Source organism: Antennarius striatus, chromosome 4, assembly GCF_040054535.1.
Source record: "Antennarius striatus isolate MH-2024 chromosome 4, ASM4005453v1, whole genome shotgun sequence".
NCBI classification, from domain to species: Eukaryota; Metazoa; Chordata; class Actinopteri; order Lophiiformes; family Antennariidae; genus Antennarius; species Antennarius striatus.
This window is the reverse complement of record NC_090779.1, coordinates 4,826,506-4,882,574: the sequence shown is the minus strand read 5'-3', so window position 1 is coordinate 4,882,574 and position 56,069 is coordinate 4,826,506. Positions and strand designations below refer to the sequence as shown.

Genomic DNA, 56,069 nt, shown 5'->3' with positions numbered 1-56,069 from the left:
ATCTGTATTTAAGAGGGGGCTGTTATTGTGTAAACCTGTGTAACCAGGATGTTGATCAGTCAGCATCTAGACCCTCGACCACATAACGTGATAACCCCCGGATACCAAACACTCATTTTGGTTAAAGGTGAGCAGTGCCCAAAACAACAAACAAAAGCATCATTTCACAGCAAAACTCTTCTAATCAAAACTAAAACGGTAAGCCTGAGGTGAGGAGGAAGAGTTGATCGCTAGAGTTTTAAAACAAACATTGAGGTCTGTGATTCGTTGGTGACTCATCCGGGTGCTTCTCATCCATAACCAGCTGGGATAAGCTCCAGCGTCGCCCGCGGCTGAAGGTGACGATTGCAGTCGTCCCCAGCTGACTGAGGGCGTCAGGCGGGGGAAACTCCGGGCACGACGCCAGCGCTCCGCGGAGACACAAGATGACACAGAAAAACACGCACGCACACACTCAAATTTTCAAGTTTCAAGTTTATTTAATCTCATATAGCCAAGATTCACAGAAATGTCTCAAAGGGCTTTACAATCTGCACATGGATGACATCCCTCTGACCTTTGTGTACTGCGAGCGGTACGACCCTCACATCGGATAAAGAACAACTCCCCCCAGAACCCTTCTAACAGGGAAAAAAAATGGAAGGGAGAAACCTCAGACTACAGAGGAGGGACCCCTCTTCCAGGAGTGGACCGACGAAACAATAGATACTGCATGTACAGATTAACAACACAACAATAATAATAACAATGACAGTAACAATAACTATAATAAATGTATGACAAAAACACGCTGATCCATCCAGTAGAGTGAGTCACCACCAGCCGATGAAACAGACAGAGGTCAACAGTTATTGAGGAACCACCCCTCTGAGGACAGACCAAATAAAGGCCTCTTAACCTCACACTTAACCTGAGGCGCATGTTTTCAGAGGTGGGAAGAAGCCCGAGAACCCAGAGAGAACCCAAGCAGAGGGAGAACATGGGGAGAAGAGCGGGACACGAACCCAGAACCTCCTTGCTGTGCAGCAACAACACTGCCCACTCTCCACCGTGCTGCCCCTCACCAACACACCTAAAGCTAAATACTAAGGATTAGACACATAGAGGTCAAGAGGTCAGACACAATCATTAGTTCAACAAACAAATTTTGTGTGATAAATGTGTAAGTAACCCCCAAGTAATGTAACATGACTTTATATCCACAGAAACATGTTGGCAATGTCCATAAATATTGAAGAAGAAACGTTTCTGTTCTTCTGCTTGTTTAGATCAAATGCTCAAATGAACAACTTGTTTATTCTCCTGACCTCTACCCCCCCAGTGGATCTCTTCAGCCGGGGGCCAGAGCTGTTCCTCTATGTTTGAAAGACTTTTATTGTGAAAGTAAAACAACCCGGAAGTAATTTTGTTTTCCTTGCGGTTCTTCCTCGCGGCTTCCGGTGAAGTTGGCGAGCGCCAGGCTCCGCAGCAGTCGGGTTGTTCGGGTGAGTCCCGTCCGCTGCTCCGGGTCGTGATGGTGGACGCGGATGAAATCTTCAGCCTGTGCTTCGAGCGTTTCAAGCGGCTTCCCACTAAAGGGAAGCCTGAGCCCGGCAGAGAGTGGACCCTACTGGCCGCTGTCATCAAAACCACCCGCCGTGGTGACGCAGGTTGGACGGACGGAGAGTTTTGTTTTCTAAAAAAAAAACAAAATGAAAAGATTAAAGAGTCAGAGGCTAAATAAGAACCCGTCAACATGAGTCCTACAGATGTCCAGTGACGGGAATGCAGCTGGAGCAACGGGCGTAAAGAGATCACAACATGACCACGTTGTGATGTTTTTAATTAAGAGAATAATTTGGAAATGAAGTAATAATTTTATATTAACGGGTACATTGTTGTAATTAAAAAGCTGTAACTACGAGGAAAAAAAATCACAAGAGTTAAGTTTTATCTGGATAAAGTCACTATTACAAAAGGAAAATAACAATTTTATAGGAAACTCAAAATACAGTACTGCAAAAAAAAGTCTTTTAATAAAATAATTGAGGGTAAAGTTAAAAATTTTACAAGACAAGACAATTATAAGATTGGTGTAATGTTACACCAAAAGAACAAGTCTAGACTGTTATGAGAAAAACTGAAAATAGACTCATTTACTCCCATAAGAGATTATTTTATCTGTCATAACAAAAGGTTTACGTAAAAAATGATCCATATTCATCAAAGCACACTGATGGACTGTTGTCTCACAGGAGGTTGTAGTCTGTAGACGTTTATATGGGGGTTCTATTAACCATTGAAGAAAGTTATACTTTTTATTTACGCATTAATGGATGTGTTGAGGTGATTTATTTTTAAAAAAACCCAACTTTGTAGGAAATTCAAGCCTAAGAACATACATCTGGATATGAAGAAGTGTTTTTTTCTTTCCCAGTAACAAAGGAGGTGGTTTCTCTGGGAACTGGGACCAAATGTATCGGACACGCAGCCATGAGTCCCAACGGTGTGTCGTCTTCTGTCCATCCGTTGTGTTTCTGTGTTTCATGTGCTGGTTGACTCGATTGATTATTGATTAGATAAAGATGAACTCATTAATAACACCCGTCTGTCCAGGGGACGTGCTCAACGACAGCCACGCTGAGGTCATCGCTCGGAGGGGGTGTGTCAGGTGGGCGTGTCCTCATGTCCGGGTGAGCAGACGGGATCACGTGATGCAGACAGACTGACGCCGCTGGTTGTGTGAAATCCTAGGTACCTGATGCAGGAGCTGCACCAGGCCGTTGTCGGGGGCAACAGCTCTGTGTTCTGTCAGGCAGAGGAGCGAGGCAAGTGGAGGCTTCGTCCCGGAGTGTCCTTCATCTTCTTCACCAGTCACACCCCCTGTGAGTCCACATGTCCCTCAGGTCCAGCCGACTCTTAGGAGCGTAGTCAATGTGACTGCTGGATGGTCCACATCCATCCATCTGTCTGTCAGTCAGTCAGTCAGTCAGTCAGTCGGTCGCAGAAACAAATCTGTATATTTATTGAACACGATCAAATGCAATGAGGAGTTTAAAGAGAGTTTTGTCGTCTTTAAATTTGGCTTAATGTATTTAATTTGTTCCTGACAGTCTTTTTGAAAGCTGCTGCTGATTATTTCTAAAACATTTTCTGCATTTATTGATGGGTAATTAAATGCATACTATTACATTTAATACATCAGAATATGGCGTATCTCCTGTCTTCTATCATTATCTATTTATTTGACCTGTTAACCGTATTGTTTTACAGTGATGACACACAGTCATCAAATGATTGGTGTTTCAGAGGACCTTTAACTCAGATGTCAGCGGTCTTCTTGTCCACCAGGTGGCGACGCCTCCATCATCCCGTTCAACGACAGCCGGTCTGACTCCTGTCCTCCCCTCCTGTCGGCACATGAAGGAGGACGAGGCCTGAAGAGGAAAGCTGAGCAGCAAAACGACGGGGAAACACCTAAAGCGGCCCGTCTGCTGGAGCAGGACACAGCAGAGATGGTGCTGGAGGGGGGAGGAGACCCAAAACGACCCCTCCCTTCAGACACATCCAAACGTGACGCTCCGTCACAGAGCCACCATGAAGAACCACCAGAGGAACCCGCCCCACCACCCTCAGAGCAGCTGGAGATGGACAGTAGAACCCCCTCTGTTGGAGATGGACCACATCCACGGGCGCCAGATATTCACAGAACGGGGGCAAAGTGTGTCGTGGGGGGGCAGGTGGACCCCCTGCAGCCTGGGGTCGGGTACCACAGCACCGGCCTCCTGCGGGTCAAGCCTGGACGAGGAGAGCCCACGCAGTCCCTCTCCTGCAGCGACAAGCTGGCCCGCTGGGGGGTGGTGGGCTTTCAGGGTGCACTGCTGTCCCACTACCTGCAGGAGGCGCTCTACTTCAGCACCGTGGTGGTGGGGAAGTGTCCATACAGCCAAGACGTCATGCACAGAGCTCTGGTCTCCAGGTGAGAGTTTAAAGTGTGGTTTCACACTGATGGTCAGATAAACCCAACCTTTTTGAATTTAACATGGAAAATTCCTGGAATTAGGAATTTCCTCTGACCTGACTGTTTGTAACCTTCCTGTCTGAGATACGTGACCTCAGACCTCAGAACCGGTGGCGAGCAGGAGCTCAGAGCAGACTTTAAAAAAGGTGCTCACAGAAAACTTGATGGAGCTGCAGGAGCTGAAGGCCGTCTGTGTTTCAGACGCTGTCTAGATGTCGTTCAGCAACGTGACAGACGTCACACCTCCTCTGGTAACCTGAGCCGCACGTCGTTCTGAGCCCGTCTCTACGGAAACATACACTGGCACCGTGGTATTCAAGTGATAGTGTTACGGTGTGGATCGGGTAGCTTTCATTCCATCCCGGGGTGATGCCTTAATGTTCCTGTACGTCTACTGTTCTCCTGTGGCTGATGGACAGAAAAGATCATTCTACCTCCATGGACTGCTACGGTTTATATATATATGACATAGTAATATGATATTTTCAATTTACCAAATGTATTTTGTGTTTTTGTCCTTTCACGGAAAAGTGTTTTCTATCAAATTGACAACATATCCAGGCACACACATTTATTTCTATGTACACACACACTCAGATGTGTCTCCTTTGGTGTGAGGCTCAGCAGATCTCCCCCTCCTCCCCCCTCAGGTGCTCGGGGGTGTCGGACCTCCCTGCTGGGTTCTCCGTCCGTCCGCCGGCACTGCTTCAGTCCAGCCTGGAGTCCTGCTTCAGCCAGAGTGAAACGGTACGCCGACACCGACACTGGCAGGGACGCATCACGCCCTGTGGTGCAGGTAGGATCGGCACACACACACACACACACACACACACACACACACACACACACACACACACACACACACACTTGGTGACTTGGTTTCAAGTTAATTATGTAAAGGATTCGTTGGATGTGGATTAATCAGAGTTTAAATAATTGATCCCTATTCCAATCTCATATATTCACCTGTGTTCAGACCACACAGGAAGTACAGCTGTTAGCTGGAATCATGGGTACAAAACTTCTGAGATGGTCATCAACTATAAATGTATATGTGATTGAGGTACTGTTTTTTTGGAAATGAGTCTTATCTAAAACTCACCCACCTGTTAAAGGATCACACGTGGAGATGATCAAATCACCTGCAGGGCCTTCACTCTCCGCTCATGTAATGAGCAGAGATCACGAAGGACTTCTTTCCCACTTCATCAGTCAGATTCATCAGCACTAAGGGTTCACGTTGTGGTTTTTGTCACCGTGTTTCAGCCATCAGCTGGTGTAATGTCACGGAGCGGCCACTAGATGTCACTGCCAACGGCTACAAGTATGGAGTCACCAAGAAGCACCTGGGTACGGCTAAAGCCAGGTGCGGCACACTCACCCTACTTTACTGTGACACAGAGAGAATCCCTGTTACCTTCAGTGACCTTCAGTGACCTTCGGTGACATCCGTGTGTTTTTGTGTGTCTCCAGGTCTGTTCTGTGTAAGCTGGAGCTCTTCCACTCCTTCCTGTCTCTGGTAGCGGACACTGACCCTTCAGCACTTCCCAGCTCCCTCAGGTAACGAACGACGGGTTCCGTAAAGAACCCTCATGAAATCCTGGCAGTCTGAAACACCGACGCTCAGAGACGGGGATCCCCGTCGAACCCTCGTTTAAAACGTAGCACCAGTGTAAAGTAGGGGTGACTGATGTTTGTATATGTACAGCTTATGGGGTTCATCACGTAGCACAATATGTACACACACACACACACACGCTGACGTGTGTGTTCAGGAGGATTGACACACACACACACAGATGTTGACGCTACAGGATAGGTGGATGGAGATGGAACAGAAATACGGATGTGTGTGAAGGTGTTTGTGCACTCACGGTTCATCACTGAGCTCACATCCCATTCTGTGTGTGTGTGTGTGTGTGCGTGTGTGTTTTAGGATTGTTCCTAATAACTTTTGTACCTAACAAAGTTTCCCTTAGTATTATTGAAGGTTGTTTATTTTTATAAGACCACATTTTTACAAGCGAGGCTGGTCACCTTCTGTTGGATCAACCAGGACCTGGATGACACACAACCTGGACGTTCACCTTCTGTCACTGACCTCACAGACAGCTGGTGAACTAACATCACTTTATTGTGTCTTCTCAGATGACATTCTGACATCTGCTCATCATCTCTGACCTCTTTATTGCCGGCTGTTTTCTTCATTTTTACGATGTTTAAGTATCCAGAAATGTTGCACAAGAGTCTCCATATAGTCAATCATCCAGTTCACCATCCAGGTCATGGATTGTGTGACCGACTGTCGGCCCTCATCCGTCCTGCAACACCACTTCTCTGTGTGGTGGCACCGACTGGGCCACAGCCGTGTGAGTTCTGTGATGAGTTATGTGATGAGTTTAGTCTGTTTGTGTGTTTGTTTGTCTGACTGACAGATTTGCATGACATTCTCACCACACATGGACCCCAGGGTATCATGGAGGTGCATCAATTTAAGTGAATCATTGGCGAGGATGTAGCTCAACAAACTCTTCCAAATGTTGAGGGCATGGCCAAGAGTTACCCTCCTTTACCGCTGATGTGGGCATTTGAGTTGGACTGGTCTAAAACGGGTTTGATGGGAAGTCAGTTTGCATGGACTGGGCAGAACCAGAACCAAGGGCAGGAATGGAAAAATCAGGCCCACGTTTCAGACTTCAGACCAGACGGCACACACACAGGTCTGTGTGTGTGTGTGTGTGTGTGTGTGTGTGTGTGTGTGTGTGTGTGTGTGTGTGTGTGTGTGTGTGTGTGTGTGTGTGCGCGCGGCGCCAAGAATCCTGTCTGATGGGAGAACAGTGATTCTTCTGTTTGTCAGCATTTTTGCAGACAACCTGATCCCAGCTCAGTCCAGCCCTCTTACATGCATGCAGCCCCCACAATGACAACATTATCCACAACAACAATAGTGTGTCCAGTTGTTGGGGGATGGGAGGGATGTCCGAGTGTCGTTAGTGTGTGACGAAACACAAATCACTGTTAAAGAAGATCATCAACGCCGTACGTCCGTGGAGACGGGAGCATCTCGATGCCCGTCCACAACAAAATATAATCACCTCGCAATTTATTGATAGGAAATCTGTCGGCGCTCTTCTAACACAGAGTGGAAAGTATCGAACCAAGAGGTTGTGTAGACTGTCAACAATCTAGACAAAGATAGGATTTCACGGGTTTGAATGGCGACCGGTTGCTGTCCTGTCTGGTATAATGGTCACTGGTGTCCATTCCTGAAATCTGATCTCCAGTGAAAGGAGCTTCCACAACAAATACTGGTGGGAAATGGAGGACACCAATCTACACTTCACTTGGAGGCGATCCGGCCACACGCTTTGACCTCATGTTAGACATTTCAGAGCATGAATTACATCCATATAATTATTATTTGTTAAATAACTTGTGACTCTTGTGCTTCTTTCAGTCCATCCGGGACAGGAGAGCTGAGGACCTACTGGGACTACAAGCGGGCGTCTCAGGCCTACCAGCAGGCCTGGCAGCAGCTCCTCCGTCACGCCTTCCCCCTGTGGCCGCGCAGCGACAGAGATCTGCTGCTCTTCTGCTGAAAACCTCCGAGACCCAAATTGTTTTGTCAGAGCGGAACTGATGCAGAAACAGGCGAACACGTGACGCACCGAATCCTGTCACACTTTGAATAAAAGGACAAAAACCTGGGCTGTGACCTGAGTCCTCATGTCCTCAGCGGGTCGTGGTGGATAAATGTTTTCTGAGTGTCACTTCTCGCGCAGCACGGCGCCTCAGAGGTTCACGGCCGCTCTTCAGTGTCCTCAGATGCTTTTATTTTCACAATGTGCGGAGCGAGTTGTGGCTGCAGCTGTCTGGACCTCGTGTTGTGAACACACAGCACACAGGAAAATAGGTCTATCTCTTCTTTTCAGTCCTGCTTTGAGAGCCTTTGCTTTGTGTTTTCCCCTCACAAGCATTCACCTCAGTCATTGCACTCATCAGGATTCACGACCTGTAAAACCTGACGGGGGTGTTCCCACTGCACACAGGACAAGATTCCAGGCTCTGGGACACTAAAGTTGCTCATAAATAAAGAATGGTTGTTCTCATGGACTTCCAGACACTAAATCGATGCAGGGACAGAGGGACACTTGTGTTAACGCTCCAACTCTGCAGATTCCACTGATAAGAATGAAGCAAGTCCAGGTCAGCTAATGCTGGGCAGCATGTTGTCCAGGTCACAAGCAGGAAGTGTTACTCTGAGGTCGATGTCAGTCATCTGCAGCAGGAGGCTCTGACAGTCGTTTGGTAAGATATAAGAGACGTTCGAGGTGTAAAAAAATACTGAGTCTCAGTACAACGTTATCTAAATGTCTTTCATCACACATGAGATGAATTAACAATAAACCCTTCTGTATTCATATCTGTGAGGATTAAAGATCGGATCAGCTCTCCACAAAATACATCGGAGGAACAAGTTGTGTCCGTTTTTTGTCATCGTATGAGAATCCAAGCTAACTGTGACGTGATGATGGTGCTGAATGGATCACAATTCATCCGACGTTGAACGTGAATCTCAGCATTTTTGCGGTGACCTAAATCAGTGAGATGTTGAATTCTGGAGCAACAGTCTTAACCGCAGGTGTGTCACTAAGTGATTACACGCTGTCTGTTTGTCTTTGGATTTAATGAATAATTTCCCCTGTGGATTATTAAAGTACACCAAATCAAATGTTAAATCTCTGCAAACATCGGTAGACATCCTTTAGTAGTGGAGCTCCAAAGCTTTGTTAAGACCTGAACGCGTCAAGGAAGAAGCTGTTGCTGAGAAGAACAACCTGCCACAGGTGAACCACGGTGACGTCTCTGGAGAACAGTGACGTGTGGTGAGGTTCATGGCTGGTGAAGCACTGACTTCATCATAATCAGATTTACAAACACGAACCAACAGCGTAGCTACGGCTGTTTAAAGTCTCAGCAGAATTATTTACATACTGTACACAAACTGTAATACACAAATAAGCACATTTGATTAAAAGAGTTATATCTTGTTTATACAGTATGTTATGTTTACATATAAATGAAGCCCATGCGCCACTCCTTCTGAACAAAAACATTGATAACTGGTACGGAGAAATTTTCCTTATCTTCCTTCAGTTTTAAAAATCTACCAATTCAGAAAGGCTAGCGGAAAAAAACAAATGAATGGCTGCTTGACTTGCTGACTATAGATTGTAGCTTGCTGTCACTAATTGCGGCCTAGGATTCCCAAGAATAAGCCATGGGATCACCAGCGCCCCCTACCACGAGGCTGGAGAACTGCGTAGCTCACTTGGTGCCTCTTCCAAGTGGTTTTAGGACCGCTCAACTAAGAAAGACGTTACACACATTCAGTTGTTGACAAAAAACACTACATTATATACATTATATACATTTGCTAAATTATGGAAATTTGGTTCTTAGAGCAAATGTGTTTGAACATTTTAATAGCAACATATAGAGAGATAGCATTACGGTGTCACTGTTTAGCATGCCAGCACAGCTAGCTGAGCCATTGATCAATCCATGGTGAGGCTCGGCTGGCTGCTGCCTCACCGCAGGTCTCTGCTCAGTATTTCAGAGGTAAATGTGAAAATTCAGTGACTTTGAGTAAAAATAATCTAAAATTGGTGATGTTAAATGGAAAACAACTTTATAATACATATCACTGGACAAATATAACGATTTAATTTATTTATTCCATTTTCCATATTTTTCTTTCATCATGGCCGTTCCTCACCTGCCATCATGAAGTGATGCCATCATCACTTCCTCAACCACTTGAAACATGCAGCCTGTAGAGGTTGAGGCAGATTCCATGAAAACCTTGCAGTAAACTTCTTTCCGTCTGAGGACAATGATGCTTGAACATCACTGATGTTTCCAAAGGACGGTGATCCAAAACGGAAACAAATGGTTTCAGACGTTCTGGTTTGTTCAAGAGGCCATCAGTCGTCTGATCATCTCCGGTGGGTTTCATGGAGGTGGCTTCACACAGACATGGTAATGTTTCACAACCGAAGGCCCCTATCGAGGAGAAAAGAGCTAAGATTCCTCAGGAATCACGCTCTATAGTGACAAACTAACCCCACCCCACCCTCACCTCACACTACACCACCAGCTGCACACAGCGGGGAGCCAACAGGCAGATAGTTAATAATATCAAAAATGTCTTTTAGACATTTAGATTCAGAGCAGCAGATGTCATAGAAGTAACAGCAGAACTAGTAACCAATCAATAGATAGATAGATAGATAGATAGATAGATAGATAGATAGATAGATAGATAGATAGATAGATAGATAGATAGATAGATAGATAGATAGATAGATAGATAGATAGATAGATAGATAGATAGATACTTTATAAATCCCTTTTAACACTTATTAATCCCTTTATTGTGTGCTGTCAAACTTGTGAGACAAAAATTCACAGCAGGTTTTAAACAGGAGACCTTTAATTTTTAGGAAAAATGAAGTATATGTACTGACATATTAATAAGATTTCTTTTTCATTGGACAAAAAGAAACAACTTTACAATTGATTTTACATTCATTTCTACTGGTTCAGGTCTTCCAGCTACCTTATCTGACCTTTTTCTAAAATTCCTTTACATATTCAATGATCCTACAACACTGATGAAAGAAAACAATAGCCGTTATCATAGGATTTAAATAATATTTTACACATCTACATATCGTGCTCAATTTGCCTTGTGGTGCACAAATACCACTGTTTAATAGGATGAATAAACGTTAGATATTAGGTTCTTATTTAGCATCACCTAAGTGAAGAGAGGAGCCATAAGTCATTCACACTGAAATGTCCACAAAGACGTGAGCAACGTGAGTTAGTTACAGCAATGAATATTCTTCACACAGGTCTCATTTGATGCACGTGTACCAAAGCACAATTATATGATGGGATGCATAATGATAAATGTGTTGATTAGGTTATGGTTATTTTAAATAGGTAAATATAACAATACACCATAAAGATCAGGTGTTAGTCTCATGAGTCCTCCTGGACTGAGCTGAGAACTACGTCACAGAACTACAGTAAGTAGTAAGCAAACACCTCCATCCCTTTAGCCGGTGGTGGTTCCTGTTCCTGTTTACTAGTATTCACTTTCTGAATAGAAAGACCTGCTTCTCTTATCTCAAGTTCCTATCTGTAAAATGTACGTCACACAAAGCAGTGGTTGTACATAATGTAAGTTAGGTGTATGAACACATCCACACCACAGTTCAGATGACTATAAGGTTTCTCTCTCACATCAGCAGAGCACAAACCATGAATCTGGGTTCAAATAAAACAAGATAACGTGTATTGATCGTGTGTCACAGCCTGAAAGAGTTTCCTTCGGCTAATATGTCAAAAAATGAATTACATCAGACTTGCCATAATGTGTTGCGTTTTGTTGTTCTCGTTTCACGGCAGTGTTAAAAAAATTTCTGTCCACAACTGTCCTTAAAAGACTGTTAATAAAAGCCAAGCAGGCGTTTATTGACACACTTTGGTGCCGTTGACAATCTGGGTGTGTGTTTTTAGTATCAAAAATTGATCATAAATGTCTGTGGTAAATGTTTAGGTGCAATAAATCTAAATATAAGTACTACAATTACTGAAGCATAGTCGAGGCCTGCCGTGTGTCTGTGTGTGTGAGTGCGTGTGTGTGTGCGAGTGTGTGTATTGACAAAGATACTGAGTGAGGTGTTAACCCTGTGTTGTTCAAAAGCATCCGAAGGTGTTTTCTCCGCTGTAGGCCACGTACAGGAAGCCGTCCTCGTCCTTCTCCTTGTCGTACAGCTGGCCCATGGTCAGACTGCAACACAACGGAGAGCAGACAACAGTCACACAGTCGGTGTGGGTACAGTAACTCTGTGGCTGTAACGGTGCGGCTAACACCTGGAGATGTTTCCATATACATTCTCAACTCAAGGAAGAGGAAACTGGATCTAGAGTATCAGTACTGACTCTGATTGGATCAAATATGGGATGATAACATCAAGAAAGTGAATGAATGTGTCGTCACATTTAAGTTGCCTGTGAAAGGGAAGAGACATCCATCCTCTGTCATGGTTGGATGAAATACAAGAGATTAATATGATATTTGCAATGTTTTATAAATATAATTACATGTTTTACACAACATCATGCATCATGTGACCTGATCTGAGATTAGTCAGTGGAACAAAGCGCTGGTGAGTTTGGTGTGTCAGCTCCTGTTCAACAGGATTCCTCTCTTGAACAAGAAGTCTTAGTCTTCCTTTACCAGCCCCTATCTTGAGTGTCTCCCACACAGACCTCATCTATAGGAGGAGGCCTTTAGAGGGGGGAGCGGTCAAGCTGATAAGTTAATAGTTGTGACAAATGAGTGCTGTTGAAGTGCATTGTCAACAAGCCATTGTTTAGGATATGGGATAACTGTAGGTCACAATGCTGTTTTTACAAACCGCCAGTCACACGTGGAGGACTGGACATGTGTTTCCATGTAAAGTCAGGGCGGTGCTAACATTCTTCAATACCTCTATTCTATTAGCTAAGAGCACAGCCAACAAAGAGACTGCTGACATTGTCTTCAATCTATGGAAGACGTTATGTCCCGTCTGTCCACTAGTGGGACAGTTACACGCCACAGGAGAAAGAGAAGCACAAAGTGGATTTTTTCATTCATTCATTCATTTTCTCTGACCGCTTCACCCGCTTGTGTGGGTCACAGGGAGCTGGAGCCTATCCCAGCTGACTGAACGGGTGAGGCAGGGGAAACTCCGGGCACGACGCCAGTGCACCGCGGAGCCACACAGGCAAACATGCACACACACACACACACACACACACACACACACACACACACACACACACACACACACACACACACACACACACACACACACACACACACACACACACACACACACACACACACACACACACACACACACACACACTCACTCCTACGGTCAATTTGGAACGACCAATTGACCTGAAGCGTATGTTTTTGGAGGTGGGAGGAAGCCGGAGAACCCGGAGAGAACCCACGCAGACACGGGGAGAACATGCAAACTCCACACTGAGCGGGACTCAAACCCAGAACCGCCTTCTGTGTGGTCACAGCCCTACCCACTGCGCCACAGTGCCGCCTTTGTATAAACGTAATTATCATCATTTAATCCACTTACTCGTCTTTACTTTTAACATCACATGTTAGTTACTTAGTAAAGAAATTATTTAAAAAGTTCCTGAAGACTAACATTGTATAAATTACCACAGATACGGGCGTTGTCCGGTAGGTGTTCAATGAAATATTTGAGCGTCATGAATTTTAAATGTGAAACTGAAATTTTCTTCTTTAATATTTACATTAACAATTGGAACAGGAATTGCTCCACTTGTAGACACAACCAACCCATTTACGGTTGACTGCAAACTGTGAATGTTTTACATTTGCACTGAAAATATTTCCAGTTGTTTTGTGGTTGAGTCTTCAGTAATAACACAATTTGTTATATTCTCATGTGTTTGCTTTTGAAGTCATCCGATACTTGCATATAATCCCAGGGATTACGCGATCTATACAGAACTGTACATGTAATTTAAACACAGTGAGGAGCTACAGTACATTCCTGAGCAATCTGAACCAACCCTGTTGAAGCAGATCAGGAACACACTGAACATTAACATGACGTTAGCTTTCAGCGTGAATGGACAGCAGAATATGATGGAAAACTGATGGGCGTGATTCCACAGGAGAATCACACACTGTGACAGATGTGTTTTTACCTGGCAGTCAAACAGGTCAAAGGGTAAACCCTCTGCACACGGAACAAACCAAAAGGAAAAAGGATCATCACTGTTCATGTGATATATAAAAAGGCCTCACAGCACAAAATTTACACAATGAATATAAAGAAATTTGGTTCTGGTGAGAACTCTGCTGTCTTCACTGAGACCCATTGGGGATCTGCTTGAGGTTTCTGCCTGCTAATAGACAGTTTTTTTCCTCACCACTATCCCCAAAGAGCTTTTTCCAGAGGATTCTTGGGTTTCTGTAAAGGGTCGTTCTAGAGTTCTGACCACTCCTCTTAAAAAATTACCGTATATTCCAGCATATAAACTGCGTTGATTTAAACAACAACAAAGTACACAAGCGAGATACAGACTGGAAGAGGAGATAATGCGGCGAGGAAGACGTTACCGTAGTATGATTGTGTTTTGAACAGGTGTTTTTCACATCATGAACACAACTTATGATGGAAAACATGCACACAAATCCATATTATGCAGCTTTTAAGTTAAGCTTTGCTCCGATGAATTGATGGCGAGACGTTGGGGACGGCAGCATTGGTTTTCTACAGTGTTTCAGGCACTGCTCGGAAAAAAGCGTTTTTAAAGGTTTTAGAAATCTTTCTGTGTAAATATCTCAAGTTACAACACCTGGACACCGGTTTATAGACAGGTTCGGTCAGTAATGAATGACAGTAGTCAACAGCAAATGACAGTACAGTATTTTCCGCACTATAAGGCGCACCTTCAATGAATGACCTATTAAAAAAAAAATCATACATGAAGCGCACTGGATTATAAAGCACACTGGATTATAAAGCACACTGGATTATAAAACGCACTGGATTATAAAACGCATCTGAGAACTCATCTTCAATGAATGGTCTATTTTAAAACTTTTTTCATATATAGGCGCGCCATCGGTTTTTGAGATAATTAAAGGCTTTTAGATTCGCATTATAGTGTGGAAAATACTGTAGTTGAGATTTGGCCCAACAGAAACAACATTAACGCCCCAAGACAGCAAGTGGATGAAGCGTTTAGGGAAAATGAATGAATGAATGAATGAATGAATGAATGGACGACTGATAAAGAGGTTCAATCACTGATAATCAGGAAGACCAGGGAATGGGGAATGGTTAGCAGGCGATGAATTAGCCACGGTAGATCATATTTGCTATTTTACTTTTACATATTTGCTTTGTATTTCTAATTTGGAATAGATTTAGATTTGCGTTCACCTGGACTGGGGGACTGTTTTGTCAACGAAGAGGAAGATGGCTTTTTCTGAAGGCAGCTGGATTCGTTTCCTGATGATCCACATGAACTGGGCCACTGTGATGTCGGAGGGCACCAGGTACTTCCTCTTGTCGATGTCCACTATCTGAGAGCCGGAGACCTTCTCCACAATCACCTGGAACACACACGTCAACAGGAAGTCACCCACCTGTGTGACGGGGCTGAAGTTGTGAATCCCAGCCCCCTCATTTACCCTGTTCTGTGAATCTCTGGTGCTCTGTGGAGCTCACTGGTGTGGCAGAGCCTTCATGGCTATTATGGGATGTGACAGTCACAGTTCATCTGACTCATCTGAATCTGGTGACCAAACTTTGTCAGACCATCTTAGCATCAACAATTTTACCTCTTCCTGATTTTTTTCTGTTTTGAGTGTAATACTTTACAATCTAATATCTGAATCAACAGTGTGAAAACTTATCGTCCCTATAAACTTTAATGCTACTCGGGCCATTTATATCAGCAGGAACTTCAACCAAACGCTTTACATCATCACTGAGTTGCGGCCCGTTCACAACTGAACTAGTGCAGCTACGTTTGTGAGCATGAAGTTCTCCCTCGGTTTCAGATCTGGACGCTGACGAGATCACTCTTATTCAGAGACGTTATTGTGGTTGAGCTTTGGGTCAACCACGAGCAGAAGTCGTATTTCTTTAAAGTCGTCCCAGCTCATCAGTCAATGGAATGGTTCTCCCATTTAGCTCAAAGGACCGTCAGAGTGTATTGTGGTAAAGATCAGGAGCCCTAATGTTCTTCTCAGTCAGCAGTAGCTTTCTCCTCACCATGGAGGACATGGAGGAGAGTGGAACCATAAACATTGACCTCTATTGAGTCCAGAAGCTTGTTGGATATTTTCAGTAGATCATTCACGACGTCCTCAATGAGTGCTTGCCGTGTTCTGACTCCCAACTCCTCCATTTCTTCTCCATTTCTCATGGAATTTCTTTGAATTTTAGCAGCAAATGCTGTTGGTGAGCGCTACTACCCAACTTCAATCTTCTGAAAATAGAATATTTAAATATTAGATATATATTAAATATTTAAATAATGAGTTGGTCATAACCAGGCCTCAATGTGTAGCTGGCTATTAATACGATTGGTATTATTTTGTTTTAGTCATTGAGGACAAAAAATACTGGTGATTAGTTATTGAACAACAAAATTTGATGTGGTAAACCTAACAAAGAATGTCTGTTTAAAGCTTTTACTTTGTGTTTCCTCTGGTAGTCTTTTGTTTTCTTAACATATTTTGAAATTCTGAAAGCTGAGATCAGAAAAGGTAGAAGAAAACGGCTTTTCACATCATTGTACGTATTGTTTGCCCTCTACTGTTGACCCTGTGTTGCTGAGCTTCATTAGGGTTGAATACATTACTTAATTAACACACAAACACAAAAGTGTGAAGATCTTTCCAGCAAATAGACAGGATCAGCCCAGGAGTGAGTTTGGAACGCATCCAGGTCAGAGCGTTTAAAGTTTACATTCAGTATGGTTGAAGTGGCTTTACATCCTGCTCATCCTGCTCCTGAACAATCACCAACACAATGACTCGGAGGCAAAGTTGATCTGCTTTCAGTGTTCCGTCCTAGTTACCATTACACACAGAATGTAAGTAGTTTAACACGCGACTGTCAACTCAAAAGCCAGAGGGTATGTATGTTCTATGGGCAGGTCCTCGACACACACAGCTCTGGCCTGAGGAGTTGTCGGCGGAGTTACGTCCCTTTCTCTCCATTACAGGTGGGCTTTTGTCTGTGACAAGAACTTTAGTACCCTTTCAGCAGCAGCTTGAGTCTTTTTTATGACTGCTGACACCTGATATGTTAATTCTTTTGTATTCATAATTTTTATTGGTGTCTGTCATGATTGTTGTGCTCTCTACTTGAAACAGACTGCGGCGCATTTATCCAGTCTTTCCTCACCCTAATGGCTGAGGGTCTGAGGGTAGAGGGTGTTAATCTGAACAGATTGTTAAATCTGATAAATCTGATTGATTAAATGATTTACAAAGACATATTTATTCTCCCAGGTGAATACCAGCTGATGCTTCTCCTTTTGACAGCATGAAATACTTTCATTTCACTAGTTTTAGAGCTATATTTCTGGAAATCTTTTATATAAAAGAATCTGACACACTGTCTGCATTTCATTTGAACTTGGCCTCAGTTTTTCTCATTAGAAACTAACTGCAGACCCTGATAGAAAACATCAGTACCAGTACAAAAACTAATTCCTGCCAACAAACGCTTATTATTTTGGTTGACGTTTGTTGTGACGTGACTCAGCAGAGATAATGAAGTCTTAAACATGCAAACAGGCACATAAAGGTAATCGATAATAATGTATCAAACATTTTTAACACAATAACAAAGAGCCCATCAGTGTTTAGCAGCACCAACACTCGCCAACTGAACCGACTTCACGACATCCGTGGAACTTAATCAGGACATAAATTCTGTTTTTATTTGTACCAGCAAACAATTTCTTTCCCTCAACTCAAAATTTAATTTAATTTACTCTACTATGTACTCTCTCCTAACATTATTTCTGACGCAGAACATTTTTGTGAGCGTGGAGATACTCATCTGGGTCCTAAAGGTTGTGCATTATAACCCAACACCTGCCTTTGTGAGTAGTGACATTTCAAGTTCCCTTTATCTGTCTGTACTTCTATTACCTGAACAGAATTCATGACATTTCTCACATTTTTTTGTTCATTTCTTTCTTAAAAAACCCCAAACAAAAACATTTCCAAGCATTAAGTTACTTGGGTTTCTTCTAATGGAGGAGTTCTTTTTCCTTTTGCTGCATTGAGGATTTTTTCAGTTACTGAAGCACTCGGCTCTTTTTCAATTTGCCAAACATAGAAATAGAAAGAAATGTGTAACCTCTATCACTCATCACATCCCCCATCCCACGGCCCCACTCACCGGGACGCGGTCAGGATATTTGTTCCGGATTTTGGCTGATTCCACACATCGGTGCTCTGAGGGAGAGAGAGAGAGAGAGAAGCACAAACAGGAAGTCAAAGATTAAAAGGTGGAGTGAAGCCTCATGGGAGTCTCCACTGATGCTTGCTGACACACACAGCTAAGCCCAGTCTGATCTATGGATCCATACAGTTTTGAACCTGGTGGGGGATGGAACACAAAGACGTGGAGTCAGAGTGTGATGTAGAAGTGTTGTGCAGTGCCTGCTGTACTAAAATGAATCTAATTCTAAAGGCACAGGTGATGGGGCGTCTGTCTCTATCAGACACAGAGGAGGGTGAGGTGAAGGCTGATCAGACGCAGCGGATCCTCTAAGCGTTCACATCTGTCATTCGCCCAGATACGAGTCCTAATTCTGGAAACATCTCTAGAAAACCAAGCAGCAGCGTTTCTTTTTTACGTGAGGCTTAGAATACGAACAGAGGAGCCGGATCTGGACGTGTCCCCGAAGGGGCCCCAACGGAACCTCAATGGACAGAACTTCACACCGAACTCGTCGTGGTTCTAGTGGATGTTCTAAAACAATCGTGCAGGAGGCTCAGGAACAAATAGTGAGAACTGGTTAATTCATGTACAGAAGATTACTTGAAATTCTTTTGTCTGAGACACATGACATTGAACACAACTTACTAATTTTTTTTCATTATTTACACTAAGTGTGACTTCAACTGTCCCTAAACTAGTGAACTAGTGCACTTCACCATCACCCCACCAGTGGGTTGACATCAGGGATTCAGACTCAGTCGTGTCAAGGAGAAACTCTGTGGCTGACATGATGCTTGTTGTTAAGGTTACCGACGGATCTGCGGTCATTCCACCTGCTGGAAAAAACACGTTATTAGCGTGTGCTTGAAAGTCATGCGTGATCACCCACTACGGCTTTGCGTGGGTGGTATTTTGCGGACGGCTGTGACACGCATGCATTTCTGTAATGTGGTAATGGAAGGCTGCGTGGCATGACAAGAGCATCTCCTGTGTGATGAGAACCCGCAGCCCTTTACCGAGGGAATGGTCCTCTTTAAACATCCATTTCATCTTTGCTGGATCCCGCACTGAGGCGTGGTTGTTGCGTGGAATGCGGGATGATGTCGAGTAAAATCCACACGGAGGGATGGATCACAAAACGTCAACAATATCTCTCTATCCGAAGCTTCCCACCGTCCGTCCAGCAGTGAGGTGACGTCACGGTCTGACTGAGGGGTGGTGGTGAAGATGATGATGATGATGATGCTACCTTCAAATGCTGCAGGAAAATATAGGTCCATCAAACGATGAATCCCGATCCATAATCCATAATCCATAATAATCCATTAGGTATTCTGTTTGACAGACACCGAAAGGGTTAAAAGTATAAACTGTGTAACAAGTGAAATCATAATCATGTTTGTGATGTAACGCTGCAGACCATTTCCAAAATATTACCCAACATGTTTTTGCTAATGCATGAATTTTGAAAGCAAAGAGAAATAACTTAAAAAATCATTTTGTATTAAGTGCTTAAGAAATCTATAATGAATATAATTATTTATCTCATTGTTAGTTGTAGTTTGAAGCGTTCTGTCAGAAAGACGGGACATTTCAGTGTCCTGTCAGGAGTCAGTGCAGCCTTTGTGAGCTCAAACACATTTCAGATCAGTTTTTGATGCTGACACTGTATCCTGTGTTGCCACCACCCCGTCTCCCGTCTCCCGTCTCCTAGCAGCTGGACAAGTTACAACACGTCTGATTTCCACCACAGTGCAGCCGGCGTGGCCAACACGCACCACTGCCTGAGGCCCTTTTGTCTGTTTCCAAGGAGAATGGGGTCCAGAGCCGATCCGCTGATTCATTCCAGTCTGCTTTGTAGAATGCTGCATTTCCAGATTTTTTTGCCCATGCTTGCTTTGTTCAGGGAGGGTATTAGTGCTGAAGTTGGTGTCCAGTGAGGTGGAGGCATCACTTTCCGTGGAGGCAGTTTTCCAAGCAGTCGAGTTACTTCTGTGCAAACATTGCAAACATCTCACGACAGTCGTGACCATCTGGAGCTGAAGAGAACTGGTGACTGTTTCCAGGTTCTGTGTTCAGCCCTGCTGAGGTCATCCAGTGCAGCCCTGGATGGAAAAGCACGTTAGGTGGTCGAGAAAAGAACTTCTGATTTAGCTCTGCTGGCTGGAATCGTTGTGTTTGTCTGCCTGCTGAATCTTGAGGTCCTCTAGTTGCTGCTGAATGTGTTCATCCCCTCTGGGGTTGGTTAACAAACCCCAGTGGATAAGCATTCTCTGCTAACTATCAGCTAACTAACTGTTGTGCTCAGGCGCTCACTTTTAATTCGCTGCCAGGATCTGCTTGCTGGGGCGTCAGGAGGGAGGTGTGACCGGGTGGTTTGTGGGGAGGTTGCTTCACGGTAGACATGGTTAACAGTTGCTATCTTCTGATTTTGTATATCTACTTGTGTACATGAAGGGTGTATTTGAGTAGACACTCTGAAATCAGCTGTCACTCTACAGATGTATTGTTTGGGTAACCAGATCACCAGAGGACCCTGGCGTGTTCTCAGGTTGTTTTAGCGTAGCTGCTGATTTCTGCTCATCCCCACATGCACAACGTGTTCTCAACTGGTTTGTGTCTTTACTTTGGTTTTGCACCTTACAGCGCCCACTTATTTCACTCAAGCACAGCACAAACATGCAGCTCCAGTGAGTGTGGTTAATTTTTAGTCCTCATTGTCGCTCTGAAAAGGGAGTCGGAGGGACACACACACAAACACACACACACACACACACACACACACACACACACACCGACCACATTCAAAGAGATCACCTGTAGAGAAGGCTTAGTTTTAACATTCACTCATCTGCTCAGTGAAATCAAATTTACTTTGCATCATTTCATCAGCATCTCCATTCATAAGAGTGTCTGCATGGCTTTGGAACGAGTTGCTGCAACTGGTTGCTCTTTTGATCAAAATCTAAACAAACTTTTTTTATACACCTGCATTAAAAACCTGAGATGTTTAAGTCAAGAGATAAATAAATAGATAAATGCTGCGATAAAACCTTACTTCATTCTTTGTACAAAGAGAAAAAAAGTGAAATAAAGACTACGGTTCAGCCCCTTGATCAAATATATAAAAACTTGAATAAACATAATTTAGTATCTAAGCCTGGTGAATAGGATGGCGGTCAGATCCAGCCCACTCAGAACTATTGCCTTCATGATAAGATCGCTTGTCATTGTTAGAGTCAAACGAGTGATCACCACCAATGCACAACACCGACCTACCACACATAGAGCTTGACATGCACTAGTCAGCTGACTGATGTTACAGCTGACTTCACATCATGATCACAGCAGACTCTTCCTGCTGTTTCAAGTCAGAGACCATCATCTCTGCAATGTATGTCCTGAATGACTTGTGCCCTGATGGATTACAAAAACTGGTGGGATTCCAAAAGAAATCGTAAGTTGTGCAGAGTTGTGTACAGTTAACATCCGACAGCTCGTAAATCCATGGAGCTGGTTAAATGAAAGACAAAGAGAGACACAGACAGACAATTCCAGCGTCAGAGATCCTGTCCTGAAAATCACACATCAGTAGAAAGCATCTGGACTGGAAACCTGTACACATCCCAAGAGAGGGAGAATCTGTGTCACAATGTTAAAGGTTGTTGGCGACCATCTATTGAAGCCCGAAGGATGGTGAAATGTAACACCAAATCAGCCCCACCTGAACACTATATGGCAAAACTGGGTTGACCTTTACACGGGTATATTTTGTCTGTGGACGTGAAAGTCTTCACAGGATTGTCTGACAGCCGCTTTCTGCATATGTAATGTTTGACACATCTTATTGTCTGCCTTGTGTGACAGGTATGACAAGTGTCTGGTGATGGGAATGAAGATGCAAAAACTCATGAATCTACAGTATAGTCATGTCAGACCAAACATGTCAGGTGTAGTCCACTGTAGGAGTGAGGGAGCAGTGGAGCAGGGCCAACATGGCTGGAATTAAAAGACTTCATATAGTCAAAGCTATTTTGTAATGGGGTGAGGTGTTGTGTATGTATGCAGAGGTGTGCAGAAACCTCTAACTTCAGTTTAGATCTACAGAAACGTTTCAGAAAACAAAGGATTACTTATCTCTAATCTTTTTTCCCCTGAAAATAAAGCATTAGAGTTAATTAATAGAGACGGTAATGTGTTGTACTAGAGACAGTACAACACATTAGAAATACAACCCATTTCTAAAGTTAAATGTTATTTATGTTGTGCTGTTTTTCTTTAACACTTCCCTACTTGTTCCTTCCCCTCCACCCATGCTGGTGTCAGAGTCTCGTACCTTAAACTGAAAAAGGAGGGCTGAACCAACAGTGGTAGAAGGGTGGTTTAACTATATTATGTTAATATATATATATATATATATATATATATATATATATATATATATATATATATATATATATATATATATATATATATATATATATATATATATATATATATATATATATATATATATATATATATATATATATATATATATATATATATATACTAGCTTAGGGGTCTGCAACCTGCGACTCCGGAGCCGCATGTGGCTCTTTAGTGCCTCCCTTGCAGCTCCCTGGACATTAATCACAAAATAAAAAAATAATACTTAACAAACAAAAAAAAAAGATATTCTACTTATAGCTAAAAATCTTTAAAAAAAAAAAAAACTTATTGTAAATTTCCTACGCTTTATTACATTATCATAGTTATCGTGTTGTTTAAAAATGTAGTCAGGCTCCTTTTAGTACAGCTCAGATGCACTGTGTGGTCCTAGGCAGTTGTTGCCCTGGCTTTAGAAAGCAGTGGTGATTGGTTGGCAGCACAGTGGGCGGGTGGTGAGTGATGTGACATGAAACCTGACCAATCGGGTGAGACTCCCGGTATCTCTGTCTACCTGAGGGCAGGTCTACCCAGGTCTACTCCTTGCCGTCAGCTGCGGCTCTACTACTCTGTCCTGGAGGGCTGCCAGACCGCGTCAGGTTGAGAGAGAGTTACGAGGATTCCACATTGTATTTAATAAAGGAAGCAGCGCTGCGGCCATTCAGCATATATATGAGTTCATACAGATTAGACAGGAATTGAAAGTCGCGCTAATCGTGTTAGCCGTGCTAATTGAGCTAGCCACGCGAATCGTGCTAGCTGTGCTAGTGAGGCTGCTCGTGTTAGCCTCCCTAATTGTGCTAGCTGTGTTAGTGAGGCTGGTCGTGTTAGCCACGTTAATCGTGCTAGCTGCGCTAGTGAGGCTGGTCTGGTCACGTGAATCGCTCCTGCCATGCCGGCTGCTAATTGACTGTTAATAATAGCGATGTGAATCCTGTAGTTATTATCATTAATCCAGAAAAGTGTGTTCCTGTTTGGGTTTGTTCAGCCTTATTATGTCTAATATTATGTATGTATGGTAGGGGGTGAAATCGGGACCAGAGAAGCGCGGGTGAACTACAAAACAGAGTTGTTCATGAAATTATGGTCTGTCATGCTGCAAGTTACTGATGAAATGCCAGAAATCAGCTGTTCCCTGTGTGGTGCCTGCTCTCTGACCGGAGTTACCGCTGTGGATAAGGGGGTTCCAACACGCACACAGTCCCCCCAATTATATCTCCAATAGGTGGTGATTACACGGAGGACTCATTAAAATAATGAAAACAAAACAATACAGAAAGTTAGACCTGCTTCTCTCTGCAAAGACAGTGAAGGAAAGAAGACACAACATCACCAATCAGCAAATCTAGGACATTAATTCAACTCCTGCATTATCAATTAAACGTGAGGAGTCATGTGATGTGATCGCTAGTGAACAGACAGGCTGTTGTGCAGGTGTGTAAACATGGAAAATAATCCGTGCATGGAAAATAATGAATCTCATTATGCATTAACTATGACTAGTTAATCAATGATAGTAGGCTAATAGCTAATATAGACACTTAGAGCTTGTGTTGCCTTCAAATAAAGCGTATAATCTTTTGCGGCTCCCGACAGGTTTGATTTTAGTTTTTTTTGGTTCAATTTGACTCTTTGAACCTTTAAGGTTGCCGACCCCTGTACTAGCGGGACCCTATGGAAATTCCACGATAAAACGATAATATCAGACTTTGTTTCTTTTCTTTTTTTTCTTCACTGTCACAAGAAAACGAACAGCTGTGTCCGACGATGCCGTACAGCTCCGTGTGTGTGAGACGGACGAACGCGAAGACAAAAGGCCACTTTCAGCATTACGGTCCGGCCACCCAGGTAGACGCCGGCTTTGTGAGTTCGGTCCTGGTAAATAAAGCATCGGGGTTCCCCACATGACAACGTGAGGTCCGTCACAATCAAAGAATATAAACCAATATATAAACCAATTTGACGAAGCCAAAATGGCTCCGTAAGTGAGAGACATGGACAAATGTGAAGACATGAGCTAACTCGGCCAGTGGCCTGAACTTCCGGGTAGACACCGGCCAAAACTACACAAGAAAATGTTTGTTTTCTTGTGTACAGTGTGTTTGGATTATATGTCAATAGATATTAAACACAAAATAGAATATTTTTTGTGGTGACATCCGTCTATTTAATTCCATGATGCTCTCAGGAGCTCTTGTTCACGTGACTCCTTCTGGCAGATGCTTCGTTGGGCGCTTGATTGACAGGTAGTGGGTGGAGTTACAAGCCTGACACCAAGAGGTTTTCAAGTGAATTTATTCATATATATAGGTGGGGAGATACTGTATATATGTATTATATATACATACATACATACATAAACACACACACATGTATATATCTATGTATATATATATACATATACATATACATATACATACACACACACACACACACACACACACACACACACACACACACATATATATATATAGGATGGTGAGGAAGATGAAGAGGGCAAAGGCAGAGCAGAAGACGAAATGGTGGAAGCTAAAAAAGGAAGACTGTTGCATGACTTTTAGGAAGGAGTTAAGACAGGCTCTGGGTGGTCAGGAGGTGCTTCCAGATGACTGGACAACTACAGCTAATGTGATCAAGGAGACAGGTAGGAGAGTACTTGGTGTGTCATCTGGAAGGAAAGTAGATAAGGAGACTTGGTGGTGGAATGAGGAGGTACAGGAGTGTATACAGAGAAAGAGGTTAGCTAAGAAGAAGTGGGACACTGAGAGGACTGAGGAGAGTAGACAGGAGTACAGGGAGATGCAGCGTAAGGTGAAGGTAGAGGTAGCAAAGGCCAAACAAGAAGCCTATGATGACTTGTATGCTAAGTAGGACAGTTAGGAGGGAGAGACTGATCTATACCGGTTGGCAAGACAGAGAGATAGAGATGGGAAGGACGTGCAGCAGGTTAGGGTGATTAAGGATAGGGATGGAAGTCTATTGACAGGTGCCAGTAGTGTGATGGGAAGATGGAAAGAGTACCTTGAAGAGTTGATGAACGTGGAAAATGAGAGAGAACAAAGACTAGAAGAGGTGACTGTTGTGGACCAGGAAGTAGCAAAGATTAGTCAGGATGAAGTGAGGAGGGCACTGAAGAGGACGAAGAGTGGAAAGGCAGTCGGTCCTGATGATATACCTGTGGAGGTTTGGAAGTGTCTTGGAGAGGTGGCAGTAGAGTTTCTGACTGGGTTGTTCAACAGGATCTTAGATAGTGAGAAGATGCCTGAGGAATGGAGGAGAAGTGTGCTGGTGCCCATTTTTAAGAACAAAGGAGATGTGCAGAGTTGTGGCAACTACAGAGGAATAAAGCTGATGAGCCATACAATGAAGTTATGGGAGAGAGTAGTGGAAGCTAGACTAAGGGCAGAAGTGAACATTTGTGAGCAGCAGTATGGTTTCATGCCAAAAAAGAGTACTACAGATGCAGTATTTGCTTTGCGGATGTTGATAGAGAAGTACAGAGAAGGCCAGAGGGAGCTGCATTGTGTTTTTGTAGATCTGGAGAAAGCTTATGACAGGGTGCCCAGAGGAACTGTGGTATTGTATGAGGAAGTCTAGAGTGGCAGAGAAGTATGTTAGAGCGGTGCAGGACATGTATGAGGACTGTAAGACAGTGGTGAGGTGTGCTGTAGGTGTGACGGAGGAGTTCAAGGTGGGGTTGGGACTGCATTAGGGATCAGCTCTGAGCCCCTTTTTGTTCGCTATGGTGATGGACAGGCTGACAGACGAGGTTAGACAGGAATCTCCATGAACTATGATGTTTGCAGATTACATTGTGATCTGTAGTGAGAGCAGGGAACAGGTGGAGGAGAAGCTAGAGAGGTGGAGGTTTGTCCTGGAAAGGAGAGGAATGAAGGTTAGCCGCAGTAAGACAGAGTAAATGTGTGTGAATGAGAGGGACCCAAGTGGAATAGTGAGGTCACAGGGAGAAGAGATCAAGAAGGTGGAGGATTTTAAGTACTTAGGGTCAAGAGTCCAGAGCAATGGAGAATGTGGAAAAGAGGTGAAGAAGCGTGTCCAGGCAGGATGGAACGGGTGGAGGAAAGTGTCAGATGTGATGTGTGATAGAAGAGTTTCAGCTAAAATGAAAGGAAGGGTGTACAAAACTGTGGTGAGACCAGTGATGTTGTTTGGTCTAGAGACAGTGTCACTGAGGAAAAGACAGGAGACAGAGCTGGAGGTAGCAGAGATGAAGATGCTGAGGTTCTCTCTGGGAGTGACCAGGAAGGATAGGATCAGGAATGAGTACATCAGAGAGGCCAGACTGAGATGGTTTGGACATATCCAAGGTAGGGATAGTGAATATATTGGTAGAAGGATGCTGAGCTTTGAACTGCCAGGCAGGAGGCCTAGAGGAAGACCAAAGAGGAGGTTTATGGATGTAATGAGGGAAGACATGAAGGTAGTTGGTGTGAGAGAAGAGGATGCAAAGGACAGGGTTAGATGGAGGCAATTGATTCGCTGTGGCGACCCCTGAAGGGAAAAGCCGAAAGGAAAAGAAGAAGACTAATCATAGTGTAGCAGTCTGTATGTGTGTGGGATATAAACCGTATACTGTAAACATTAACACAGTTGTGAAGACTCAGGAGGAATTAAAGAGGTTGACAGCTCTTTCTTTCTCTTTTCTAGCTTTCCTCCTGTGTCCTGCAGCCGGGTCAACGAAGACAGCCTCGTTTTTTTGCTTGTTATCCCCCAGTGAAATGTTTCTGTGAGATCTTTTTAGTTCATGTAGGAAAAAGTTGTCAAAAAAGTGAAGTTACATTTGTCAGGAACTTGACTTATTATTTTTCTTAAAATTTTCTGGATCGCCAATTCTGGGACATTACTTGGATCCGTTTGTGTGTGTGTGTGTGTGTGTGTGTGTGTGTGTGTGTGTGTGTGTGTGTGTGTGTATGTGTGTGTGTGTGTGTGTGTGTGTGTGTATGTGTGTGTGTGGGTGTTAGTACCACAGGTGATATTAAAGTAATTCTGCTCACTATTCACCATGTGTGTGTTTTGCTGTGACGTCAGACATGCATATTGTATTTATTTGTTTAGTTTGTTTTCCTTCATCTACTGGTCACTCCACAGACCTAACAGACATTTCCTGACACTGCTCAGCAGAACGGATCGCAAACACGTGCGGTTTCGATGTTTCCGGTATTCCGTCACGAGCGTGACGCGTGTTCTGGTATCCAAGGCAACCGGAAGACGCTGGATTCATCTCCAATATGGCGCCGCGCGTTGTGCGCTGAGACTAGCTAACGAGCTTGCTTAGACAACACGTTTGGCTTGTCGTAAGCTGTGAAGGGTCATTGCGTGTTTGTTACAGGAAACAGTCGGTTTGCTGAGAGTCGGCTGAGAGTGTGAAGTGTGTGTGTGTGTGTGTGTGTGCTTTGAATCCTCTGATCCCTTCCAGCCGTAGCATCGGAGTTAGCTTTAGCGGCTATCGGCTATTAGAGAATCCGTCTCTAACAGACGGGACCGGGCTTTGCCAGAACAACAGTTATTGTTACGTATGGCCTTTTATGAAGTCTATTCCCACCCAGTGTGGGTTCGATACAAAACGAGTGTTTTCACCTCAGCCACTTTGTTTGTGTTTATTGTTTTGTGCCTCACCTACATCCCACCTCTGCTGGTCGCCTACAGGAGCCAAGGTAGGTTTGTGTCTCCTTGAACTACACCACACTAAACTGTCAGTGTAGCTATGGCGAAATCACAAACATCTGATGCAACATGAAGAAACATAGGCTTTAAACCCACATCACCGCAGGGTTCTGGATCAAGAGAGGCACCTATGAGGAGCAGCCGGTGGTGGGGTTCCAGTACCAGACTGTTCTGGTGGCAGCAACCAGCACCCAAGGAGCCCACGTCGCCTGGAGTACCTTCCCCCATCTGAACAACATGCTTGGGTCCAACCTCCGCATCCCTGCTGTCTCTGTAAGACCCCACGCTATTCACTGGTGTTGAGATGTTACCATTAGCAGGAGAAAAGTGGAGGATGGGGGGGGGGGTGGCAGTACTGATTTTCCTTGTGATGAACAGGTGAGAGAAGAGGATGAGAACCAAGATGGCAAACAGGACGTCCTGTTCTTCAGACTGGAGCTACCACTGAAACCTGAGGAACAGGTGTACAGCCTCCAGCTGCTGCTCACCTTCAGCTACAAGCTGTTTGTAGGTATTCCTCTCTGGTCTCTGGTCCGTCTGTCTACCCTCAGCACATGCATGAGAGGACTGAACTGTTAGCATGATGCTAACAAGTAATGGTCAGTCTCTGACTCGAGTTAGATTTGTTTGTGATTGAGTCAGAGCTGTGTTATCACTGAGGTCTAGTTTAAGATGAACAGTCCCTCCATGTCTCTGACTCCTGCAAACAGCCCATTTACACCTATTTTAATTTAATTTAATTTAATTTAATTTCTTTCAGACTCACAACAATGTCATTTATCAAAATTCACTGATTTGAAATTAGTTTAACAATAAATCTTATTGAGTACCCCCCCCCCTAATTGGTTTCTTAATTTTAATCCCTCAAACATAAATAATTTGTGAACATAATTGTCAGCATTTCTGTCTGTAATAGTAATTTAGATATTTCAGAAACTATTCATCCTAGCTTTGACGTGTTTTACAGTTTCCCTTCAGGGATAAATAAAGTATAATAAATTAAAAGTTAAATCAACCAGGTTACATAGTTGTTGTTTTTGCATTTTTAATTTTCTACAAATTCTTATTTGTTTCCAGAAGAAATTGTTTTTGTTGACTCTGAAAGGTGGTTATTTGGTCTGGAGCATACTAACCCAACCACACTCCAGCTTCATAAACCTTGGTAATTGGGATCAATAGCTCTACATTTTAATAATTCTATTGTTCCTGAGATCCTGATTTGACAGTTTCCACAGAAAGATGTCTTTAAGGTGACTGGACTTTGCTCATCTTCTTCGTAGTTTCTATAAAAACTATATTCACTATTGCAGCTTGCGACTCAGGAGGTGGTATATGTCATATGTCACATGCTGATCAATTTGCCCTATAAATCTGGAGTGAGGTGTCGCGGGGGGGTGCGTGTTGTTCACTGGCGACTCTTTTGTGTTTTTCAGCGGATGTCCACAGTAGTGATGCAAAGCCTGGCTTTTGTGCAGTACTCTTCTGCTGTCCCTGGAGCGAAGTTGTTCATCAGTGGTGACCTGAGGCTGCAGCAGAGAACTCCCCTCCCTCACCGAGGCTTGTACAACGTCTATAACGTGAGTGGATGCTGAAGGTCCTGCTCTCTGTCCACTTCCTCTGTATCCATCTCTGGTGTCCTCTTCCATCTTATGCTCATACCAAATCAAATAGAGAAACACCACAATTCAATTTTGTTAGTTTAAATGTCACTGACTGATCATTCAGAAGTTGGATTTACTCACTCACTACAATTCATTCAGTCATTCATTCAGTGTACTGTCATTCAGTCATTCATTATTAAAAAATACAGTTTGGTAACAGAATGTCGAGTAGGGGTGTGATCCTACCGATAGACTAACCTGATCACTAAACTCAGTAGAGATATAACCTCTAATGTCATCTAGTTCCATGCTGCCAGCTCTCTCATCCACATCTAACAGCTGCTGCGTTACTGAGTTTCCTTTAAAATCATCTTAATCTAGTACAACAGGATGTACCAGAAAACAAGAATCCTATCTGAACCCGTTCAACCCTTTGTGTGTCTGTATCCTATCAGTGTGATTTCTGCACTGATTATACACAGAAACTGGATTGTCTTAATCAAAATCAGAATCCTTTATTGATCCCCTACGAGGAAATTTCTCTGTTAGAATTGCTCCGTTGCACAACTTAAGGACAAAGTAAGAGCAAGAATAGATCATTTAGAATTAAGAAAAAAAGAACAAAGGAGATTATAGATGGATAAAAGAATAAATAGATATAATAATATATAAACATATGCACAGATATACACATTTACGCCTCACTACATGTCATGTGAGGCGTTGTACAGCTTGATGGTCACAGACAGGAAAGGTTTCCTAATGTGTTCAGTAGTGCATTTTAGAAGCTTATTATAGTATCTCATTATCTTTTGGCTGCAAAACAATGGTTTCTTGTCAGTATATTTAAAGGTCAAGTGGCGTTTGATGATATTCACATTTACTGTAAGCTGCAAAGTAAAATCTGTGTCTGGATCAATTTTTGAACTAGTGAATCATTGTCCCACGTTACAGACACAAAGAACAGACAGTACATTCACAGCTCTGTAATATAAGGTTAATGGGTTTATAAAAAAATTCAATAAAAAAAAAAAAATCCTGGATACGCTCCATTACCCAGATCCACCCCAAAAGTAAATGGATTCATCATTATTTCCTGATTCTTTTTTATTGTTACCCCTATGGCAACAGTTTCCAATAATGGATGAGGGTGGAGGTGGGGGCTGTAGTTCAATGGTAGAGCATGCTTCTCATGTGCGCTTCCAAGGGTTCAATCCCCGGCATCTGCAGTAGAGGTAAGATCTTACGCCTGAAGCCGAGTTCGGGCCCGACCCGACCCGAAATTCAGGTCGGGCTCAAAAAGTCAACAATTACTTTCAGGTCAGGTCGGGCTTCAATATTGTCGGGCTCAGGTCGGGTCGGGCTGGATTTTTGTTTGGAGTCGGGTCGGACTTAAGATCTGAAGATCCAAGCCCGAAATTCGGGCCAGGTCGGGCTCAAAATGTCAACAATTACGTTCGGGTGGGGTCGGGCTTTAATACCGTCGGCCTCGGTTCGGGTCGGGCTTTAATACTGTCAGCCTCGGTTCGGGTCGGGCTTTAATACCGTCGGCCTCGGTTTGGGTTGGGCTGGATTTTTTTGGCCCGATCTTACCTATAATCTGCCGCCATAGCAAATCGATTGCCTCCATCTAACCCTGTCTTCTGCATCCTCTTCTCTCACACCAACTACCTTCATGTCCTCTTTCACTACATTCACAAACCTCCTCTTTGGCAGTTCAAAACTCAGCATCCTTCTACCAATATATTCACTATCTCTCCTCTGGACATGTCCAAACCATCTCAGTCTGGCCTCTCTGACTTTATCTCCAAAACCTCTAACATGTGCTGTCCCTCTGATGTACTCATTCCTGATCCTATCCATCCTGGTCACTCCCAGAGAGAACCTCAGCATCTTCATCTCTGCTACCTCCAGCTCTGTCTCCTGTCTTTTCCTCAGTGACACTGTCTCTAGACCAAACAACATCGCTGGTCTCACCACAGTTTTGTACACCTTTCCTTTCATTTTAGCTGAAACTCTTCTATCACACATCACACCTGACACTTTCCTCCACCCGTTCCATCCTGCCTGGACACGCTTCTTCACCTCTTTTCCACACTCTCCATTGCTCTGGACTGTTGACCCTAAGTACTTAAAATCCTCCACCTTCTTGATCTCTTCTCCCTCTGACCTCACTCTTCCACTTGGGTCCCTCTCATTCACACACATGTACTCTGTCTTACTGCGGCTAACCTTCATTCCTCTCCTTTCCAGGACAAACCTCCACCTCTCTAGCTTCTCCTCCACCTGTTCCCTGCTCTCACTACAGATCACAATGTCATCTGCAAACATCATAGTCCATGGAGATTCCCGTCTAACCTCGTCTGTCAGCCTGTCCATCACCATAGCGAACAAGAAGGGGCTCAGAGCTGATCCCTGATGCAGTCCCACCTCCACCTTGAATTCCTCTGTCACACCTACAGCACACCTCACCACTGTCTTACAGTCCTCATACATGTCCTGCACCGCTCTAACATACTTCTCTGCCACTCCAGACTTCCTCATACAATACCACAGTTCCTCTCTGGGCACCCTGTCATAAGCTTTCTCCAGATCTACAAAAACACAACACAGCTCCCTCTGGCCTTTTCTGTACTTCTCTATCAACATCCTCAAAACAAATACTGCATCTGTAGTACTCTTTTTTGGCATGAAACCATACTGCTGCTCACAAATGTTCACTTCTGCCCTTAGTCTAGCTTCCACTACTCTCTCCCATAACTTCATTGTATGGCTCATCAGCTTTATTCCTCTGTAGTTGCCACAACTCTGCACATCTCCCTTGTTCTTAAAAATGGGCACCAGCACACTTCTCCTCCATTCCTCAGGCATCTTCTCACTATCTAAGATCCTGTTGAACAACCCAGTCAGAAACTCTACCGCCAACTCTCCTAGACACTTCCATACCTCTACAGGTATATCATCAGGACCGACTGCCTTTCCACTCTTCATCCTCTTCAGTGCCCTCCTCACTTCATCCTGACTAATCTTTGCTACTTCCTGGTCCACAACAGCCACCTCTTCTAGTCTTTGTTCTCTCTCATTTTCCTCATTCATCAACTCTTCAAAGTACTCTTTCCATCTTCTCATCACACTACTGGCACCTGTCAATGGACTTCCATCCCTATCCTTAATCACCCTAACCTGCTGCACGTCCTTCCCATCTCTATCACAACGTTAATCTAAAGTGAAAAAAGCCTGACACACCTTTAGGAAGAATTTACATATCCATTCTTAAATAGCTGTTTGAGCAACCGTGTATACTATCAGACAAACAGCCATGAGTCATCACATCAGATGGAATGGATGATAGTGTCTGTTTGCACATTTGGACAGAAGCAAGATACTTCCAGCAGATCAACAAGGCTTCTCTTTGCCTATGAAACTAAGATTCTTAGTTATGAAGTAATGCCCTCTCTCTTTCTCTATTAATGCCAAGGTGTCAGTTATTGATGGTTCCAGTCCTTTTGCAAGTGCCTACGATCTTGACAGCATCATTGGGAGATACCAGGATAGAAATTGTAAGTTTCTTCTTATTCTGTTTTTATTGCCTTTATTAGTATGTAGTAAATGTGTTTTGTTTTTGCTTTACTAAAACCAGATTCAGATAAAGCTGAACCCAGACCTTTGAGCTTATATGTAAATTTGATAAAATTTGAAAAATAGAAAAATATGACATTTGTCATTTTTTAAAACTGTCTTGTCCCTTCATTTGTTGTCCATAGTGACCACGGTGCTGTCCTGTCCAATGCCTGTCTGGACTGTTGGACGAGCTGCTGGTTCTCCCTTTGAGCTCAATGTTGTGATCCGTTACCCGATGGAGGTCATAAGATATCCTTTAAAAACGGTGCTTGTGTGTCAAATTGTAGAATGCATTCCAACCTTATTTTGGGGGGAGTCTTCCATGCCTTATACATTTCCCTTTATTTTGACCCACTCATTTAAATTTCATGTCATGATTACTATAAATTTGTTTAAAGGATGTTGAAATTTTTCTTTTTTCCATTAGTGTTTATTGCTGTTTACTATGGTATGCAGCAATAATATTCTATAATAACATAGAGTTCCATTATTATGTACCTTGACTTGCATTTCAAGTTAGAGCAGTTGAGCCATTGTCTGTATTGAAAGCGTTGTCAGCAAGTTTTTATTTTTAAACCAGCTGGTGTGTTAGCTCTTCAGGCTGAAGCACCTGGAGCAACATGACGCTCCTTCCCTTATTGACACATGTGACGCGTTAGTTGATATTTAATCTTAAGTCAAGCAAATAGTAACTTGATTCATTAGAGCTTGAACCAGAATACAGACAAATGGAATGTCTGTAATTATTTATGACTTGCAAGGCATCTTATAAAGGTATAACCATCATACCATCATGACATATTATACTATCAAGATCGTAAAAATGCAAATCTGTTTGACAGGTTACTTTGGTTACTGTCTTCTTTTGGTTACTGTCTTCTTTACAGCAGGTCATGTAAAAAGTGTGCAACACCTGAGTGCTGACAGGGGTTTACAGAAATCCATGTACAGCGCAAGGATGTTAAAATGTTCTTAATCCTAAAAAAATATTAGCTATAAAAACATTTGGGGGGCCTTTGCACTGGGGGGTTCTGCTGGTATCTTAGATCCTCCCCAACATACCAGCAGCCACAAAGACCCAGTCTTCATTGTGGACTGATCCACCAGGGGCTGCTGAGCCACTGTTTGCAACCATGTCTCTGCTCTGTGATTGGTTCTTGGGACTCTATGATCTCAAGGCTGACTAGGGTTGCATAGAACATAAACCTGTCCTTTGGTCCTTTCATAACAGACTTGTTTCTTGGCTTATCTTATTGGGTCTCACTACAGCCTTTGACACTGATTCTTTAATAGAGGCTGTAACATTCAGTTTGCATCAGAAGATCTGCACTAAACTGTTTAAGGTCATATTCATCTGACAAATCTCAGTTCCTAAGTGTTCATGATAAATCTTCCACATACACAAAAGTTAGACAGGGTTCAGAGTTCCGCAGGGTTCAGTGCTTGGATATATTGTATTAACACTTCATGTGCTTCCCTTAGGCAACATTATTAGGAAAAACTGAATTTTCACTGCCATGCAGATGACATACAACTACAGTATACTGTACCTGTAGCTGAAACAAAACCAACCACCTAGATGGACTTCAAACATGTGTTAAGGACATTAAATCCTGGAGGACCAAGAACTTCCTGATATTAATTTTAAATAATACTGAAAGAGTAATTCTTGGCCCAAAGCATCTCAGAAATGTTAATTCCACAATGTAGTTGACCTAAATAGAATTGCTTTATCCTCCAGCACCACCTGTTAATGCCTAAATAGAATTTAAAATCTTTTTTGTCACTTTTAAAGCCCTCAATAGCCAGACTTCACAATATCCCAAAGAGCTCATTGTTCAAAGAAAGTAGCATTAGGTCACACGCACAGAAAGCACCTATAGATTGGTCCTGCAGGATTCAAACCATGTAGTTCTTTTTAATAATGTTGACACTGACCACAAATACTCATACAGTCGAAATAAAAGTGAATGTGTCTCGTTCAATTGGAAAATTTTTGAATTGTTTCTAATGTAGTTATTTTCTGTGTCTTTTAGTTGTTCAATAAAAGCTGATGACTGCACTAAATACAGTATTACTTAATGATTTTTGCCTTAACCTTTCATCCACCTATCGCCCTGGCTTCTGGGAAACCATCAAATTTGCATGGATTCAGTACATCAGTATCCTCCTCATCTTCCTCTGGGTCTTTGAGCGCATAAAGACATTTGTTTTCCAGAACCAGGTTCTGAACACCATACCAACACCAGTGGGAAAAGTTCATTACTCATGATTCAGTGGCACTGACTTTGCCTGGCTGTGGAACTAAGAAATGTCTGTTGATGTGATGAAGCGCTTAATCAATAAAAGTTGATTGATTCATTGATAGACTTCACCTGCAAGCTGTTCTCAGAGATGACTCTCACTGTGACCACCTACCATAGACTGCAACATAGTAAAAAGTGAAACAGCTGATGTGTGGCAGCTTTAGAACTAAGTACAGTCTTCTATACATGTTACCTGGTGGATTTCAGCGGTTCAGTGATGCCACTGTTTCCATATTGTCTAATTATGGTGAGTGAAGTTACGGAGCAGCAGTTTCACTCTGAAAACTGAACAGAATTGTAACTCTTCAGGGTTTCCGTCTGGTTTGTCCTGGTTACTTAAAAAACAAGTGGACCAACAAATTTCTGTTTTTCTTATTGCTGTATGAATTGATAGTTTAGTGTTTTTCAATAACTTTTCTATATTTTTACTGTTTGTATATTTATAAAAATTTGACAGTGATAAAAATACTTTGTAATATGGGCCATAGATTGTACACCAGTATGTAATAAATGGCTTTCTGTCATGTTTCACTGTAACATTCATTTGATTCTCTTACTTTAATGCTCAGACAGAATCATGTCTGATTATCTATACAGTATATACACAACAAAAATATAAACGCAACACTTTTTTTTTTTTGCTCACATTTTTTATGAGATGGACTTAAAGATCTATAATTCATTCCAGATACACAATAATGCCATTTCTCTCAAACGTCATTTACAAATCTGTCTAAATGTGTGATAGTGAGCACTTCTGCTTTGCTGAGATCATCCATCCCACCTCACAGGTGTGCCACATGCTGATGGTGATGGGCTGGTGTGGTTACACGTGGTCTGCGGTTGTGAGGCTGGTTGGATGTACTGCCATATTCTCTGAAACGCCTTTCGAGACAGCTTATGGTGGAGAAATGAACATTCAATGCACGAGCAACAGATCTGGTTGACATTCCTGCTGTCAGCATGCCAATTTCATGCTCCCTCAATACTTGTGTCATTTTGTTGTGAGACAAAACTGCACATTTCAGAGTGGCCTTTTATTGTGGGCAGTATAAGGTACACCTATGCACTAATCATGATGTCAGATCAGCATCTTGATGTGGCACACCTGTGAGGTGGGATGGATTATCTCAGCAAAGCAGAAGTGCTCACTATCACACATTTAGACAGATTTGTGAACAATGTTTGAGAGAAATGGTAATATTGTGTATCTGGAATGAATTATAGATCTTAAAGTCCATCTCATGAAAAATGGGAGCAAAAACAAAAGTGTTGCGTTTATATTTTGGTATCTATCTCTATTAGCCTGTTAGTCGTGATGTCTCACCTTTATTTAATGCCACATTGTTCTGTTGATCCAGGCACCACAATAAGAGTCAACAAATATAGCTGAGTTTGTGCATACTATTATGTTATTAATTTTTTAATAACATTGAGTGACTGGACTGGTCACTCAACACGGACTGTGTGTACAAGAAGGGGCAGAGCAGGATGTACTTCCTGAGGAGGCTGGCCTCCTTCAACATCTGTCCTAAGCTCCTTCTCATGTTCTATCAGTCTGTAGTCTCCAGTGTGCTGTCATACGCCATTGTGTGTTGGGGTGGGGGGGCCAGGAAAAGAGATATGGACCGTCTTAACAGACTCATCCGCAGAGCAGGCTCAGTGGTCGGGCTGAGCCTGGACTCTGTGGAGACAGTTCTGGGGAGCAGGACCATGTCTAAAGTTAAGGCCATCATGGACACCAGCCACCCCCTGCACACCACCTTCTCCCAGCAGAGAAGCACCTTCAGCGGCAGACTGCTGTCACACAGCGCCTCCACAGAGAGGCTGAGGTCCTCCTTCATGCCCCGTGCCATCAGGGGGTACAATGACTCTCTCAGGAGGGGGGGGGGGGGTGGCGAGGTCAGCACGGGGTGGTTTGTCCAGTATTTATTCTTTATGTAATGCCTGAGCAGTGGATATGTACAATTTCCTCCAGGATTAATAAAGTATCTATCTATCTATCTATCTATCTATCTATCTATCTATCTATCTATCTATCTATCTATCTATCTATCTATCTATCTATCTATCTATCTATCTATCTATCTATCTATCTATCTATCTATCTATCTATCTATCTATCTATCTATTTATCTATTTTATCTTTTGAATGTGAATGATTAACATACAAATTGATGGATGTGGCTTCCACTGATTTTCAAACAGACAACACATCTATTTTTTAATAGAAAACTGAACATTTGAATTATGGACTGGCAGCATGTCTGGAGTGTCTCCACGCCTCTCGCCCATAAGTCCCCTGGGTTAAGCTCCAGCAACAAGCGTGACCCGCATAATTTACATAAAAAATAAATGAATTTGTTTTTTTCAGGAATGGACAAGTTAACATGAACAACCTTTACCTTTGATCATTTAATTCAAAATATAAAGTTTATTTGATGCAATTCTCCTCCTTAATATATATTCCTTGGATAGTTATATAACTTTGTAAATTAAAAAAAACTGTCAAGAATGACCCATAAAGAAGTTGCCAATGTGGTACAACTGTTTGTGCCCTGAGGAACATGTAAAATAAGTGACGTGGCTCTTCATCCAATATCAGATAGAGGACGACTACCTCTGAAGACCTCAATCAAAATGTTAATGAGGTTTGTGACCAAATTGCATCACCATCCATTTCAACTAATGTGTTCCACAAGTAGACTAGCTCTGTAAAGGAACCTATTTTAGTTGTGAAGCAAAACTGCTGAGTTGCATAATTATTTCCAGATCAAGTTATGAAACTATTATGGCAGTGATGGGCAGAGTGGGTCATTTTGAACTCTGGTTTGACTTTCCCTGGTTCCTATCAACAGAGTACACCGGCACGCAGACATGGAGAAACTGAGTTATTGCCTGAAGTGAAGGATTAGGGTTATGAAGCAGTTCCTTGAGATCACATCTGTTATAAAGGTGACATATGGGCTTCTTCTCCATTTCTACTTGTAAGCTTTTATTTACTGATGGGAGAAGAACTGTGCTGCACCCTGTGAAAGAATGATCTCAGACAAGAGGCCGGGTTTTCATGTTCCTTCTGCCTTTCTGCCCCAGGAGATGACGATTAGTTTGCGTGCATTTACATAATTTTGGGTAGAACCGCTGTGTTAGCTCATATAAACCACTCTTTGTGCGAGAGTCACTCCCTGTTTGCTGAAATACAGAGCGCGAGTCTCATAGCTGCTTTTATAAAGTTGATGTTTACTTTTAAACCAGTTTGATAATGCGGATTGATTCAATTGAACCACAACCTCAGATTGCAGCTACTGTCTGATTAAGACAAAGACATGTAGAATAAATACTATTATTGCATTAACCTGTCGGGATTTTAGGTGATGTGATGATAATAATGATCTATTTAACTAAAACGGTTTCTACATCAGTGCAGGAGAGCAAAGACTGCTCAGCACTCACCTCAAGCAGTGGGCTTTTTGGTGACCAAAGAGCTTTGGTTGCAGAAAGCAGGATAGGATATGAGTCTGGCTCACACAGGAACCAGGTGCTTCCTTTTCATCTAGCATTGTTTCATTCTTCTTTGGATGCCCTTTATGATCAATTCCTCTCTTCAAATTCACCCTGGAGAGTTATACAAAAGTCCTTTTTTCACAACAGCACAATAATGACAACATCAATTTTCAGCTACAGACCCAAATGAGCATTTGGTAGACATTAAGTATGCTCCTGTTGATCCTCTTGAGAATTATTTTTATTTTAGTTTAGTGGTCCTTGATATGAAAGACTTTGGGGATGGCAGCCTTATGTTCAGGGTTGACAGCAACACCACCAACACCAACACCAACAGAAGCAGCTGTCGCACAGCAGTCCAGCCTGGTATCCTGATGTCTTGGGATGTTGGTATCTTTGTATCCTGGTATCTTAGTATTCTGGCATCTTTGCATCCTGACGTCTTGATATCTTGGAATCCTGTTATCTTGATATTCTGGTATCCTGATATCTTGGTATCATGGTATTCTGCTATCTTGTTATCCTGGTATCTTGGTATCTTGATTGACCTCTTCAAAGCTGACTGATTGAGGTCTGACGGGTGTCAAACTCATACACTTTAAGTGAAAGGCGGATTCTGATAACCTGCTACCCTGACAAAGAACTCATCATATGATTTGCAGTTCTGACATGTAATGAAATAAAGGGATTAAGTGCATAAAATGAAATTAAAACACAGTTGATTTTATCGCAGCAGTATAAGTTATGCCTACAATAAGAGTTTACTGTTACATTACAAATAAACCCCACATGCACCATGTCCGAAGGTCCATCCTGAAGACAGCTGACCGGCGGACTCCATCAGGTGATCCCCGGACCGATGCCCCACCATGACGCCGCCGCCCTCCGACAAGAAGGGACCACCCGCCCCTGCCCCGCCCCCGCCCCGCCCCCGGCCAGCCTCGGTGGACTCGACGCCGACCCCGCCCCGTCGTGTAGCCCGTAACCAGGTAGAGTTGGACCAATTGGCAGTCAGCTCCGTGGAGGCTCTGGCCACGTCTCAGCCCGCGAGCCGCCCGTGGAGGTAGAGACCCGCAGCCGCCGGCCGAGGAAGCCCCGGAGGAAGGAGCGCATCGCGTGGGGAAGGACAGCGCCGTCCACCGGCTCCCCGACCGAAGCCACAGCCGAAGGTAAGACGAGTTTCACGCAGCAGATAACTGTCCGCTCCGCCGGGAACGGACCGCTTTCTGCGCTCATCCTGCTGCGGGTGTGAGTTTCCTCGGGACCGGGGGTGGGGTGGGGTGGGGTGGGGTGCTCGCTCGGGAACTTTTTTGTGGAGGTGAAACATTTTGTCCTTTTTGCCCCCCCAAATTGAAACACGGACAAACAGTCGGTGCTTGAGACGAGCAGACGCACACAGCAACTTATTTTTATTTAAATTATTGCGGACATGGTCCAATATTTCACTTTCATGGCGAAACCTCATTGACTGGGGGGCACCACGACACCCCCGTTACTGGCGGTAGTTTGCCCGTTGTCCTGGAGATGGTGGACAGACAGAGCGGGTGGGACTCCCCCTGAAGACGGTGGGGGGTGTCCCGGTTTGGGGCGCAGTAACCGGACTGCTAGTGGAGGGACAAGGGGACAGGGACATGCAGAAACCCCCCCTGACCGGTGGGGGTTTGTCCCACCGGTCAGGAGAACATTTGTGATGCTGCCCCTCCAGAAGTACTAATACCAGTGAACAAAACGTCATCAAGAAAAAATGTATGAGGTGTGAATGGGAGTTGATTTATTCTGTTGATATTTTTTCATTTAAGCAACACTCAACGATTTTATTAAATTATAATTAACACATAAGTGGAAGCAGAAATATATCAATACTAACTAGAGCTAATATTCTCAGTAATGCCAAGTTAAGTCTGTGAAATATTTGTAGTACAGTATTGTTAAAATCAGATGGAAGGTGTTCCTGAGACTAAAATGTTGGCAGACGTGGTCAGGTTACTGCTGAACGAGCTCAGCTGGCTGAGTCAAAGATTTTGACATTTTCCACTCCTGGTAGAGTGAACCTGCACATCCAGTTCATTCCACCAAACATCCAGCTCTACACGTTTGTCCCGGCTGTGATGTGTTGAGAGACTCCCACATCACATTGACCACTTACTCCAAGTCCAATCAAGTATGAATCAGAATCTTAGATGTTGAAGCAAATGTACATTCAATGGCATTCATGTGAAGACAGCGTAACTAATGATATAAAATCATGATTACACCGTTATTTATGTATGGAAACATGTATGGAAACATGCAGGGATGAAGAAATAGGACTGGCAGCAACAAGAGCACAACAGCAGCAGGCAGAGGTCTGGTGTGTTCTCATGGATCTTACTGTACTGACAAGAGCAAGAGATATTAAGGATCCAGCCCTTAATCCCAACATTGAACGGCCCTTTCTCTAGAGTCCAGAACAATGCCCACTCTGAACACTCTGATGGTAATCCATCCAGTTTTCCACCTTTCAACAAAGGTGGCTAAAAATCCTGAATCCACCCTGCCTCTGGACCAACTCGTTCTTTCATTGCTGCATGTTTCATGAGAGTCTGTGTCACCACACAGGTTGGCATGATGCCACCCCAAAAGCCCTTTAGCCTCAGTGAAGGCTTTGATTGTCTCATGTTGATATTATAATGTGATATTAATACCTGATTGCCAAAAAGCACATTTCTCTTCACACAGTTGTCAGAGTGGTTTCACCAGTCAAGGCAGAGCTGTCAGTCACAGCAGCTGAACTGGTTGCTGACGTGTTTTGTTCTGAGCTCCAGGGTAGATTGCTGCCTCCTTATATAGTGTTATTGGTATTCGTGCCGCAACTGTCTACAAAACTGAATACAATTATTGTGTCATAAATTTGGTATAGAATTGATGACAAGATTTTTTTTGGTATGTCTAATCTGTAATGCATTTATAATCTGGACGAGGCAATAAACGCAACGGTGTCTCTATCCTGACAATGTTACACCGCAAACAACAAATTTATCTTGAAATAATGAAAACGAACAAAATTCTTGCTGTCAAACAGATAAATTCACTAATCACCTTTTGTTCCCGTCTGTGTCTCGATGATCCTCACTGATCTTCTCCACGCTGATTTTATGTTTTATGTTTTTCAGTACTTTCAATTCCAGTCATCATGATGTGTGTCTGCCATTTCTGTTTAGGCTGTCATATAATTTTATCTTATTTTTATAGCGTCTTCCCAGATGTCTTTGCAAAGGGTTTGTTTTGTGTTGCATTCAAGACAATAGTTGACTTAATCCCAATCTTAATCCCAATTTGAAAATTTCAGAATCTAGCACAGAATGCATTCCTATTATCAACTAAAAAAAAACCCCATTCCCTTATAAGGGATGGCATCAGTAATAAGTCAGGGTCATATCAGTACAGCTCAAGTTAAATAATGGGCTAATTTCAATGATTACAGATATCTGGACAGTAGGTAACATGAAATTAGAAGTCAAATGTTGTCAAATTTATTTTCTGTGATAAATTGATTACATAAATAAATTTGGAATTCGGGTGCTATCTGTTGCACCACCATCAGGCCTATTAGCACACACATCCGTTGAGGAATTTTGAAGCAGCATCAGAATGATGATTTACTGTTTGAAGGATAAACAGAAGAAGCATCATCATTTCAGAGGAATTCACTGTTTATTCTTTAAATATAGTAAATAAGACGGGGCTCTTCAAATGAACAAGTATGTAAGTATTTTAAACCTAAAACAAACAGGAGAAACCTATCCATTAACTATTAACCATTTACAAACTCTACTTCAACTTCACATGTCCCTGAAGGGACAAACACTGATTGTGCTGCGAGACATGAAAACAAAACACGTAAGATTTAGCGGGATGCATTAATGGGGTGTAGGGGCTCTGCAGTGAAGGGCAGGAGAGGTGGTCACAAGCAGACTGTACAACGCTGAAGTGCTACATTTAAAACATTGGTGGAGAAGTCATCATAAAAACTCACAACATTTGTTACACAACATATTGGTTAACCTATGAAAACATCTAAAAAAAAATCAGTGTCGATATAAAAAATATGCTTGAAATCAGTCTTTGACAACACATCAAGCATCACCGTTCATAATTACCATTCCCAGAAATGAAATGATGGGAGAAATGGACTTAAATATGGTCTGTAGACACCAAAAACAAAGTTTAACAGTCTAACACAATGCCGTCTCACTGGACAAACTGAAATTTAAGCGAGACAAGAATAATTCTCAAGCTCGAATCATTCAAAGGAGTCCCTTCTGAATCATCTCTTAGTTACCACCCAGCACAGACTAACACCGGTTAAAAACGAACACACACCGAAGCCCAATAAACAACTCCTCCGTTCCTCCTGCCTGCTCTTGTTCTTCTTTGTTCCATCTTCCTCCACCTCTCACACAGGGCTCTCTATGAATATAATGAGCCATTAGAGCAGAGGAATGGGAACATGGACACATTTTCTGACAAAGCTCAACACTAACAGTTGCCATGTTGCCAGGGTGAAGCCTTGTGGGAAGCAAGTCATGGTGTTTTAGAGCCATCTCTGGTAACTACTTGTTAACTTAAAAAGAACAGACAACAAACAGCAAAGCTTGTGCTTGAATACAATTTAGATATTTGCTGTATTGAAGATTTTTAAATATTGCTGTTACAGTCAGAATTGATGAAGATAAAGCTGCTCGTGCTTAGAAAAATAACAAAGCCATGGGATGAAAGTTTTAGCAAACCTGCCAACATCACAAACAAATGTCCAAAGTCATGCAGCGGACAACAAAACAGATGAACCTGAGTAAAGAAAGGGAAAGCTGAGGTGTGTGGCCGAGACACCATGACTATATCTAACTAACAATGAATGAGGATTGTTGTATTATGAAGTTTTCTGAATACAATAGAGTGAGATTTACTACTCTGACTTCTGTTTGAGGACATAAGTAACTCAAGTAATAGTGTTTCTTAAGGTGTAACCTTAATGACTCTTAGTATGTTAATGAGGGAAGTGTCTGAGACTCCCCACCAGACGCTAGGAGCTGAAGAAGCCTCTTAGATGAGAGCTGAGACGTCTTCAGACCTTAAATTATGTCCATTTGCCCTCAATTCAGTCTTCACGGGTTGCCATGAGCTGATGAATGAATGTTCAGGACCTTCACATAGATATCTGGAGGTCAGTCACTAATGTTTCACTGACTGCAGTGAACCAACTCAGCAACTTTTGATGATATGCCAAAGCCGGTATTTGGATGTGTAGTAGATTTTATGAGGGTTGTTGTGTTGTGTCAAAGCATTATAGAGTCACGCCAGAAAACAATCCTGTAATTTTTAAAAGTCTGGAACCAGATGATATTACTGATCACCGTCAAAATCTATTGGCTTACTGTGCATCTTCTAAAAATGTCATCAAAATGTATTCTCAACCCCGCTAACAGACAAACAACCACAAGGAAAACCTGGGTGGAGGCAGAATAACTCAACATGTCATTGATCTGTTGACAGGAGTGGGTCTCTGTGGGTCTCTGTTTTCCCATATTTTGACCGATGTGTTGTTGCATCCTGTCATCCATCATTGTCATAACAGAACTTTAAAACAGGATGTGGGCCTCCTTACCCTGTGCCCCCTGCGCTTGTCCTGGGAACCCTGGTGGTGGCAGCCATTGCCTCCTCTTGGTCTCTGGGTCAATGTGGTTCTCGGTGCCCTCCGTGGTTTTTCAGGTGATGGCTTCTGGATGCTCCTGGCTGCCTGGGTTGGTTTGCTCTGCTAGCCTGGCCCTGCTGGTTCCTGGTAGCCTCTCTGGGTGTTGGTTTTCATCACACATGTTTGTTCAGGGCTTACCAGCTCCTGTCAAGTCCAATTGTTGAGAACCGTTGGGTCCCGTCAGAATGTGATGAATCTCTCTTCAGACATCACAATCAGGTGGCTGCCTTGAGCTTACATGGGTCCTGGTTGGTAGCGTAGGTGCTTGGTTATGGTTAAAAACTAGCGTGCATTGTAACAAAAACTGCGCAGAGGTGCCCAAATCCCCAGAACACCTTGCAGGAATTGTAATAAATTGCTGTTTAGGAGGCGGGAGGCACCGCAACTGGCTAAGCTAAGGGGTGATCCAAGGAGCTGGACGGCGAAAGGTGGTCAGTGAGGGCTGTTAGCTGGGTGCCCAGCTGAGTCATGTTTGTGGAGAGCAGCTGCAGGTGCTCCATCACCTGTCGCAGTGTCGTTTCATGCTTGCCAACCAGAGCCCCTTGCGTTGAGAGTATGTCTTAAATGCTCCGTCCATTTTATGGCCTGAAGATTCAGTCATGGGTAAACTATTCACAGATTGCCAGGACCCAGATGCAGAGATGAATAACTACTTAATAAACAGGTTTATTAACAACAAAGTTCAACAGAATATCATTGTTCAGGTTCAAAAAACAAAAAGTTCAGAAAGTATCAATTGAGAATCCACCACAAGGAGCAAAGTAACAAATAATCATAACTCAAAAAAGTGGGAATACACACAAAAATTCCAACTGAAAAGACCAGGAGCTCTATTCTAACTGATATAACACAGTGGGTAGCACTGTCACCGCACAGCAAGTCAGCTGGGATAGGCTCCAGCTCCCCTCGACAGCGGATGAAGTGGCTAGAAAATGAATGAATGAATGAATGAATAAATGCAACGCGAGAGACTTGAGACAAGAGGATACGCAATACTGTGGGCCGGAAAGCAAGAGGAAATCTTCAGGCACAGAGAGTGATGACAAGCTGGACTAAAAATCCTCAGGGTTATCAGCCTGATGAGGCACATATGTTGAAAATGTAACACAGGTGGGGAGACCCTGCCCACAGGCTCGGCATCGTCTCCTGCCACACTCCAACACGGCAACGGAAACAGAATCACAACGGAAATAACTTGCTTTCAGCAAATGTGTTTTTGTGTGGTTTGGGTCTGAGTGGACAAGGGAGTAATGATTACAATCAAAAGAAGATGGAAGCGTCAGAGCCATTTTTTAAAATCTGCAATCAGGTTGAAAACAATTGTTCTTTCAAGTCCTTGAAGTCAGCATCAATGTGCTTCAGGTCACTTGGCCGGTCCCAAATTGCCCGTAGGTGCATACTTGCTTCTGTGTGACTCCGTGTCCCCCGCCAGCTGGGATAAGCTCCAGATCCCCATGACCCACCACAGTGGACCAAGTGTTAGAAAATGGATGGATGGAATAAAATTTTTAAATAATATATAGGAGTGCCAGTTGATGAGAAATTGAATTGATCACAATAACAGATGAATTAATCACAATTAATTAAAGGTAGGAGAAACTTAAGGAAATGTTTCTTCAAATTTTGGAGGGAAGGCGATTCAAATATACGTATGTATGATGAAAGAAATGAGTTCGAAATTATTTATCGGAACCAGAATGTTTCTTAGAAGAATACTGTGTACCCTCGTGCATTTGCGCATCAACGCTCGCGACTTCACCTCATCGTGTATTTTTGGTAGGCAGTCACGTGATACCGTACGCGCATTCTATTGGCTGACGGCATCCTGAAATGCGTGAGACACAAAAGTGTTTTAAACGGTCAATAAGAGTGTGGGAAAAGGTAATACAGATAGAAGGTGGTTTAATATTAGTATAGGGAGGGTATAAACGTTTAAATCACCGTAAATAATAAGATAAATAGTTCATCGCGGAATTCGTTAACTTCGTGTGGTCCCTGGAACACATTAAACGTAAGGAACAGGGACGCACTGTAATTAGATGTTTGTATCCTCCTTGATTGCAGAGACGCCATCGTACCAGCGGGACTAATATTTATCATAAGCTAAGCTGAACCATCCTGAGCCAAGAAATATGTTGTGACTGTAATTATAGCAAATACAGAAGGTGCTTATTCATACAAAACAGGTGCAGACTTTCACCACAGGATCACAAATAGACACCGCATATTCACGGAGTGTATCATGGTATTTATTATCAGTTGATGTTTCACATGTTAATAAGTTTTGCACTTATTAACAACAAAAAACTTTTAGTATGAAGATGAATCTTTTATTTTATGTGATGTAAGTTTTTTTTTAAAAATTTGTTGTTAGAAGCTAAACCGTATATTGTTTTGATTTGTCTTTTGCATTTACTATCTTAATTTTCAAGGATAAATATTTGAAGATAATGTTAAACCAAAAGAGTTGTTAACATCAGCTTTTCCAGGTTGTTGTTGAACACGACAGGCTGGGTAAAATAGCTGCTCCGTCCACCCACCCATCCATCATCGAACATACAACAGGTGATGACGATAACTGCTGTTATTTCTAAGCAGTCGTGTAACATCTTGTTCTTCAAGATATTTGTTAAATGACGCAATTACAGTGACTCAGCTGCTGACAAAAGAAAATTCCACAAAGTGAGATGAGAATCTGAGACGTAGCATAAATTCCTCCAGAGTTTGAACTATAGCAGTAATACAATCGTGGGGTTGCTCTCTAAATTTTTACAAACTAAGTGAATCATATACTATTACAAGTAAAAGATTAACGGCAGACTGCAAATCAGGAATGAAAGGGTCCGACTTTAAGAGTGCGGTGAAAGAGTACCTGAAATAAAACCCACTGGTTTGCCTCCATGCAGTGAAATCATCTTTACTTAATGACTTTGTCAGTTGTATAACTGGGAAACTGGGAATGCTCTGATCAATTTCAATGGCCACTATAGCAATTTTAAAATGAAATACACTTTTCATTTTTTAGCTGTGAAAGCTTTAGCAGTGTTTGCGTACGTTTAGCCCTGCACCAGTACAGGTGTGTAAGTCATTGAGGACTGTGAGGTAAATACTTGCATTTACCCAAGTCTCAATTACATCGTAACTTGATCGTATTTCTCACTTGTCTGTTTGGAAAGCATATCTGCTAAAAGATTGATGTAATGGAATTTTAGTTTCTTCATCCGCAGTTTGGTGTTTCGGTTGTTATTAAGGATGGTGTTAAACTTGTGCCTTCAGTATTTCAGGACAAGAGGGAGTCACATTGTTGTTAGTGTGAAGAAGGATGATGCTGACGCAAGGTCAGAATATCATTTGTATGTTTCACAGATCTGATGTTTGTTTGCTTCAACTTGCAGGTGCTTTCCCTTCCCAGGTGCTTTCTGGGTGTAGGCCTCCAAAAGTAACACAAATGAAAAGTTTTCTTGTTGCTCCATCAGTGATCCACCTAAATTCAGACACTGTACAATTTCAGGCATATTTTCTGACTTCTCACTGACACAGAGACTCCAGCCTCTCTTTTCTGTCAAACGGAGACTTTTCCTTTTTCGTACTCTCTTGATTTTAAAAGCACTCAACAAAAATATGAACACCTGATTTCATTTTTTGCATTGTTGAAATAAAAGTTTTAGAATATTCCTTTACACGCAAACTACATATTTGATCATATTTAACATACAAATTTGTTATTATAAGGTCTCATACTTGTAGCTAGTCAGAATAAATGAATTTAGTTTATATTTTGAACAGCAGGTTTTGGTGTGTCTGTGTTTGTTCTCTCCGGGTTCTCTGGCTTCCTTCCACCTCCAAAAACATGCATGTGGCTCCGCGATGCGTCCGCAGCATCTTCCCGCCTCTCGCCTGTAAGCTTGCCGGGATAGGCTCTAGCAACCCCAGTGACCCACAAACGCAGAAGAAGCGGTACGGAAAATGAATGAATGAGAATGAATTGAGGACAGGCGTGTTTCCCAGGATGCCTTAGATAAGTTAAATACAGCGTCATCTGGCAAGAGACACTGATGGACACTCATGGTCAGCCCAGAGAAAAACAACCAGGGTACCTCACGGTCACAGCAGGCCATGTTTTGACATTTGTGACATTGGTGGAAAACAGGATGGGATATTTGTTCATCAGTTCTACTTCATTGAAAATATTTATCAGTGAACATTGTAAATACATTCTTATTGTTTACATGTTGTTGGTAATTCATGCTTGTTGTGATGCCACAAGATTTGGCTACAGAACACATCCAAAGAACTGGGCAGTGTGTTGATGTGTTCACATTCTGGTTTGCTCTCCCACTGAACGTTCTCTACACCTTGTTGGAGTCACAAACCTTAGAATCTAAGAATCTATGTACATTAGGAAACATATATTTCCATGTTTGATTTATGTGTATATACAGTATGTTTTATTATGTAAGCTACTACCTCCCACGTATTTTATCGATGTACAATGGTATGTTAAAGGAGTCCTATTATGAAAAAAAAACAAACATTTTTCCGGTCGCTCCTTGAATTTGGAATACACACGGTTTCTGTATCAATAGATAGATTTTATCACAGCTCCCTTCTCGACATAACAACTGGAGTGATTGACATATCCTGAGCCCGTCTGCGAGAACATCCCCCTCTCCCCGGGTGAAGGTGTTTTCATCCCCAAAGTGAAGTTCGTGATCAGGCCAAGGTAGCAGTGTGTGGTAATGACCTCGAGTGGAAGGTAGCGCGTGTGCGTGCACGTGGCGCATGTGAACCACATCTAGGTTGGGTGTGGCTGGTGCAACTTCACCTCATCGTGGATTTCTGGTAGGCAGTCACGTGATACCATACACGCATTCTATTGGCAGACGGCATCCAGAAGTGTGCACAGTTCCATGAGTCTCAGACTTGCGTGAGACAAGAAAGAAGGTGGGTTAATATCAGTATAGGGATGGTAGTAAACGTTTATATTACCGTAAACAATAAGATAAATAGTTCATCATTCCATCGTGGAATTCGTTAATCGCGTGTGTTTCCTGGAACGCATTAACCGCAAGGAATGAGGGCATGCTGTACACTATAATCCAAAAAAATGTATCTGTGTAAAACTACAGCAATAATTTCTTTGGTGATCTTTCCAGACATATACTAGCATGATATTACTTTACTGTAAGCATGAGAATGGACCGACCTCATAAAAATTTGACCTATGTTGGTCAGATAAATTTGAAACCAGCTTTCTTGAATGCGTCATATATCAGTAAAACTTCCAGGTATTAAGAACCAGATGAGGATATACAGTGATCCCTCGTTACTCGCAGTTAATACTTTCCAGAGCCACCGGCAAATAATGAATTTCCTCGATAATGCAACAAACTATTATATTATTATTACAGTAATTTAAACTTTTATGAACCCTCCCCATACTGATATTAAACCACCTTATATCTGTATTACCTTTTCCCACAATCTAATAGACTGTTTAAAGTTACTTAAAGTGTTTCTTTAATACTCGGAAGAGAGTTGTGTTCCATGAGTTTTGGAACGCAGCGCACTTCCGGATGCTGTCAGCCAATAGAATGCGCGTACGGTATCACGTGACTACCTACTAAAAATCCACAATGAGGTGAAGCCGGGCATCTTGAAGTAGGAATGCTCAAGGGATGACTGTATTTTTGAACAGAGTGCTTCAGTAGAGTGTTGGATAGTCTTATGCTCTATTCTTTTATATAAAACGTGCTGTAGACATGCCGCATAAATAATGATACCACATCTGATTCTGAGGCCATCAAGAGACACGGTTCGAAAAGCGATTTTAATGCTTCCACCAATAGGGGCATATAGGCTTACCCTCTGCCCATCTGTTCATTCATCTGTTTGTAGCATATGCGTTGTAGGTGTAGCCAATAGACAAGTCCTCAAAAAGCATTGGACAGAATTAAAGGATCACGTCAGGAACTTGAAAGGTGTGCATCATATAATTGGTTTCTTCAAGCCGCATCTTTTACATGTTCCTCTGCATCATTTGGGAAAGTAAGATTCCATCTTCATTTGTCTATTTTGGTTCTTCTCTGAAAGTAATGTGATAAACTTATTGATGGTTATGACACTGTGTCGAAGAACCTCTATAAGAAGCTTAGCTCTTTTTTACTCCATCAGTCAACTAATCACTGACCCACAGCTCTCTTCTCTTCTATTCAGGAGAGGCATTGCTCCACAGAGGAGAATAGAGTTCCACGTCAACCACCAAAGACTGAGAGTGATCCACAGCTGTCATGTTCCGCTGCAGAATGAATGTCAGCACCATGATTTTCCTGGTGATTCTCCAGGGGGCCACAGTGGTACTGTTCTGTGGTTGGTACTTCCAACTCAGTTCCTGCAATAACAACACCATTCAAAACCACAAAGTTCACATTCTGGTGCTGTCTTCATGGAGATCAGGTTCATCTTTTTTGGGTCAGGTGTTCAGTCAGCATCCATCTGTTTTCTACCTCATGGAGCCAGGATGGCACATCTGGGGAAGACTACAAAAACCCAAGAACATGCTACAATACATTTTGAGGGACTTATATCGGGACCTATTTCAATGTGAATTCTCTGGACTAGAGGCCTTCATGCCACCAAAAAGCAATATCAGTAATGTGTTCATGTGGAGTCACAGTCGAGCACTGTGCTCACCTCCAGCTTGTCCTCTCACTCCACGCACTGAGCTCAGCGAAGAGCGAAAGTGTAGCGAACGATGTAATGCTACTGGCCTTAAAGGGCTGAAGAGTTCTTGCGAGTCTTATAGTCACATAGTGTTAAAAGAAGTACGATTTTTTGAACTAGACTCCCTGTACCCACTCTTTAAAGACCCCAGCCTCGATCTCCGCATCATCCACCTGGTCCGAGACCCACGGGCTGTGCTGAAATCTAGAGAGCAAGCTGTCAATGCCTTAGCGTACGATAGCACCATCGTTGTTGACCAAAGAAATATTCCACCTGCTGACTTACAGTATGAAGTCATCAAGGAGATCTGCCGCAGCCACGTGTTAATCAATGAGCGCGCCATGTTGAAACCCCCTTTGTTTCTCAAAGGCCGCTATAAGCTAGTACGCTATGAGGACTTGGTGCGCAATCCAATTGGGGAGATAAACGACTTGTATCAGTTTGTAGGCCTGGAGCTAACCAGAAAGTTGGGGGAATGGGTCTACCGAGTGACTCATGGAAAAGGTGTAGGATCGAAGGCAGACGCATTCAAAATCACTTCACGAGATGCTACTGATGTCTCCGAAGCTTGGCGTAACTCACTCCCTTTTGCCAAAGTCAAACGAATCCAGGACTTGTGTTATGGGGCCATGAAAATGATTGGATACAGGACTGTTAACAATGAAAAAGAACTGAAAAACCTTGATATAGAACTACTAGTACCACAAGGGCCATACAAATTTATCTGGTTGCCACCCAAAATGGGGCAGGCGGCTAATAAGACAAGAGGAAAATGACAAAGACATTATCATCAAGGGACTGCAATGGACTGTGTGAAGGTCTATATTCTTTATAGGCTTGTTTGCTTGTATAATAAGTGTTCTGTTTTAACCTAATTTAATTTCTTGCCATCATGAGGTTTTACTTACAGTGTACATATAACACCTTCTTTTAAAAGACTGCATTTACGATCACAGGGCACATTTCAGGAATACACACAAGCAAAAGATGAAACACAAGAAATGAAACACAGGTACATTCACATGCACATGGCCATAGTGTGTAGGTAACTCTATCCAACTTGTTTTAGGTGACACAATGAGGAAACCAAGCTGCTGACGAATCCCAATGAATGTTTCCTCCTTTCAGTTACAAGAGACTGGACGACAAATCACAATAACCTCATCAAATTTGTCTTCTGTCCTTCAGTGTCCTCCTTCCCTTTGCAACTGTTTTTCAAGCCTTGAGGTATTCTAGTGCCTCATTAGTATGCAACCATATTTTGTAGAAATTCTTATTTTTACTGTATTGTTGGCCTTTCTTGGAGCACCTGTGAACATTTATATACATCTATAGTCTCAATTTAAACCTCCCAACACAGACAGAATCTAAATTGAATAGATGCCATGTGTTTTCTACATATCCATCACACGTCCAGGTTTTTTTCAGAGAAAGTGTTGAAGGTATAGCAATTGTTCATCCGTGTAAATCTTAAGCCCTATCAAAGCAGTCAGGAAAAGTTCTTTTTGTTCCTCAAATGTCCCGCAATCACTGCTGCAGTGACATTAATTTTGGCAACGGACATGTTTGAATCCTCTGAAATTAGTGTCTTATCGATAAAGTGAGGCTCGCGTGTCACCTGGAAAATTGCCAGAGATAATTTAGCCCATAGTGAGCGGTGGAGGTGGAGTAAACTGTGGCTATGAATCAATAAATACGGTTAATGATCAGTCTGGTTGGTACGTGAAGATAAGGTCTTATCACTTATTTTTGGTTTTGTTGTAATTGGGAATCTAGAGAGAGACGAGGACAGGAAGGGGTTAAAGAAATGACCACCATTCCTCTAATGGGTTGGGGTTGATTAAAGTGGGAATAGAAGGATTGTTGTTCCCTGTATGAACACATCATCCTAAACGGGTCCTGGCAACGTAGGGCAAGTTGATTTTTTCTGCAATTTTTTTTAAATGTTATTGAAAAAATAAAATGATTTCTCACTGATTTTTTTAAAATGAAGTTTTCTAAATGATTCAGTCCTGTGATACATACATACCTGTACCTGTATTTTTATGAGTGGGTGTGTTTCTAGAGATACCAGTGTGTTTCTACAGATATCAAAGTGCACTGCTAACATTGATTCAGTTTGTTCTGTAGTCTAAAAATATTATTTATAATGAATTTAAGTTCTAAATGTAGTTGTGAAGTTTTGATTTCATTCTGTATCTATAGTTCTTCAGTCTATATAAAACATCAGTTAAGTTGAATAACAGTTTAAATGTTTTGATTAACATTTTCTTTCAGTAGATTTTCTTTCGCTTTTCTTCACTAAACCACACGTACAAAGTGAGAAATAAGTCTCGTGAAAACTGGTTTTAAGGTTACCAAAAAAAAATGAAAAAGACCAATTCACCCTACAGTGTGAGCTTCTATAAGATCGGTTTGCTTCATTTCAAATTGTCTATATTTTTGGAGACCTCCTGTACGAACTTAGAGATTAGAGTGTATCTGTCTGGCTGAAAGACAATCATGTCAAGTGGGTGTTTTTCTTTTCACTCTACCGTGTATCAGATTCATTGCCATTAACATAAACCTGTGCTGTTGGTGACTCATACATTGGTTACCATGGTACATATTTCTGCAGGAAATTCAAACAATTATAGCACATAAAAAAGGTGATTCCTGCTAGTGCCTTCTTTCTGTAGAGCATATCCATTTTTTTATCTTTTGATGTCACTTTCTTCCTTAATTTTTTTTTTCTTTTTTCAGAAAATTAACTTTTTGAAATTTGATTTCTTTATAAAAGGGCACTGTGGTCAAAATTTTAATATGTTTATATGAAGTTAAATAAATTATTTGTTGTAAAATTTTGACTGATTGTGTCATTGACTTTTGTTGGCATGTTGAAAACCGCTTCTTTGTCCCTCCATGTTTGTTGTACTATTTTTAACTGCAGCTCACAAGTCACCTGTCCCATATTTTAAAATAGCAAATTTTTTATTTGAATAGTCTGATAGACTTCATTAGACTTTAAGAATTTTAGTTCAAATGCTTTGTAGGGTTTGCAAACCGCAATCCATGTGCAAAGAGAGACACACCAAAGTTGCACATTTCGATCTCTGAAACCGTTTCTTTTACAACTGTTGTTTCTATTCCAAATACAAATATGTCATCTGTAAACACAGGAAATTTAAAAAAAAACCCCACACATGACCACACAAACAAGAACAGCAGCATGGCTTCAGAAGAAGACTAACATCTGCAACATACAATAGGTACGTTTCTGCAGATTGCTATGAAAGCCTGAAAAAAATGTTTTGTCCACAACTGATAACAATCAAGTCATTGCTATTTGTACAGCCTCCAAGAACGAACTCTCTTACAGAGCTGTAAAAAATAATGTAGAAGACTTCAAAATCCCGCTTTCAATTTTATATATGACTTTAAAGAAATGTTGCTTTTCCAGATAAACATCCCACAGAAAGCCCACGTAATTAAAATAAACACGTATGAGGCAAATACAAATGTTGCAAAAAGACTGTTTTCATAATATTAGTATATTGACACATTTCTGTTCCAGCAAACAGTAGAATGTGCAGCAGGAGTATTACGAAATCGAGTCAACTGAGTAACATTGATGAACACAACGTGAATCGGTTTCGATTTGCAACAAAGCTAGGCGAGGAAGTGGAACACAAGATGAAGCCCCAGACAAAGGGACTGGTTACTGGTATGCTAAATACTGCTGGCTCCACGAGAGGTGTTCATTTCATTACTATAAACCACTCCCAGTGTCATTATCAAAATTCAGTTCAGCCACTCAATCTGACCAACCACAGATCACATGAGCTCCACATGTCAGACCAGGAATTTCTGCACAGTGACTTCTAGAAGTTTGTCTGCATTCTCTGGGTCCTAAACTGATGTCAGCTTAACGTCATGGCCACAGCATGAACAAGAGAGTGTGAACACACAAGATGCGACCTGCTGACCTCAGATGACATCACAATGCACCTCCCACCTCCTCCTCATAAAACCATCTCATCAGCTTCTCCTGGTCAACCTCTCACCATCTGCAACATCACCTCTCAGCCACTCATCTTCTCTCCTTGGGGCTCTACTTCTCATGACTTGATTTATTTCAGCTGAACCTGTGTTTAAACGTTTCCTCCCCCTCTGAGTTCTGCATTCAGAGGAATGTAACAACACACGAGCTGAATCTGCAGTCTGGACAGAATGATCCCACAACACCAGCTCCGTCCAGAAGAAAGCTGGACCTTCAGGTGTCCTGGTGGTTCAAAAATGGAATCTGATCATTGGTGAGAAGATGTTTCATCAATGAATAGATTCCATTCTGCTAACCCAATTCCTCAATGAGCTTTTGTAGCTCGGCTACAACCA

General features: G+C 42.4%; 4 protein-coding genes across 7 annotated transcripts; 3 read left to right on the top strand and 1 right to left on the bottom strand.

Annotated features, from left to right (window-relative positions):
* Nucleotides 1-1,431: 1,431 nt before the first annotated feature.
* On the top strand, nt 1,432-8,463 carry adat1 (adenosine deaminase tRNA specific 1). Of its 3 annotated transcripts, XR_011035234.1 has the most exons (10): nt 1,432-1,649; nt 2,417-2,485; nt 2,596-2,650; nt 2,734-2,864; nt 3,331-3,958; nt 4,651-4,796; nt 5,267-5,366; nt 5,474-5,560; nt 6,149-6,369; nt 7,458-7,592. XR_011035234.1 is itself a non-coding variant. In XM_068313793.1 (9 exons), the coding sequence occupies exons 1-9, from the start codon at nt 1,514-1,516 to the stop codon at nt 7,597-7,599; spliced, it is 1,494 nt and encodes a 497-aa protein (XP_068169894.1). In that variant the 5' UTR covers nt 1,432-1,513; the 3' UTR covers nt 7,600-8,463. The 3 variants fall into 3 exon arrangements, 2 of the variants coding, with proteins under 2 accessions (XP_068169894.1, XP_068169895.1); XM_068313793.1 differs by lacking the exon at nt 6,149-6,369 and having other exon boundaries at nt 7,458-8,463; XM_068313794.1 differs by lacking the exons at nt 2,417-2,485; nt 6,149-6,369 and having other exon boundaries at nt 7,458-8,463.
* Nucleotides 8,464-10,531: 2,068 nt separating this feature from the next.
* gabarapl2 (GABA(A) receptor-associated protein like 2) lies at nt 10,532-19,286 on the bottom strand. 2 transcript variants are annotated; one of them, XM_068313304.1, is made up of 5 exons: nt 19,113-19,286; nt 18,813-18,932; nt 18,052-18,107; nt 15,067-15,239; nt 10,532-11,864 (listed from the first exon to the last, which is right to left on the bottom strand). In XM_068313304.1, the coding sequence occupies exons 1-5, from the start codon at nt 19,144-19,146 to the stop codon at nt 11,771-11,773; spliced, it is 477 nt and encodes a 158-aa protein (XP_068169405.1). In that variant the 5' UTR covers nt 19,147-19,286; the 3' UTR covers nt 10,532-11,770. The 2 variants fall into 2 exon arrangements, with proteins under 2 accessions (XP_068169405.1, XP_068169406.1); XM_068313305.1 differs by lacking the exon at nt 18,813-18,932.
* Nucleotides 19,287-27,778: 8,492 nt separating this feature from the next.
* tmem231 (transmembrane protein 231) lies at nt 27,779-36,231 on the top strand. The gene is made up of 7 exons (XM_068313686.1): nt 27,779-28,199; nt 28,316-28,482; nt 28,588-28,716; nt 29,643-29,786; nt 33,289-33,370; nt 33,575-33,680; nt 35,541-36,231. Exons 1-7 carry the CDS (start codon nt 28,061-28,063, stop codon nt 35,701-35,703), a joined length of 930 nt encoding a protein of 309 aa, XP_068169787.1. The 5' UTR covers nt 27,779-28,060; the 3' UTR covers nt 35,704-36,231.
* Nucleotides 36,232-40,197: 3,966 nt separating this feature from the next.
* chst6 (carbohydrate sulfotransferase 6) lies at nt 40,198-54,471 on the top strand. Its single transcript, XM_068313176.1, has 2 exons — nt 40,198-40,410; nt 51,189-54,471. Exon 2 carries the CDS (start codon nt 51,263-51,265, stop codon nt 52,469-52,471), a length of 1,209 nt encoding a protein of 402 aa, XP_068169277.1. The 5' UTR covers nt 40,198-40,410; nt 51,189-51,262; the 3' UTR covers nt 52,472-54,471.
* The last annotated feature ends 1,598 nt before the right edge of the window (nt 54,472-56,069 follow it).

Coding starts and splice junctions, on each gene's coding strand:
- tmem231 (XM_068313686.1), top strand. CDS start 28,061: ATGGCCTTTTATGAAGTCTATTCCCACCCAGTGTGGGTTCGATACAAA. Junction 28,717..29,642: donor CCTTCAGCTACAAGCTGTTT/GTAGGTATTCCT, acceptor TGTGTTTTTCAG/CGGATGTCCACAGTAGTGAT. Junction 29,787..33,288: donor GCTTGTACAACGTCTATAAC/GTGAGTGGATGC, acceptor ATTAATGCCAAG/GTGTCAGTTATTGATGGTTC.
- gabarapl2 (XM_068313304.1), bottom strand. CDS start 19,146: ATGAAATGGATGTTTAAAGAGGACCATTCCCTCG. Junction 15,240..18,051: donor AATATCCTGACCGCGTCCCG/GTGAGTGGGGCC, acceptor TGTGTGTTCCAG/GTGATTGTGGAGAAGGTCTC. Junction 11,865..15,066: donor AAAACAGTCCCCCAGTCCAG/GTGAACGCAAAT, acceptor GTTGTGTTGCAG/TCTGACCATGGGCCAGCTGT.
- adat1 (XM_068313793.1), top strand. CDS start 1,514: ATGGTGGACGCGGATGAAATCTTCAGCCTGTGCTTCGAGCGTTTCAAG. Junction 1,650..2,416: donor CACCCGCCGTGGTGACGCAG/GTTGGACGGACG, acceptor TTTCTTTCCCAG/TAACAAAGGAGGTGGTTTCT. Junction 2,865..3,330: donor CTTCACCAGTCACACCCCCT/GTGAGTCCACAT, acceptor CTTGTCCACCAG/GTGGCGACGCCTCCATCATC.
- chst6 (XM_068313176.1), top strand. CDS start 51,263: ATGTTCCGCTGCAGAATGAATGTCAGCACCATGATTTTCCTGGTGATT.